Source organism: Mustelus asterias, chromosome 20, assembly GCF_964213995.1.
Source record: "Mustelus asterias chromosome 20, sMusAst1.hap1.1, whole genome shotgun sequence".
NCBI lineage: Eukaryota > Metazoa > Chordata > Chondrichthyes > Carcharhiniformes > Triakidae > Mustelus > Mustelus asterias.
Genome location: NC_135820.1, coordinates 44,384,740 through 44,456,828, shown reverse-complemented (window position 1 = coordinate 44,456,828; position 72,089 = coordinate 44,384,740). Strand labels below are relative to the sequence as shown.

Genomic DNA, 72,089 nt, shown 5'->3' with positions numbered 1-72,089 from the left:
CTTCTGGGGCTTCCTCTTCCTCCTCAGAGGTTAGTGTGGGACCCTGTGCAACATTGGCACCAGCATTCGATGGTTCACCTGTGCAGGAGACAAAAACAAGGTCAGTTACGGCCATCTTCAATCTTTGAGGAGAGTACACATAGATATAATAACCATTGGCAACACCTTGGGTAGTGTGAGATGTCACTCCATGTTCCCTACAGCTCGCAACTTGCATATAGTCATTCATCACTGGTATAGGAGTGTTCGTGAGCAGACATCACCAATCCTCTTTCAGTACAACAGACAAGACATGATGCGCCTTCCCTTAGATCTGTACACACATACCTCTCTCCCCATTGCACATAATGCCCCAGGCAATCTCACCATCCCAAGGCCTTTATCTCACCTCCCCTGAATGGACCAGCTTAACTTGTTGCACGAGAGCTCCAAAGTCTCCTCCAATCTGGGTATAAGAATTGCCAGATCTGGCCTACTGCCTCCCAGCCTTGGTCTGCCATGAGCATTATGTGGTCTCTTCTCTTTCAATGGAAATGCAAAACTGCAATGGTTTGGTGGATAATGCATAATAATTCATTTACTCTCTGAGAACTCCGCATGCTGAGGAACCTGGAAGTGCCAAATGGACAGTACACCTACCATACTTCCTCCCCAACCCCATCACCAAAAGACCCTTTAATGGGCCAGGGGCTGTGTACAGTGACATCAGTGCATCAGCCCACCTTGCATTTCTGATCAGTGCACAGCATAATACCCACATCCCTCCGTGCTCATGCACCTCCAAAGTGGAGCCCCACTCGCAGATCATATCAGGTCATTGAGGAGCTTCCTGCACTGCGTCTAAGTCCTTTTGATTACCCCAAGGCTGTGTGAATGAGTCAAAATAAATCGTTCTTTGCGCATGAGTGCTCTCAATCACAGTCCCATGCTAGGGGCCCCTTTAAATGAATGGCCATGATTTCCTTCCGGGTCATGCCCTACCAGGATAGGGCCCCAATGTCCCGCCCTCCTTTACTCTTCAGGCGAGCAGCCCATCCTCAGGAAGCTTCATAGGCCGTTCATTGGCCGATTATGGTATTATTCCACGTCTATCCGAAGCAGGAGGCAGGAGTCAGCAAACCATGCACATCCGGGTCAGACACCTGGCCACCCCAACAGGACAGAAAATTCAGGCCGAAGGCTTGGATTTTGTTCCTTTATATGCTAAGTGCCACACCAATGATGTACTTACCTGCTGAGCCATCAGGCCAATGTGATTTACAAAATCAGAAATGCCAACTGTATCGAAAGGGGAACATGGGGGTGAAATTAGGTTTAAACCCATAATTAAAAACCACTAAGGGCAAATGCATTCAGCTCTTTTACACTGAATAATAGGAACATCTCTCAACCGGTCTTTTACAGCTGAAGCATTGCAATAATTCTTCAATGTTCATGGATTTGCTACAATTTGTTTAAAAGTAAAACACTTTGATACACTGAGAGTGTACAAACTAAGAATGGAGATTTGGATGGATACTTGGGTTTGAAATTGGTAACATTGACAGTATGAAGGAGCAATGCTTTTATCATTCACTGTCAGAATTATAATGCAACCTTAATACTGAACTGTGACTAAATCAAATAATATAGGCGTAATCTGTCTATCTATATAATTCTTAATTTATTATAATAAATATTGCATCTTCACTTAGCAAACCATTAAGACAGCTTTGTTTTTCCCTTTGCATCATTTTTATTTTGCTCTCCGTCTTCCAATTAACTTGTGATTCTACATATAACAAAAACGAAATTCAGTAACTTAATCACATTTGAGCCATTACCAATTTGTCTGACCATTAACGCAACCATTTATTGGATCAAAATTTAATCTGCTTTTCTTTGGAATTAAGGTCGGTGTGCATGCATTTTAAACAATGAAACTACAGAACCAAATAAAAGACAAAGTCAAACATTAATACCTCCCAAACCTTCAGTCACCATTATCAGGATGTTGCAAAATTGACCACGGATTGAGGAAAAAAAATACAATGATTATGAAAGACAGAGTGAATGAGTAAACTATATTCCAGCTGAGTTGAATGGACAAGCAGCATGGTAGTGACCTAAGGCATTAAAGCATGCTTGACTAAAGACTAAGAATTCTTCATTGTCACTTTGTAGTCACTGGGGTGTCCTTTACAAACTGTGATTTTATTGCAATTGCTGAGCCAGAATGGCTTCAGACCAAAAGTCAAAGCACAGGCATGGAGCCACTTACAAACATAGTGTGAAAATCAATTCTTCCACCTGCACAGTCTGCAGAAAGTGCCTCGGAATAGAGATGGGAGCACAGTGCATTATCTAGCTGTGGACCATCGCCACACATACATCCAAAGCTAGTTGCAATGTGTTGGTGAATTATAAAAAGCTGTCATGTTATTTTAAACGTAACATTAACTCCCTATTATTTTCTGCAGCATTTAAAATAAACAAACGCATTCAAAAATTATGAGGAAGAATTTGTTATCTTATTTGTTCCGGTTTATCGTCCCTCACTTCATGGCATGGTGGCTCAGTGGTTAGCACTGCTGCCACACAGCACCAGGGGCCTGGGTTCAATTCCTGGCTTGGGTCACTGTCTCTGCAGAGTCTGTACGTCCCCCCTATGTCTGCTTGGGTTTACTACAGGTGGCCCAGTTTCCTCCCATGGTCTGAAAGACGTGCTGGTTGGGTGCATTGGCCATGCTAAATTCTCCCTCAATGTACCCGAACAGTGTGGCGGCGAGGGAATTTTCACAGTCACTTTGTTGCAGTGTTAATGTAAGCCTATTTGTGGCACTAATGAATAAACTTGAACTTTAAACATTCCTGCAGGCAACTTGAAGAAGAAACAGATAACCTACATGTTTAATGAAACAAAAAAACCAAACAGATGCTTAATAATTTGTGAGGAAATGCACTTTTATAAATCTGTTACTCTATTCAGGCATTTTAAAATACGTTTCGTAATTGGAGTGGACATAAACAGAAGTAAACTTTCTTTTGATGGTTCAATCATTGAGTTGTTAAGCTATTTAGATCAAGCAAGTTCAAAGCTAAGCTGAGTTAGGCTTGAGTTAGGGCAGCAGCAGGAATGCTACAATTCACTTCAGCACCTTTGAGCCAGGAAGGAGAAACCTTACGATTCCCTTCTAAGCTGCAACCCATTGCTAGAGGTGAGGCATGGGGCACAAGGTCAGGTCAGGATCAGACTTGGCTGTGATACCCTCAATCAACCAACCTTGGTACATTAGTGAACAATAAATACGGGGATATAATGGGCAGCACAGTGGCTAGCACTACTACCTCACAGCACCAGGGACCCGGGTTCGATTCCTGGCTTGGGTCACTGTCTGTGTGGAGTTTGCATGTTCTCCATGTGTCTGCGTGGGTTTCCTCCGGGTGCTCCAGTTTCCTCCCACAGTCTGAAAGACGTGTTGGCTAGGTGCATTGAGCTGAACAGGCGCTGGAGTGTGGTGACTAGGGGAATTTCACAGTAACTTCATTGCAGTGTTAATGTAAGCCTTACTTGCGACTAATAAATTAACTTTAGTATTCTCATCCTTTTTTTCAAATCGCTCCTCACCCCATCTCTGTATCTCCTCCAGCCCCACAACCCTTCTGAGATATCTGCACTCTTCTAATTCTGCCTCTTCAGCATCCCCAAATTTTAATTGCTCCTTCATTGGTGGCTGTGTCTTTAGTTGCCATAAGCTTTGGAATACCCATCCTGTTTGGGTCCACTGAGGGAGACACAGAGCTCTCCATCTCTCTGTCCCAATTTCCTCCGTAAAACCTACCTCTTTGACCAAGCTTTTGCTCTTCAGATTTAATATCTCCTCAAGTGGCTCGGTGTCATACAATGTTTTATAACAGCATCCTATCAATCCTATTGGGATGATTTACTTCTTTAAAGGTGCAATGTGAATATACGTTGTCCTTGGTCCAGGACCAGACAGCAATTCGCAACCATGGAACTATACAGCAACAGCAAAAAAATGATAATTTCAGGAGAAAAAGAGGGAGAAAAATTGGAAACAGAAAACAAAGAGCAAGGACATTCCATGGGTTAACGGAGAATAATTTTAAAAGAATTGGGCAACTAAGGATATTTCTGGAGACCAATCAAATAAGGCTTGGACTGGCCTATAAAAATAAAACATTAGACTGAGCCTGTGTTACCCGCACAACTTATTTTCTTTCTATGGTAAATGTTTTTTCAATTTAACTTCTTGTGTCTCACAGTGAGCTGGTAATGGTTTAAAATGTGGGCCCATCGTATAAAGTTACTGAAGCAATATTAGGTGAAAGCTGTAATTTTCTCCCCTTAGATTTATGTATATTGGCTTCCACTCTAAAATACTCCACAAGCTTTTTACCTGGTAATAATTCTTTCCACAAAGCAATGTGGTGGAATCCACATCAACTTAATTTCCACATAATCAGAACTAAACAGGAAGTGTAAACTCTATTTAAAAATGTCAGAAGTCTATTGAAATGACTGAATTAAATTGGTATCCCCTTAAAGACTATATAAACATTACAGTCTCTCATGGCAACAGACAATAATAATCTCCTCACACAAAATGTGAGCACAATTTGGAAAGAAACGGAGAGGAGGGAGCCATAAAAGTAGCTTTTGTTGAAGAGCATTACGAGGTACAGGCAGCTTTGGCACATGTGTCTGCTGGGCTCAATTATCTGCTAACACAAATAATCACATTGCAGGGACCACACTGCTCTGGCGCCAGAGAAATGAGTGGGAGGACCAGTCATACACTGCAATAGCAGGTGGCAACCCAACACTGGCCCACGCAGGATATGGAAGTGTGCTACAGAAAACATCAATGATCTCCTGTCTTACAAAGAAAAATAACGGAGTTGCCAACGATTGTCGTGCATTTTGAACGGATTGCCGAAGCTTAAAATTGAAAAATGAATGCTGACGATGCTGTACGTACGCTCACTTTTTTTTGGAAAAAATCTTTAAATAAACCTTGCTTGGTGTTGATCAAACAACCTGAAAAAAAAAAGCATCCAGGGAACATCTGGCAAACAACCTGAAAAAACATAATAAATTTCACTTAATCTGGTGCTTGGGAGTTTTTTCCTCAAACAGCCATCATTGTTAGTTAAGTTCTTCATTATGCCTTTTTAAGGGCTATAAAACCTGAAGAGGATTACATGGATTACTGTGCCTGTCTATCTATCAAACCAATAGCTCAGTGACTATCTGTATCTATTGCCATAAAACTGTCTTTACTGGGGGGGGAAAAAAAAAATAATGTTAAAATATATAATTGCGAAAACTTACACCCTATTAAAACAATAGAATTCCTACTTTTACAGCCAGTCAAAGATCACTCTAAAATGTAAAGTTTGTCAGTAGCAGGCCCTTAGCCATCATGTAAACGATTGCTATGTCCAATTAGCCACAGAGTTTCAACTTTCAGAAAGAGTCCTGAGGCAGCAAGGAGCAGGTTTATGCACTTCGATCAGAAGTACTCAGGAGAGAACCTTTCACTTATTTTAAAGTACACTACATTATGAAAAATGTCAGGTAGCCCTCTTGGAGATGCAGCCTCAGGACTGTGACAGTGGTTAGAACTGCTGCCTCACAGCGCCAGGGACCTTTGGGTCACTGTCTGTGCAGAGTCTGCGTGGATTTCTTCCGGGTGCTCCGGTTTCCTCCCACAGACCGAAAGACATGCAGGTTAGGTGCATTTAGCCATGCTAAATTCTCCCTCAGTGTACCCGAACAGGCGCTGGAGTGTGGCGACTAGGGGATTTTCACAGTAACTCCATTGCACTGTTAATGCAGGCTTACTTGTGACACTGATAAATAAACTTGAAAAACATAAGTCTAGTTTGCCCTTTGCGATGTGATAAGACTTCTTTTTAAAATTAAATTGCTATAACCCTTTGCATAGATATTCTAGACTTAAGCAATATTTACCAATGTTTAGCCATTCATCTTATAAGAAAGTTCAGAATTAACAACGGCATAGCACTGAGTGATGGAACAGAAGAAATGCTGGTCAGGAAGTGCCTATTACTGTATGTGGTACACATTTCCACTAATTGCCAGGCATAAATAAGGGTGACTTGCTTCAACATAAGCCTAAATTACCCAGTGACTTATTTCAACGTCAAACATGTTAGTTGGGTTCCGGTTTGCTCAGAACACATATTTATATAATCTGTGAACCTGAGAATTTTATATGTGCTAGTAATTTCTCTGTGGTATTGCCCATAGTCAGTTGATGAGTAAAAGGTTTTCTTACATACAAGATGACAATTGATTTGGGAGCAAAATTTCAGAAACTCACATTACAGAACCACCTACTGGCCAAAGACCGCACAACATTGCTATAAGCATTGACTTACAGCACTTCCATTCACAATGTTTGCATCGGTAGTTTCATAGAGTATCATAGATTCCCTACAGTGCAGAAGGAGGCCATTGGGCCCATCAAGTCTGTACCGACAACGATCCCACCCAGGCCCTATCCCCGTAACCCCATGTATTTACCCTGACGCTAAGGGACAATTTAGCATGGCCAATCAACCCCACTCTGTAACCACAAATTGTGACAACAGGAAAATTTTTAATAATACTTACGGAAAAGACACAAGTGGGTGGATAAAAGCAGGGAACAAAGGAGCAGGAATACATTAAATATTTAAATTTCATTTCATTGTTGAAATTGCAAGCACAAAAATGTCATTAGTTTTATTAGCTAAATTTTTAATTTAGCAATAGATTGTGCATTGCTATTACAGCAAAATGCTGAAAAAATCCAAGTTTTCTTTATTGTTCCTCCTACACACATAGTGCTTCTAGGTTAAGAACTAATTGAAAGTATTGGAAATTATCGTGAATATATGAACAAGGAGCGGGAGTGGACCATTTTGCCCCTCGAGCCTGCTCCACCATTTAACAAGATCATGGCTGATCTGATGGTAACCTCAAACCTGCACTCTGCCTTGCCCCAATATTCTATCATCCCTTTGCTTACCAAGAATCTATCCACCTCTGCCTTAAAAATATTCAAAGGTTCTGGGGGGAATTTTCCCGTCCCGCCCGCCATGATTTGTCACGGGTGGAGGAGAGCAGACAATGCAGAGGTCCATTGACTTCGGGCGGGATTTTCCAGTTTTGGGGCGAGCACGGCCAGAAAATCCCACCCTTTGCCTCCACCAACTTTTCAGGAAGAGAGTTCCAAAGACTCATGACCCTCTGAGATAAAGAATTTTGCCTCATCTCCATTTTAAATGGGTGACCCCTTATTTTTACTCAACTATACCACTGGCAGTCAGTGACATTGAAGTACAGAGAAGCACCCAGTGACGTTTTCCTTTCATGTTCAACACCATGGATCTAGTCCAATTTAATCATCATTAATTAAGTGCAGGGATGCAAGAATTAGGAGCAGGAGAAAGCCATTTTGCCCCTCGAGCTTGCTGTTCAATATGATCCAGGCTGATCAGATTTTGGCCTCAACTCCATTTTTCTGTCTGCTCCTCCATAACCTTTGACTTGTCCCTTGTTGATCAATAATCTATCTAACACAGCCTTGAATATATACAATGACTAAGCCTCCACTGCTTTCCTGGGAAAAGATTTGATCTAATTTGATTTATTATTGTCACATGTATTAGTATACAGTGAAAAGTTTTGTTTCTTGCATACTATACAGACAAAGCCGTTCATAGAGAAGGAAAGGAGAGGGTGCAGAATGTAGTGTTACAGTCATAGCTAGGGTGTAGAGAAAGATCAACTGAGTGTGAGGTAGGTCCATTCAAAAGTCTGATGGCAGCAGGAAGAAGCTGTTCTTGAGTCGGTTGGTATGTGACCGCAGACTAATTCCACAGACTAATGATCCTCAGAGAAAAAAACTCCCCTCGTATCAGTCTCTTAACATTTAAATCAGTGTCCCCTAATTTTATACTGTGCCACATGGAGAAGCATCCTCCCAGCATTCATCCTGTCAAGGCCCCTTACATGCTTCAATAAGATCAACCCCTCATTCTTCTAAACTCCATTGGGAATGGGAACAATCTGCTCAACCTTTCCTCATAACCCCTTTTTCCCAAAAATCAGTCAAGTGGAATCTTCCCTGAATTACCTCCAATGTAATTTAAGTAAGGAGGCCAAAATGGTACACAGTGCTCCAGATGCGGCTTCACTAAGGCACAGTACAGCTATAACAACTTTTCCCTACCTTTATACTTGGTTCCCCTTGCATTAAATAGCAACATTCCATTTGCCTTCCTAATCACATGTGATCCATGTACTGGGACACCCAGATCCCTCTGTACTGTAGAATTCTGCGGTCTCTCTCTCTCTCTCTCTCTCCATTCCAATAACATGCTGCTTCTCTATTCTTCCTAGCAAAGTGGACAGGTTCACATTTCTCCATGTTATACTCCATCTGCTAAATTTCTGCCCATTCACTTGACTCATCTATATCCCTTTATAGGCTCTTTCTTCTTGACAACTTACTTCCCTACTATCTTTGAGTCATCAGCAAATGTAGCTACCATACTTTCATCTCTTCATCCAAGTTATTGATCGAGATTATAAATATTTGAGGCCGCAGTACTGATTCCTGTGGCACCCTACTAGTAACAGCTTACCAACCCAAAAATGATCAATGTATCCCAACTCTCTGCTTGATTTGATTTATTATTGTCACATGTATTAACATACAGTGAAAAAGTATCGTTTCTTGTGCGCTACACAGACAAAACATACCGTTCATAGAGAAGGAAACGAGCGAGTGTAGAATGTAGTGTTATATTCATAGCTAGGATGTAGAGAAAGATCAACTTAATGCAAGGTAACTCCACTCAAATGTCTGACAGCAGCAGGGAAGAAACTGTTCTTGAGTCGGTTGGCACGTGACCTCAGTTTTGTATCTTTTTCCCGAAGGAAGAAGGTGGAAGAGAGAATGTCCGGGGTGCCTGGGGTCCTTAATTATGCTGGCTGCTTTGCCGAGACAGCAGGAAGTGTAGACAGAGTCAATGGATGGGAGGCTGGTTTGCATGATGGATTGGGCTACATTCACGACCTTTTGTAGTTTTTTGCGGTCTTGGGCAGAGCAGGAGACATACCAAGCTGTGATACAACCAGAAAGAATGCTTTCTATGGTGCATCTGTAAAAGTTGGTGAGAGTCGTAGCTGACATGCCAGATTTCCTTAGCCTTCTGAGAAAGTAGAGGCGTTGGTGGGCTTTCTTAACTATAATGTCAGCATGGGGGGACCAGGACAGGTTGTTGGTGACCTGGCCACCTAAAAACTTGAAGCTCTCGATCCTTTCTACTTCATCCCCATTGATGTAGACAGGGGCATGTTCTCCTTTACGCTTCCTGAAGTCAATGACAAATCTCCTTCATTTTGTTGACATTGAGGGAGAGATTATTGTTGCTGCACCAGTTCACCAGATTCTCTACCTCATTCCTGTACTCTGTCTCGTCATTGTTTGAGATCCGACCCACTACAGTGGTGTCGAAAGCAAACTTGAAAATCGAATTAGAGGGGAATTTGGCCGCACAGTTATTGGTATATACGGTGTATAGTAGGGGGCTGAGAACACAACCTTGTGGGGCACCGTTGTTCAAGATGATCATGGAGGAGGTCTTGTTGCCTATCCTTATTGATTGTGGTCTGTGAGTTAGGAAGTTCTGGATCCAGTCGCAGAGGGAAGTGCCGAGGCCCAGGCCACGGAGTTTGGAGATGAGTTTCCTGGGAATAATAGCGTTGAAGGCTGAGCTGTAGTCAATAAAGCTAACCAATCCTCTATCCATGCTAATATTTTACACCCTCAACTATGAGCTCTTACATTGTATAGAACTCTTTGATGTGGCACCTTAATAAATGTATTTTGGAGATCAAACTACACATCACTTTTATCTACCTTGTTCATTACTTCCTCAATAAATTAGTCAAACGTGATTTCCCTTTTACAAAACCATGGTGACTCAGCCTGATTGTATTATGATTTTCTAAATACTTCTTTAATAATGGATTCTCGCATTGTCCCTGTGAACATGATAAGCTAACTGGCCTAGTTTCCTGTTTTTCTTGCTCCCTCCTTTCTTGAGTAAAGGTGAATTTAAAATCAGCTGGCACCTTTCCAGAATCTACAGAATTTTGGAAGATCGTAACCAATGCATTTATTGGCCGGAATTTTCCAGCTGTTCCCACGGTGATATCTTCTGGTCTCGCCAATGATGAAACTCCACATTGGGTAACCCAGTGGCTGGAGAGTGCAAAAAACTGGAAACCTCGTTGACGGCGGCAGAACCAGAAGATCCCATCATCAACAGCCAATGGCAAGACCCCTCCACCACCACAGAACACACCGCAATGTGCGCAGACAATCCCGCCCACTATCTCTGCAGTCACTTATTTTAAGACCCTAATATGCAAGGGGATTGCATAGGTGCGAATAAATTTCCAGCTTCTTTTGCCGAGTGACTGTGATTGTTTTAAGTTACTCCCTCCCTTTTACCTCTTGACTTTCATGTATTCTTCAGATGTTTTTGCGTTCTCTGTAGTGAAGTAACACAAAATACTTGTTCAACACTTCTGCCCTTTCCTTGCTTCTCATTAATCATTACCCAGTCTCACCCGCTAAGTGACCAACACTAACTTTACTTACTCTTTTCCTTTTTAATTAGGGTCATAGAGGTTTGCAGCATGGAAATAGACCCTTTGGCCCAACTTGTCCATGCCGTCCAGTTTTTACCACTAAGCTAGTCCCAATTACCCGCATTTGGCCCATATCCCTCTATACCCATCTTACCCATGTAACTGTCTAAACACTTTTTAAAAGACAAAACTGTACTCTCCTCTGCTACTGCTTCTGGCTGCTTATTGCAGTAACTCACCATTCTCTGTGTGAAAACATTGCCCCTCTGGACTCTTTTGTATCCTCCCCTCTCACCTTAAACCTATGCCCTGTAGTTTTAGACTCCCCTACCTTTGGGAAAAGATGTTGACTATCTAATACTTGTAGAAACTCTCATCATCTGTGTTTATATTTCTAACTAGCTTTCTCTCATTCTCTAATTTATCCCTTTTTCGTGTCAGTCATTCTTTGCTAGTTTCCAAAACCTGTTCTGACCTATCACTAATTTTCACAGTACTGTACACTTCTTCTTTCAATTTGATACCACCTCAGGTAACATCCTCAGTTAGCCACGGATGGTGGATCCTTCTCCTAGAGTCTTTCATTCTCAATGGAATATTCAATACAATATCACAAATCATTTTAAAGATTTTTTTCAAATCCTTCTAAAAGTTGCATTATTTTTAAATCTTAAAACATAAGTCATATACTTTGTCTTTCTCTTGCAGTCTTTAAGATATTCACTATTTTCGAGGTGTACTTTCTAATGCAATGGGTGTCTGAAAACGTGTTCTTTGTATTTTAATTGTTACCATAAGCTTCACAAGTTTGCAATACTTTATAAAAGTATTTTATTTCTGAAATTGTTAATAATGGTCTGCATTCCATCTCTTCTGTCAATTAGTCCTGACTGCTGCCACCTTTTATTTTATTTATATTATATTTATACACTGACTGCCCTGCAAGCAACAGCAACTACAACATAGCCCCATCTCCAGTTATCAGAAGGGTTTTATGTTCCTGACTAATTTATGGTCCAAGTTCATTCTGGAGATAGTACAAAGGCAGCAGTGCCCCCTTCTGTCTGTATCTAATACTTAATAAGAAGTCTCACAACACCAAGTTAAAGTCCAACAGGTTTATTTGGTAGCACAATCTTTCAGAGTGTTACTCCTTCTTCAGGTGAGTGAAGAGTTCTGTTCACAAACAGGGCATTCATAGACACAAACTCAATTTACAAGATAATGGTTGGAATGCAAGTCTTTACAGGTAATCAAGTCTTTACAGGTACAGACAATGTGAGTGGAGAGAGGGTTAAGCACAGGTTAAAGAGGTATGAATTGTCTCCAGCCAGGACAGTTAGTGAGATTTTGCAAGCCCAGGCAAGTCGTGGGGGTTACAGATAGTGTGACATGAGCCCAAGATCCCGGTTGAGGCTCATGTGTGCAGAACTTCGCTATCAGTTTTTGCTTGGCGATTCTGCGTTGTCGTGTGTCATGAAGGCCGCCTTGGAGAATGCTTACCCGAAGATTAGAGGCTGAATGCCCGTGATTGCTGAAGTGTTCCCCGACAGGAAGGGAAGGCTCCTGCCTGGTGATTGTCGAGCAGTGTTCATTCATCCGTTGCCGTAGCGTCTGCATGGTCTCACCAATGTACCATGCCTCGGGACATCCTTTCCTGCAGCGTATCAGGTAGACAACATTGGCCAAGTCGCAAGAGTATGTACCATGTACCTGGTGGATGGTGTTCTCATGTGAGATGATGGCATCCGTGTCAATGATCCGGCACGTGTTGCAGAGGTTGCTGTGGCAGGGTCGTGTGGTGTCGTGGTCACTGTTCTCCTGAAGGATTTTTAAACTGCAATCTAGAATAAAGGACTATAAAATATCACATGGAATTCTCTAAAAGGCTTACAGATTAATCAAAGTTAAAAGTATTGAAGATATCAAGTGGCAACATAAAATGGAATTCCACTTGATATTTGTCTCTTTCTGCTTTTTCTTGTTGGTTGAGTGTTTCTTGATGTCGGTTGGAGTTTTTTGCTCTTTTTAAGTTTGGGTTCACCTTCCTAGACCTTTTACCTTTCTCAAGAAACCCAATAAGTCAAGAGGACAAAGTGGACTTTGGAAATTATTATTGGGCATCAAATCATACGTTGACTTTAGGACACCTTGTGTGCCACACAATTGTATTTTTTTTAATTAATTGTTTCGGGAGGTGGACATTGCTGGCCAGGACAGCATTTATTGCCCATTCCTAGTTGCTCTTGAGAAAGTGGTGGTGAGCTACCTTCTTGAATCACCACAGTCCCTGAGGTGTAGGTACACCCACAGTGCTGTTAAAGGGGGAATTCGAGGATTTTGACCTGGTGACAGTGAAGGAACGGTGATATATTTCCAAGTCAGGATGGTGAGTGTCTTGGAAGAGAAACTCAAGGTGGTGGTGTTCCTACATACCTGCTGCCTTTGTCCTTCAAGATGGTAGTGGTCATGGGTTTGGAAGGTGTACTATAAGGAACCATGGTGAGTTCCTACAATGCACCTTGTAGATGGTACACACGGCTGCGACAGTTCATCAGTGGTGGAGGGATAGAATGTTTTTGGACGGGGTAGCAATCAAGTGGGCTGCTTCTTGAGTGTTTTTGGAGCTGCCCTCATCCAGGCAAATGCAGTGTATCCCATCACACTTCTGACTTGCACCTTGTATATGGCTTTAGGGAGTCAAGAGGTGAGTTATTCACCACAGGATTCCTAGTCATTGACCTGCTCCTGTAGTCACAGAATTTATTTGGCAAGTTCAGTTCAATTTCTGGTCAATGGTAACTCCAGGATATTGATAGCAGGGGAAGCAATTTAAAGTCAAGGGCAATGGTTAGATCCTCTCTTGTTGGAGATGGTCATTGCCTGGCACTTGTGTGGCGTAAATGTTACTTATCACTTGTCAGCCCAAGCCTGGATATTGTCCAGGTCTTTCTGCATTTGGACATGAACTGCTAAATGTATTACATATAAATACATCCACAAAAGCTTCTCAAAGGTGCATACTATATTGTTGCAATTACGAGGTTTATAAGATTATGCTTTGGCACTGCATCTTTAAATTTAGGGTAAAATGAGGGGATCGTGTGACCTGTGAAATCTGTCTCACTGTAAGCCTGGGTGGTTTGCTTGTTAGAGATCAAAGGAAGATTTAGGTTATTTTACTGAGAAAAGTGCAAGGTATTTACAGTGGATACAATGGCAGAAGCCTGGAGATTGAGTCTCCAAAATTCCCAAAGAAATGTTGAGGATATTGGGTTGTAAACAGTTGCACTTTAAATTGTCCCTTTAGTTCCAAGATGAAAGAGATTTAAACTAGCTCTCAAGGTTAGCTAAATAATGTTTCTAGCTAGATACAAGCCATGTGATTGATGTTGCCCTGGGGAAGGATGCAGAGGGAACCATCGTAAAGATCAGGTTACAGGAAGCCCTAGAATATCATTTAATATTACAGACTGAGTTTTTAATCTTCCTGGATCTGAGGGAGAAGCTGTTGTATAAGGTTCTGGCAGATAAAGGGTTAACGTGGGATTGAGTACAGTACTCTCCACAAAGTGACATATGACTGGAGGTCAGTATGGTGTTGGACAGAGCCATATGTAGAGCAAGTATGGAGACAACTCCTATCTTGGACCTTTACTGCGCCTATGTATATAGTTTCTAGTAGTTAATAAATACTTACTGTTGAAGTACGTAAGACTATGAATACTTTAATAAGACCTACAAAAAGTGCCCAACACCTTACAACATGGCGGCAGTGAATGGAACAACTTAAAAGCTCGCAGGGACTGCAGAGAAAAATTAAAATCCCTGGAAAACTGAAGAACAAATCAAAGGAGCATTCTGACCCATGAAAAGTTTATGAAGCAGAAGGAAATCACAGAAGTAAAGCTCCAGTGAAACGCTTGGAAGCTGAAGGCAGAAATTAAATTCCTCACTGCAGAAGGCTGCATTGAATCCCATGGGAGTCCAGCTCCAATGGCCAGAATGTGCAGTGTCAGCAAACCTAAAAGGGGTGACCTAAAAATGTATAATTCCTGTATAACACAAGTCATGTAAATTGAGTCTGTGTCTTTATAAGTTCTGTTTGTGAACAGAATTCCCACTCACCTGAAGAAGGGGCTTAGAGCCTCGAAAGCTTGTGTGGCTTTTGCTACCAAATAAACCTGTTGGACTTTAACCTGGTGTTGTTAAACTTCTTACTGTGTTTACCCCAGTCCAACGCCGGCATCTCCACATCTTGGTTAACAGCCATCTCTCTCACATACCTTTAACTTGGACATGGGAGCCAGTGCTACAGTCCTGTTGGACAAAGAACCGAGGCTGAGACACCTCTGGGCATGAACAACGGTCATATCACTTTAGGGGCTTGAGGGAATCTAACCCACAGTCACAGGCTTGATTCTGGACCCATTAAGGTTTGGCAGCAAACAAATCTCCGAGCTGATGTATGTCATCCGCAACTAGTTTTTTTTCAATGCCAAAGAATGGGAAAAGAAGATGACAAGACATCCAGATACCCGAATAACCTCCAATTCAACAAAGTTTACCAGAAGTGACAGAGCCTATCACTCCTCCGACAGTAGTGAGGACAAAGGATGGAACATTCTTCAGGAAGAAAAATGCCTCCAGACTGCCTGAACCTCCAAACTCAGAGACTTGAGGGGAGAGTTGGGGTAACAGTAATGATCTAAGTACATGGGGTAAACTGGGATTACTTGTGAACACTTTGGATAAAGACATGGGGAAGGTGTAATATGAGGATTAATAAACATAGACAGTTAATATGAAGCTGAGTACAGTACCACCCATACAGTGATGTAAGAGTAGACATGATCTGCACCTAGGGGTCAGTGTAGTGTTGGAGAGAGCTATGTGTAGAAGCAAGCATGGAGACAGCTCCTAGCTTGGACCTTTACTGTACCTATGTATATAGTTTGTAGTACTTAATACTTACTGTTAAACTATCTAAGACTATGAACACCTTAATCAGACCTATTGAAATCTGCTCAACACTTTACAACAGAAGCTAGAAACCAAAACATCTCTGTGTCTCACCACGCAGGGTTGCGGGTGAGAGCTCAGACATGGGTGGAAAAGATCAAAGTCATAGGGAGTTAAAATGAGCTGGAGGTTATCAGTTTCTATGGAGATCGTAACCCATTGTGAGGCACACTTTTTACTTTGTGGATACTCATTGGAAAATTATACTGAAGTTAGACTCATTTTATTTCAAGTCATTTAAATTATATTTGAAGTGAGATGGATTATATGGATCGTTAAACAAGCATACTATTGCATACAATTCTAAATAAAATAACAAACAATTATAATTCCAGGTCAGTAACATGTTAACAGAAGCAACACCAGCAGTGAAGCAAATATATTTTAAAATGTCGCTGACATATTCTTAGTGCCGTGTGAACAGATGGTCCAAATGTGTGTGCATTTCATTGTAAATCAATTGTTTGTATTCAGTCATAAAATACATTTTGTGGGATTTTTAAAAAAACAAGCTACTCCTTGTACTGTTGCCTTGTTGTGAATAAACACCAAATTAGAACACTAAAATATGCTAGTTTGAAAGTTGAATTTGCAATAAATTCACCCAACTATTTGCCATCCTGCATTGGCTCCTGGCAATATCTCAACTTTAAAATGCTAGTTCTGTTTTTTTCAAATACTTCTCTAATCTCAACTCTCTCTCAACTTCCTCCAGCCTCACAAGCCCTTGAGATCCCTGAACTCCTCCAGTTCTGGCACCTCACCTAGCCCAGTTTTAATTGCTTCACTATTGACAGCTATGCTTTAGGCTGCCGTAGATGTATGCTTTAGATTCCTCTTCTAAGTCTTTCCACTTCTCTTTTATGAGTTTTTAAAAACCAACACCTTCGACCAAGCTTTCTTTCATCTGTCCTTATATTGCTTTCCGTGGTTTGATGTCAAGTCTTTTTCTTGGGAGGTGCCTTTGTGTATTTTATCATACAAAAGGTGCTATATAAATGAAGGTTGTTGATGGTTCATGCAAATTGATGCAAATGTTAATTTAATCTGTGACCCACAAGTCCTCATATACACTGAAAATATGGACATTCTTGGTTTATGGTATACAGCGAAAATCAAATAATAACTTCTGCTATTTGCATACTAACTAGCTCCTCCTCTGCTATTGGTGAAAATCCTTATGTAGAAAAGTATTGCCATTCTTCAACAACAGCTGAAAGCTAAGCTCATGTAATCAATGCCTGTGCATTGCAGGCATCTCTTGGGAAAACACATGGTTAGAGTAAGTGATTGCTTAAATCAGCTAACCCCAAATTTATGTTATACAAAATTACTGTTACAAAATAGCAAGACACTTCAGACAATGAACAGCATTTTCCAAATGGGAATATTGACTAATTGAACATAACTTGTTCGCTGATTCATGTCTCATCCAGTTACTTATTAATACTCATGAAGGTTGCTTTTGGCAAAACAATTGCTAGCTTGGAAGAAGAATACTCAAATCGATGGAGATGAGGCGGCATGGTACTCAAATCGATGGAGGCGGCACGGTAGCACAGTGGTTAGCACTGCTGCTTCACAGCTCCAGGGACCTGGGTTCGATTCCCGGCTTGGGTCACTGTCTGTGTGGAGATTGCACATTCTCCTCGTGTCTGCGTGGGTTTCCTTCGGGTGCTCCGGTTTCCTCCCACAGTCCAAAGATGTGTGGGTTAGGTTGATTGGCCAGGTTAAAAATTGCCCCTTAGAGTCCTGAGATGTGTAGGTTAGAGGGATTAGTGGGTAAATATGTGGGGGTAGGGCCTGGGCGGGATTGTGGTCGGTGCAGACTCGATGGGCCGAATGGCCTCCTTCTGTACTGTAGGGATTCTATGAGATGATTGGTCTTAATTTTGGTCTGTATTAATAACAGAGCATCTCTCAGCATCACCATGATTAGAGGATAAAACCTGCACCGTGCTTGCAGTTGAACATAGAAATCCAGACATTGTTACCAGTGATACCCTGCTCCTGCACAGGTGACTCTGTTACAGTCTTCAATGAAGGAATCGGCGTAGAAGTCACTGTCATGGCATGCTGAACTTTCTTTTTGGCCCAATCAAATAAACTAAATCAAACAAACTCAGGGGCAAAGCTAGAAGGACAGCCCCCAAAACAAGAGACAAAGGTAAAGGAAACTTAAAACATCAAACCAAAATGTGATTAAAAGGGTCAATAATACACCCTGGCCCCTGTGGTGCCCAACGAGCATGGAAGGCCTAGATGGCATGCTGAATTGAAGACATGATTATCCACTAGTTTCACTTTAGGATTTCTTCAATTGGAGTAACTGAGGTGATTAATGATGTCGTGATAAATACTACTGAACAACTGCTCTTATCTGACCAATTACCTTTACAAGTGCGATGTCTCATTTCCTCAGAAGAAAATTAATGTTGCAAAATTTTTCATTTTCCTCTTTCATGTCCTTTCCATAATCCCATTTGTGTGACCTAGTCCTAATTTCACTTTCTATACAATGATCTGAATGTAATTCCTACTTCCTGATAATTTAAATTTTTTTTGACAAACCGTGTGCCTCAGGATCTGATTGATTAAAAAGGTTTCCACATTGCTGGGCAAAGGATCCCCTGTAGAGGACACTAAATTCAAATAGCTGTTGGTTTTAAACCCAATATCCTTTAGGGAAGGAAACCTACCGTCCTTACCTGGTCTGGCCTACATGTGACTCCAGACTTACAGCAATGTGGTTGATTCCTAAATGCCCTCTGAAATGGCCTAGCCACTCAGTTTTTTCCATTGCTACAAAGAAAGCACAAAGGAATGAAACCAAATGGACCACACAGCATCGACCTAGGCACCAAAAATTACAACGTCAAATCCAGCCCAATCGACCCTACAAGTTCCTCCCTACTAACATCGAGGGGCTTTTGCCAAAATTGAGAGAGAGCTGCCTCGCAGACTAGTCAAGCAACAGCTTGACATAGTCACACTTACAGAATCATAACTTATAGATAATGTCCCAGACACCACCATCACGATTCCTGGGTATGCCCTGTCTCACCTCAATATCGACTCTGGATTCCATGAAGTTTCATGGTACCAGGTCAAAACACAGGGAAAAAAACTTCCTGCTTATTTCCACTACTCCTCCATGTTGAGCACCACTTGGAGTGTCGTGTTGTGTGGCACTACCATTGGACTAAATGGGATAGGCTTTGAACAGATCCAGAACCCAAGACTGGCATCCAAGAAGCACTTTGGGCCATCAGCAGCAGCAGAATTGTACTCAAACACAACCTGTAACTAATGGCCCGCCTTATCGCCCACTCTACCATTACCCCCCCAAGCTAGAAGATCAACCCTGGTTCAATGTAGAGTGCAGAAGTGCATGCTAGGAGCAACACCAGCCATATCTAAAAATGATGTGTTAACCTGGTGAAGCTACAATACAGGACTATTTATGTGCCAAACAACATAAGCAGCAAATAATAGATGGAGCTGGTCAAAACTCTGCTATGCTACCACTTCTAGCTGTGAATGGCAGTGGACAATTAAACAACTCACTGGAGGAGGCTCCACAAATATCCCCATACTCAATGATGGAGGAGCCCAGCATATCAGTGCAAAAGCTAAGGCTGAAGCATTTGCAGTCATCTTCAGCAAGAAGTGCTGAGGGGATGATCTATCTCAGTCTGCTCTGGATGTTCCCAGCATCACAGATATCAGTCTTCAGTCAATTCGATTCACTCCATTTGATATCAAGAAATGGCTGAAGGCACTAGATGCTGCAAAGGCAATGGGCCCTGACAATGTTCCAGCAACAGTCCTGAAGACTTGTGCTCCAGAACTTGCCACACCCCTAGCCAAGCTCTCCCAGTACAGCGACAACACTGGCATTTAGCCAGCAATGTGAAAAATTGTCCAGGTATGTTATGTACACAAGAAACAGGGCAAATTCAACCTGACCAATTATTGCCCCATCAGTCTACTCTCGATCATCAGTAAAGTGATGGAAGGAGTCAACAACCGTGCTATCAAGTGGCACCAAGTCAGCAATAACCTGTTCATGGATGCTCAGTTTGGATTCTGTTCGGGGCACTCAGCTCCTGATCTCATTACAGCCTTGGTTCAAACATGGACAAAAGAGCTGATGTCAGAGGTGAGAGTGGCTGCCCTTGACATCAAGGAGCAGTAGCAAGACTGGAGTCAATGGGAATCAGGAGGAAAATTCTCCACTGGTTAGAATCATACTTGGCACAAAGGGAGATGGTTGGTGTGTTTGGCAGTCTGTCATATCCAGGAGATCCTAAAGGTAGTGTCCTAGGCCAAAGCATATTCAGCTGCTTCATCAATGACCTTCCTTCCATCATGAGATCAGAAATGGCGATGTTCGCTGATGATTGCTCGATGTTCAGCACCATTCGCGACTCCTCAGACAATGAAGCAGTCCACGTCCAAATGCAGCAAGGTCTGGACAATATCCAGGCTTGTTCTGACAAATGGCAAGTAACATTTGTACATCACAAGTGCCAGGTGATGACCATCTCCAAAAAAAAGAGGATCTAACCATCGCCCCTCGACATTTAATTGCATTACCATCACTGACACCCCCACTATCAACATCCTGGGGGGGGTTACTATTACCAGAAACTGAACTGGACTAGCCAAATAAATACTGTGGCTACAGAGCAGATCGAAGGCAAGTAATTCACCTCTTGACCCCCCCCCAAGCAATTCCAGCATCTACAAGGTGCAAGATTGTGATAGAATACATTGCGCTTGCCTGGATGGGTGCAACTCTAACAACACTCAAGAAACTCGACACCATTCAGGACAAAGCAGTCCACTTGACTGCAACCCCTTCCACAAACATTCACTCCCTCTACCAACAACGGAACAGCAGCTATGTGCATCATCTACAAGATATGCCCAGGAACTCACCAAGTTTCCTTAGGCAAGACCTTCCAAACCCATTACCGTGGCGGCATGGTGGCACAGAGTATAGCACTGCTGTCTCACAGCACCAGGGACCCAGGTTTGATTCTGGGCTAGGATCACTGTCTGTGTGGAGTTTGCACATTTTCCCAGTGTTTGTGTGGGTTTCTTTCGGGTGCTCCGGTTTCCTCCCACAGTCCAAAGATGAGCACGTTAGGTGGATTGGCCATGCTAAATTCTCCTTCAGTGTACCCAAACAGATAGAGTGTGGTGACTTGGGGATTTTCATAGTAACTTCATTGTACTGTTAATGTAAGCCTACTTGTAACTAATAAATAAACTTTAACTTTCACTACTGTCTAGATCAAGGAGGATGAGAGCAGCAGATACCTGGAAATACCACCATTTAGAAGATCCTCTCCAAGCCCCTCACCACCCTGACTTAGTCATAGAGGTTTACAGCATGGAAACAGGCCCTTCGGTCCAACTTGTCCATGCCGCCCTTTTTTTTTAAAAACCCCGAAGCTAGTCCCAATTGCTTGCATTTGGCCCATATCCCACTATACCCATCTTACCCATGTAACTGTCTAAATGCTTTTTAAAAGACAAAATTGTACCCGCCTCTACCAGTATCTCTGGCAGCTTGTTCCAGACACACACCACCCTCTGTGTGAAAAAATTCCCCCTCTGTATCTTTTTGTATCTCTCCCCTCTCATCTTAAATGCCCTCTACTTTTAGACTCCCCTACCTTTGGGAAAAGATATTGACTATCCAGCTGATCTGTGCCCCTCATTATTTTATAGACCTCTATAAGATCACTTCTCAGCCTTCTACGCTCCAGGGAAAAAAGTCCCAGTCTATCCAGCCTCTCCTTATAACTCAAACAATCAAATCCCAGTAGTATCCTAGTAAATCTTTTCTGCACTCTTTCTAGTTTAATAATATCTTTTCTATAATAGGGTGACCAGAACTGTACACAGTATTCCAAGTGTGGCCTTACCAATGTCTTGTACAACTTCAACAAGGCGTCCCAACTCCTGTATTCAATGTTCTGACCGATGAAACCAAGCATGCCGAATGCCTTCTTCACCACTCTGTCCACATGTGACTCCACTTTCAAGGAGCTATGAACATGATTTGATAAGGCAGCTTACCACCACCTTCTGAAGGGCAACTAGGGATGGGCAATAAATGCTGGCCACCCAGCAACACCCTTTCCCCATAAAATGAATTTAAAGAAAGGATGGGCGAAAATCTCCAAAAACAAAACCTGCTAAACTGTATGCAGGGTGAAGAAAACCCATTTGTTCACCATTCAGCAAGTTCCTAGCTATAATTTTCTGCCCAGTTCCAAAATAGTTGCTTTACATTTCCAGAATTTAAAATGCTACCAATCATGTCTCCAGTTGATTAAATGATTAATAACTCAATTCGCTATTTCAATGAATCGTACCTTTTTTGTGTTTTTAAAATCTATTTCACGAAAATATCCAAAATTTATAGGCAAAACCATTGCATTCTACACAAGGAAATCTGATAATGGAAAATCTGTGATCATATACAGATTTCACTTCTTGATTTTGAAATAATACTCAACAAGTTTAGTGTTACGATTACTCTAAAACAGTCTTCACTGAAGGTATGCCACCCACTTTTTTTCAAGATTTCTTCCATTTGTGGTTTAAAAAGTTAACTGTTTTGCAGTCAAAAGTACAATGGTCTGACCTCACCCTTCTGCCTTTTACTCAGGTGTGCAAAATAACCTAGATGAATTTGCCCTCTTTCTTGAGTGGGTCTATGTAGTCGCTTTTTTCTTTGAATGGTACAATAATAAAATATGCAGTAAACAACTAATTGGACAACATCTTGTTAAAATTATAGGGCATTATTCCAACCCCCCCCACCCACCCCACCCCCAATTCCACTCAAAGATCAAAATAACTTTAAGACTGCCAAATACGATCCATCAGAATTTGGGTGGAGGTAGGAAGTCTATTGCATCTGCTAATCATCTTGCGGAGTTGGCGTTTCACATTGGAATGCAATAGGTATCATTTGTTACAGTGCAGCCAGTCATACGGTCTCCATACTTCAAGTAATGTTGGTGGAATGGCCTGACACAAATTACACTAATTGTGGTTGCTGCCAGGATGCAAAGGGGTATGATATAGTTGGGATTATGGAGACATGGCTCCAAGGTGACCAAGGACGGGAGCTAAACATTGAAGACTATTCAACGTTTAGGAAGGACAGACAGAAAGGGAAAGTTGGTAGAGTTGCATTACTAAAGACATTGATACAATATTGAGGAAAGATATTAACACAGATGATATGGAATCTGTATGGATCAAGTTAAGAAACACCAAGGGGCAAAAAACATTTATGATAGTGGTATATAGACCAAACTGTAGTGGTAATGTTGGGAATAGCATTAGATAGGAAATCAGATGTGTGTGATCTGCGATTATGGGTGACTTTAATTTGCACATAGATTGGATGAGTCAAATTAGTCACAGTACAATAAAGGAGGAACTTCTGCAGTGTATACTGGATAGTTTTCAGGACCAATATATTAAGGAACCAACAAGGGATCAGGCCATCTTGGACTGGCTGTTGTACAATGAGAAAAGTTTAGTTGGCAATCTAGTTGTGAGGACACCCTTGGGGATGAGCGAACATAATATAATTCTTTATCAAGGTGGATAGTGAGATAGTTGATTTTGAGACCAGAGTCCTGAATCTCTCTATAACTCTGATGGTATGGTGCATGAGTTGGCTATCATGAACTGGGAAACATGACTGAATGGAACATAAGAAATAGGAGCAGAAGTAGGCCATCTGGCCCCTCGAGCCTGCTCCGCCATTCAATAAGATCATGGCTGATCTTTTTGTGGACTCAGCTCCACTTACCAACCCACTCACTATAACCCTTAATTCCTTTACTGTTCAAAAATGTATCTATCCTTGCCTTAAAAACATTCAATGAGGTAGTCTCAACTGCTTCTCTGGGCAGGGAATTCCACAGATTCACAACCTTTTGTGTGAAGAAGTTCCTCCTCAACTCAGTCCTAAATCTGCTCCCCCTTATTTTGAGGCCATGGCTCCTAGTTCCAGTTTCACCCGCCAGTGGAAACAACTTCCCTGCTTCTATCTTATCTATTCCCTTCATAATCTTGTATGTTTCTATAAGATCTCCCCTCATTCTTCTGAATTCCAATGAGTATAGCCCCAGTCTACTCAGTCTCTCCTCATAAACCAACCCTCTCAACTCTGGAATCAATCTCGTGAATCTCCTCTGCACCCCCTCCAGTGCCAGTATATCCTTTCTCAAGTAAGGAGACCAAAACTGTACACAGTACTCCAGGTGTGGCCTCACCAGCACCTTATACAGCTGCAACATAACCTCGCTGTTTTTAAACGCCATCCCTCGAGTAATGAAGGACAAAATGCCATTTGCCTTCTTAATTACCTGCTGCACTTGCAAACCAACTCCTTGAGATTCCTGCACAAGGACACCCAGGTCCCTCTGCACAGCAGCTTGCTGCAATTTTTTACCATTTAAATAATAGTCCATTTTGCTGTTATTCCTGCCAAAATGGATGACCTCACATTTACCAACATTGTACTCCATCTGCCAGACCCTCGCCCACTCACTTAGACTATCTATATCCCTTTGCAGACTTTCAACATCCTCTGCACACTTTGCTCTGCCACTCATCTTAGTGTCATCTGTGAATTTTGACACACTACACTTGATCCCCAACTCCAAATCATCTATGTAAATCGTAAACAATTGCGGTCCCAACACCGATCCCTGAGGCACACCACTAGTCACTGATTGCCAACCAGAAAAACATCCATTTACCCCGACTCTTTGCTTTCTGTTAGTTAACCAATCCTCTATTCATGCTAATACATTACCCGTAACACCGTGCACCTTTATCTTATGTAGCAGTCTTTGGTGCGGCACCTTGTCAAATGCCTTCTGGAAATCCAGATACACCACATCCACAGGTTTTCCATTGTCCACTGCACATGTAATGTTCTCAAAGAATTCCACCAAATTAGTCAAACATGACCTTCCCTTCATGAACCTATGCTGTGTCTTACCAATGGGACAATTTATATCCAGATGTCTCGCTATTTCTTCCTTGATGATAGATTCAAGCATTTTCCCTATTACAGAAGTTAAGCTATCTGGCCTATAGTTACCTGCCTTTTGTCTACGTCCTTTTTTAAACAGTGGTGTCACATTTGCTATTTTCCAATCTGCGGGAACCACTCCAGAGCCCAGCAAATGTTGGTGAATTACCACTAGTGCATTTGCTATTTCTCCCGCCATCTCGTTTAGTACCCTGGGATGCATTCCATCAGGACCAGGAGAGTGGTCTACCTTTAGCCCCATTAACTTGCCCAACACTAGCTCTTTCGTGATAATGATAGTTTCTAGGTTCTCACCTGCCATAGCTTTCCTGTCATCAATTTTTGGCATGTTATTTGTGTCTTCCACTGTGAAGACCAACACAAAATACCTGTTCAATGCCTCAGCCATTTTCTCATTTCCAGTTATTACATCCTCCTTCTCATCCTCTAAAGGATCAATGTTTACTTTAGCCACTCTTTTTCATTTTATATAGTTGTAGAAACTTTTGCTATCTGTTTTTATATTCTGAGCTAGTTTACACTCATAATCCATCTTACTTTTCTTTAAAGGTCAGCAGAAAGCCACGAAAAAAGCTATAAAGATTTCCCAATCCTCTAGGTTCCCACTAATCTTTGCCACTTCGTATTCATTTTCTTTCAATTTGATACCCTTCTTTATTTCCTTAGATATCCATGGCTGATTATTTATTTTTCAACAGTCATTCCTTACACTTTTGCTGAGCACTATGAAAGATCACTTTGAAAGTCCTCCACTGTTCCTCAATTGTCCCGCCATAAAGTTTTTGCTCCCAGTCTACCTTAGCCATCCCTTTGTAGTCTCCTTTGTTTAAGCAAATACACTGGTATTGGATTTTACCTTTACACATTCCATCTGTATTTTAAATTCAACCATACTGTGATTGCTTCTTCCAAGAGGATCCCTAACTGCAAGATCATTAATTATTCCCATCTCATTATACAGGACCAGATCGAGGATAGCTTGCTCCCTTGTCGGTTCCATTACATACTGTTCAAGGAAGCTATCGCGGATACATTCTATGAACTCCTCCTCAAGGCTGTCTTGACTGACCTGGTTTGACCAATTGATATGTAGGTTAAAATCCCCCATAATTGCTGTACCATTTTTACATGCATCAGTTATTTCTTTGTTTATTTCTCGCCCCACCAGGATGTCATTATTTGGTGGCCTATAGACTATGCCTATCAGTGACTTTTTCTCATTATTTCTAATTTCCACCCAAATGGATTCAACCTTTTTTTCCCTAGAACGTATATCATCTCTCACTACCGCTCTGATGTCATCCTTAAATATCAGAGCTACACCACCTCCCTTACCTTCCTGCCGGTCTCTCCGAACAGTCTGATACCCCTGGATATTCAACTCCCAGTTGTGACCATCCTGCAACCGTGTCTCTGTAATGGCTATCAAATCATACTCATTTGCAATGATTTGCGCTGTCAACTCATTTACCTTGTTTCAAATGCTGCGAGCATTCAGATAAAGTGCCCTTATGCTAGTTTTTGTACCTTCTTTTTGAATTCTAACACTTCCATTAATAACATCTCCTGAGTTCTCCTCCCTTTTAACTTTTTTGCTGATTTTTGATGTAATTGGAACCTTCTCCCCACATTTTGTCCTTGCTCCCTCCTTCTCGGACTCCTTACATAGGTTCCCACCTCCCTGGCATATTAGTTTAAACCCTCCCCAACCGCTCTAGCAAACAATCCCCCAGGACATCAGCCCCTGTCCTGCCCAGGTGTAACCCATCCAATTTGTACAGGTCCCACCTCCCCCAGAACTGGTTCCAATGCCCCAGGAATCTGAAACCCTCCCCCGACACCATTTCTTCAGCCATGTATTTATCCGATACATCCTCTCATTTCTACTTTGACTTCTTTATGGAATGGCAGTGGACACCAATGGCAGGCATTCAAGGAACAAATAGGTGGATTCCAAAAGTTTTTTATTCCTATTTGGCACAAGAGTGGACAGGGAGCTGTGGCCAAACCACAGCTAACAACAGAAATTAGAGATAGCATTAGATTAAAAAAGAAACATACAAATTGGCAAGAAAAAACAATAGACCCAAGGATTGGGAGCAGTTTAAAATTCAGCAAAGATGGAGCAAGGGATTAAGGGGAAAATAGAGTAAGAAAGTAAACTAGTGGAGAACATAAAAACTGACTGTAAAAGTTTCTATAGGTATGTAGAGAAAAAGATTGACAAAAACAAATGTCGGCACCTTACAGTCAGAAACAGAATTCATAACAGGGTAAAAAATGTTGAGGAATGAAATTCATACTTTGCTTCTGTCTTCACAAAGGAAGACATGAATAATGTACTGGAAGTTCTGAGAAACACAGGTTTAATTGAGGAGCTGAGAAATGGTTTTGGGGAAATTAATGGGTTAAAGGCAGATAAATCTCCAGGGCACTTAAGGCAGTGGCCCTATAAATAGTAAATCCATTGGTGGTCATTTTCCAAAATTCTCTGGACTCTGAAATAGTTCCTACAGATTGGAGGATAGCTAATGTAAGCCCGCTGTTCAAAAAGGGAGGTAGAGAGAAAACATGGAAAAACAGGACAAGTGAGCCTAACGTCAGTAGTAGGGAAGTTGCTCGAATCCATGATCAAGGATTTCATAGCACAGCATTTGGAAAGAAGTGGTATAATCAGACAAAGTCAGCATGGATTTACAAAAGGGAAAACATGCTTGACAAATCTATTGGAATTCTTTGAGGATGTAACTAATAGAGTTGACCAGGAAGAACCAGTGGGTGTGGTTTACTTAGACTTTCAGAAGGCTTTTAACAAGGTCTCACATAGCAGATTACCACGTAAAGTTAAAGTGCGTGGGATTATGGGTAGTATCTTGAGATGGATAGGAAGATGATTAGCAGACAGGAAGCAAAGAGTTGGCATAAATGGGCCTTTTTCTGATAGGCAAGCAGTTACTAGGGGATACTAGGGATCTGTGCTAGGGCCCCAACTGTTCACATTACATACCAATGATTTGGACAAGGGAGCTAAATTTATTTTTGCCAAATTTGCAGATGATACAAAGTTGTGTGGGAAGGTGAGCTGTGAGGAGGATGCAGAGATGCTTCAGCATGATTTATCAAGCTGAGAGAGTGGGCATATACAGCATAATGTGGATAAATGTGAAGTCATCGACTTTGGTAGCAAAAATAGGAACACAGATTATTTGAATGGGTGTAAATTGTGTGGAGGATACTCAGCAACACTTTAGCTCTCTGTGCATCAGTGCACAGGTACAGCAGGTAGTAAAGGCGGCAAATGGTATGTTTGCCTTCATACCATGAGATTTGAGTATAGAAATAGGTATATTTTACTGTATAGGGTGTTGGTGAGGCCACACCTGGAGTATTGTGTGCAGTTTTGGTGTCCTTAGAGGAAGGATGCCCTTGCTCTAGAGGGAGTGCAGCAAAGGTTTACCAGGCTGATTCATTGGATGGCAGGTCACATGAGGACAGACTAAGTCAGGTAGGATTGTATTCATTGGAGTTCAGAAGAGTTAGAGAGCATTTCATAGAAACTTATAAAATTCTAACAGGGCTAGACAGGGTAGATCCAGAATGTTCCCACTGGTTGGGGGGAGGCAGTTGGGACATCCAGAACTATGGGTCATAGTTTGAGAAGGGATAAACTTATTAGGACTGAGGTGAGCAGACATTTCTTTGCCCAAAGAGTGCTGAATGTGTGGCATTCACTACCACAGAAAGTAGTCAAAACCGTGTGCAATTTCAAGGAGGAATTCGATGCACCTCTGGGGGCTAAAGGGATCAAGGAATATGATGGGATGGTGGGACTGGGGTATTGAATTTGATGATCAGTCCTGATCATAATGACGAAGGGCTGGATGGCCTACTCCTGCATCTATTTTCCATGTTTCTAAAAGTGAATCCCCACTAAATGTTACTTGCAGTGGCCTGTAAGATTATGGTAGAAAAGTTAACATTATGATAACCTTGTCAGATGTAAATAGAATTATGCCTTTGCCGGATCTTATCTGGAAGTCAAGTTTATGGAAATGAAGTATCATGGTAGATTCCAGTTTAGTGTAGAAAGTAGACAGGTCTCTCCTGACATTCGCACGTAGCTGTACATAGGTTTTGAAGATTCAGCTTGAGAAATGTGGGTATTATGTACCAGAGTTGCAATTACACCCCCACCCCCCTACCTCCAAATCCATCATTGCAGCTGGAATGTCCAAAGGAATTCCCATGCTGAACCTGCAAGTGTATCTGCGAAAGGACGTTTAACAGCACCCAGCAGCAAGTAATGCACAAAGATAATGCAGATATTTTGTGTAAAGCAAAATAAAAACTTTAAATTATGAAATAAAATTCCAATCACACTTCTTGCTGGTAATTAACTTCATACTTAGTCATTTGTTGAGCTCGAGCTAATCAGAAAAATGATATCCATTACTCGTGTTGACAAGTGTGCTTACTAAATAAAATAGATATGCGATATGCAAAGGGACATTGCTGGAAATTATAGAGAAACTTATATTTAGTTATTAGTTACCTGACATGAGTCTGTACTGAGGAAAAGAAACAATTGCTACCTATGTTGCTTGATAATTTTTAAGACAATGTATGAACCATTTTAAAAATTTATCTCGTTTTTTAAAGCAGCCATGTGGTAATGTTGAGATAGTGGTAGAAATAAAAGGAGTTGTAGGTATAAAAACAGAATCTTTTTGCTTGCTACTCTTACTTTATGCTTTCCAGTGCTGCCAAATGACAGGGCACCTTTACTCTCAATGTTTCTTGCCCGAGTGCTGTTACAGAAAAATTGAATCACAAAACACAATCTCAAAAAAGTCAAAACTCCAAAATATGTAATAATAATGACTTCTTCTGTCACCAAAACAACAGTTCCAATAAAAGTACAACCTGAGTTACATAGTAAAACACCCTTGTTGTAAAGTAGCGTAGGCTCCAACTTACCACAAGATACCTGCAAGTTGATGTATTAAAATAGTGCATAAATCGCACACTTCCTGTTCAACACACCTGATGCATTAAACTCTGCTGTTAAACTTTGGCATTATGCCTGTATTATGAAAATTCCAGCATCACACTTTGGCTGATTAGGTGAAATTATGTATTCATAAAACAGCAAGAAATCAGAACTATGCGACTAAAAAGAAAATTATTCCAGAGCCCTAGACAATTGTAGCAATCCTACTGTTATGCTAACTAAAATCTGCCAAATATATGGACTAGGATTAAACCAGAGTTATGGGTGTCTATGTTGGCTTTTAAATGATATTTAATCAACTCCCATTTCTCTCCCTGCCTTCACACATTCCATCCTAATTTTAAGGACAGAGAAGCTTCATTCACTAGCAATACTGGAATTCATTTAAAAAAATTCTTTGGTGCTTTTGTGCTTTTAAAAAATCTTCCACTTCCTTGAATTAAAGATTGAAATCATTTTGACTTTAGTTTTTTGTATTTCATGTTTTATGACAAGATTAAGATAAATAGAATTTATTTACAGATTTTCAAATTAAAATGAACCAAAAATGCAGTTAATTAAAGGAGAATACATCGCCCACGGTACTGCATAAGTAGACTGGGTCAGATCTCTCAGCATTCAGGCAGGGTAAGAAACAGGGAGAGCAGAACAGATTGTGAAAATTTAGAGTATGGAATCAAGAAACAACAACACCAATAAATAATCTCAAAACTATGATATACTTTCATTTGTTTGAATCAGTTATAATACTGATCTAAAACATGACTGATCAAATAAAGATTAACAGAAGAACTAAGCCTGGCACATTTCCCTACCCCCACCACGCCTCCAAAAAATTGTTGCAGTTATGTCAATTAAAAATTTCAAAACAGCGTTTGACAGAGAATATTGAGGGTACAGGCCAGCCACTATCTAACTGAATGGTAGGACAAGTTTGAGGAAATGAATAGCGGACTCTTATTCCTAAGTGGCATTTTAAATTAGTTCTGGCTGGAGAAATATTCCCGTTTCAGAAAACATTTTAAGTAACTTTTGTCTGTTCTCTATTAGAATATGTTTCCACTATTTACCATCCAATGCTAGCAGCAAATACAGCCTGTTTGAACTGCAAGGACATAATACCCAGGGTCAAAAAGGCTACACAAGTTGGCTGGTACACATTGCTGTAGCCCACACACAGCTGTATATAATGTTAATTGATTAATCAACCAAGGGGCAATTACATATTTGTCACCTTCAAATGCTTGATTGCCATTCAACAATGATGAATTGGTTTTTGATCTTTGTAAGCATGAAATATATAATCATTTATTATCTTGTTTTTCACATACTTCAAACAGTATATTTTGTTTCTATGGGAAGCCCGTTTCATCTGGAAGACAGTCTACATCTTGTTTCAGTCAGCTGATAAGCAGTAACAGGCAAAAATATTCTGCAGGCAATCAGGTCTACATTTTGATATCTGCATCCATGATTAGAAAAAGAGTTGCATCTATTACTGGGATAGGTAAATTCGCATTTAACTGTCACTTTTTATTGTTCATTCATCTGCCTCATGCAAAATAAAATTAGTAGCTCGCCCAAAGACAGTCTCCACCTGATAGGAGCAAACACCAGTTCTATTTGTAAAGTTTTGGTAGCACAATACATTTCAGTATTACCCAGTAAGGATTCAGTTACAATCTTTGGGTTTAATCATCATTTACTGAGACGTTGGGCAACAGAAAATTCAATTGGTATCATAGGAAATGCAACCATGCTGAATCCAAGAAAACTAAAAAAAACGCTCCAACCCAATTTTAGGAGTAAACTTTCTGAAGAGCTATTGCAACATTTGCAATCTCTCCCATGAACTTTTTTAAAAAAAAAGTGAGATTACCAATTAGTATCTAATCAAAAGCAGCTCAGGCTGTGGATTCATGCCCATTGAGAAACAGATTGTGATTTTACATAATTATTTTACATTGAACCATTGTAGCAGAGGTTTAGCCTATCAGTTGGATTGCTGAAGCCCCAGAGACACAAAACATCGTTCTAACTCACTGTATTGTCTTGATGCACAGGAATATCCTAATTTAAACAATTCCATGGCTAACGTAGATAAACTTTCAACAGATACAAAACAGCCCGGACAATATCCAAAAAATATTTTAAATGCCTTATTTCTACTACAATTGTCTCAAGTGCAGTACAAGTTATTAGCATTCAGTTCTCTAAAGTAAAAGTACATGCAAAGGTTTGTGACAAATTTATCAAGTGAATGTTTTTTCTGGCTTGCATTTTATATGTTCTTGTACTTTAGATCAGGTCAAAGTTATTGTACTTACAATTTAGCCTAAATATAATCCATGTATTACCCATAATGCACAATTTTAACATTTCATAATCAGGCTGACACAATAAAAGGCTATTAATAGAATACCATTAAGTTATGTTAAATTCTTTAATTTCCGAGACTGTTATATCCATACATCTAATATCTTAAACATTTTTCAACAAAATAGGCTTTTAATGGAAACAATGGTTGATTTAAGAGTTGTGGTGATACCCGCTGCTTTAAAATGTGGCTTTGTACAAACATGAATGTCAAAAAGGTCCTGGACACACCAAATAGTTATACACATAGCTTGCATCCACATTACAGCAAACTAAGGTTAGTGGTCCAAAATACATCAGCCGTGTTCAGCATTTACTAGAGACAGCACAAAGGAAAGACTGGCTCTGAAAGCAAGATAAATCCCATTGGCAGATGAAGACCAGAAAACAATACTGCACTGATCGTTCCAACCTTTGTGTTTAGACTCTAATAAATAGCCCTGAGCTTTAATACTATTGCGAAGGGACAATAATTTAAAGGCCAAACCTGCAGCAAGTGTCTGTGTGATGTGCATATTCACAGCTTTAGCTAAATGTGCCACACTGGTCTCAACAGTACTAATTTCAATAGATAATTCCTGACAACAAAGATTCTACTGTGTAGACAGTGGTTACGCGCAAGATTATTTGTGTTATCATACAACTTTTGTCCAACAAAAACAATTAGTATTGGCTTACATTTACAGTATTAAGATTAATTGCTTTTTAATGGGAATTATTTTTTTTCCAGTACTTTGAGATCTACAAGATGCGCCTAGAAAAAAAATACTACAGTGGAAAATGAAGTAAGCTTGAATAGAGGGAGGTACAATTCCAGATTAATTGCTGTAACTTTGTCCTTCTGGGGGTTGAGCGAGTTTTCCGTTTTCTTTACACATCATTTGACGCCGAAGTTCCGTCAGAACGGCTTTGATACTATATGAATTCTGCCATTTAGCTAGGACTGATATGCTTTTTGGATCCACCTGGAGAAGACGCAAATACAAATTACACAAATATCTGCTGGAGTATTTTTGCTCACTTTTGATTTAAACGCAAATAGTTTTAGAAGTGGATCAGGCCAAGGCTTTCCCACATCAAACAATTACATTTCCATGTACTTATTCTGCGTATACTATAAATATAGATTATACATATACACTCGATCCTTATTATGAGCAAGGCTCAGAGAACCAATATTTGACACTGACGTTCATGGTATGCAATAGGAAATAACTATTGTAAAAAGTATTACATAAAAATAGATATGAGCTTGAAGTATTTCCATTTATTCAGGTACAATAAATGTATAATGTCACATTATTGGTGGAAGTTATGTAAAGCTAACAAAATAAAAAAACAAAAAGCCAAATAAAATGCTTGGAGCACAATGATGAATTAAAACTTTTTGTATGCAATAAGGCATGTCTGTAGTCTGAAAGAGGAGGGCATCTGCATCTTTTCAGTTATAGTGTTCCACTATTTAGAATTGCTCCACCTTGTGGTATAGTCCAAACTGGACTGGTAAATGAATTTCAAAAATAGTCAGCTCCAGAGCCAAATCTATAACCATTCCAAAGCAGAACTCCATGCAGTTGCCATTTGACTTCTTATCTTGTACCCAGTCAACCAGGCTTGTAGTATAACAGCATTAAACAGATAATAAATAAATGGCCAATCACCAAAATGTAAAACAAGGTAAAACATAGCTTTTACTGACAATATGTTTAAAAACTAAATACACTTTTCACATACTCTTCAAAAAAATTTGCTACCCAATGTTTCTCAATTCTTCTCAAAGGACCGATTCCATTTTGGCAAACAATTGTATTGATATCCGGGCACTTTCAGTCTCTATTCAAGTGTAAAATCATTCAAGAGCAGTAGCAATCTGGAATTCTCTCCTCTAAAAAGGGTGCAGTTCCAGGATCCATAAGTTTTTGTTAGGTAAGGGCATCAAGCAATATGGATGAAAAATTAGTAAACAGAGTTAAGGGTGCAGATCAGCCGGGACTCCATTGACTGTCGGAACAGGCTGAAGGGGTTGAATGGCCTACTGCTATTCCTGTGTGCGCGTCAGCAGGCTGACATGATAATCGACTCGATAAGCCAAATGGTCTTGTGGATCGTAATACTGCTACGTAGCCAAGCTTCATCTAGGGGTGAAGGACTGCTTACTAGCAAACCGAATTCAAAACCTAGGTTAATTTTCCTCTTCCTAACCCATTCTGTTGACCTCTGCTGTACTATCCTAGTATGCTGGCCCCGGTGGAGAAAAGCTCAAGGGTGGAGATCAAGAATAAAACATACAAGCTCATGGCCTCTGGTTCTGCAACTTGCTGAGCCAGCGAGCGAATACAGTACTCACTTTTATGATGGTTTGCTTCATACTGAAAAATTTAATGATAACGTCTTAATGAAAATTAAGCCACATGACGAGTCAAATCCTCCAACCATTCCAAAGAAACCTACCAACCAGCATTCACTCCACTACTATGGTAGCAATGAATTCAGTTTTGCATACCAAATCAAAAACAATAGTTAAGGTAATGTAGTCATTGAAAAACAAACACAGCTGTCTATGATGGCAAATATAAACTTACCGTTCCATTGGAACTATTTACTCCATTCATATTTATTTTTGATACAAATCTAACATGTGGAGCTACCTCTGGATATCTAGGACCACAGTCTATTTTAAGGCTGTATATTCGGTTTTCATAAATTGTCTGCAAAATAAAAAGTTGCATGGCTTAGCATTATTGTTTAATAAACCAAATGCATTCAAATATTTAAAAGCTAAATACGACAGATGAAGGAAATCTGAAATAAAACCAGAAATCACTGGAATACTTTGCACATCTGACAGTATCTGTAGAGAGAAACAGAGGTTAAAGTTTTGAGTCAAATATGGCATCCTTTAGAACAAAAGTAGGGTAGAAGTGTAGCAAAGACAGAAACTGCTGGAAAATCTCAGGTCTGACAGCATCCAGATCATCCAGACTCTAAACATTAACCCTGTTCTCTCCTCACAGAAGCTGTCAGACCTGTTGAGATTTTCCAGCATTTTCTGTTTTTGTTTCAGAGTCCAGCATCCACAGTAATTCGTTTTTATCCTAGGGTAGAAATGTTTATGTGGATCAGCATAATGTCATTGAAAAGTCAGGTGGGAGAGGAAGAACTAAAGGGAAGGTTGGAGATTGGGTAGAGGGCGGGAGCGATTAAATAACAAAGATGTCCTGGGACAAAAAGCCAAGGAAGTGGAAATGGTTATAATGAAGAGATAAAGTATTGTCCAGATTGAGTGTAAATGCCAGAATAATGAAAAGCTCTGCCTAAAGGCAAAAAATATATAAACAAGATTCAAAGTGGCACATGGCAAACAAAAAAGAATCAAAATGGGGAATGAGTTCATGGTCTGAAATTGTTGAACTCAGTTTAGAGTCAAAATGGTGCAAAGTGCCTAACTGGAAGATGAGATGCTGTTCCTCAAGCTTGTGCTGAACTTCACTGGGACACTGCAGCAGGCTGAGGCTAGAATTGTGAGCGAGAGAGCAAGATAGTGAATTAAAATTACAGGCAACCGGAAACTTGGGATCATGCTTGCAGATTGAGCAGAATTCTGGTAAATTTCTCAGTGGAAAATGCTGAGAATACTCAGATCACGACGCAGCATCTGTAGAAAGAGAAACAGGGTTAAAGTTTTACGTCAATGATCTCTCATCCTGTTGTTCTGATGAAAAGTCATCAACTTAAAATATTAACTGTTTCTCTCTTCATAGATGCTCCCTGATCTGCTGAATATTGCCAGCATTTATTCTTTATATTTCGAGCAGCATGTGAATAATGTATCCATGTACAAAAACCACAGAAATTTTATGTACAGATATACAGGTTAATCAAAAAGATGAATATAATTGTTATCCTTTGTCTCAAAGGGATTGTAATTCAAAAGCGAGGTAACAATGCCTCTGTTGTGTACAGCCTTGTTCTGGAGCACTGAATTCAGTTTTGGACACCAAATCTCAGGAAATTATAAAGGGGCATGTAGGTTCACCAAATATCAGGGTTTATGCTGCAAATTAAGGCGACATAAATTTGACTAGTATTCACTTGAGTTTAGACATTTGAAGGGTGATCTAATCGAGGGCTTTAAAATGATCAAGACGTATGACAGTTGCTCTGTATTCAACCTATTTAGTGGGGACACAATCTTAAAATTAGAGCTAAGCCACTTAAAACCAGTGAACAGTGTTTTACAAAAAGCAAAGTAAAAAGTCGGAACTTGCTCCCCAAAGGTTGCACATGCTGCGTCAACTGAAAACTCCACGACTGCGACTGATAAAAATGTGTGTTAGGTAAAAGCATCAAGGGATATGGAACAAAAACAAGTCATTATGTGCGAGAAAAACATAACCTAAGAACATAACACAAGAACGAGGAGCAGGAGCAAGCTATTTAGCCCCTCGAGCCTGCTCCGCCATTCAATATATCATGTCTGATCTTTTCGTGGATTCAGCTCCACTTACCCACTCCCTCATCATAACCCTCAAATCCTTTACTGTTCAAAAATCTATCTTTGCCCCAAAACATGGTACAAGATAGCCTCAACTGCTTCACTGGGCAGGGAATTTCACAGATTCACAACCCTTTGGGTGAAGAAGTTTCTCCTTAACTCAATCCTAAATCTGCTCCCCCTTATTTTAAGGCTATGCCCCCTAGTTCTGGTTTCATCCTCCAGTGGAAACAATCTCCCTGCTTCTATCTTATCTATTCCATCCATGTCCTTGTCCTCCACAATCATAGAAACATAAAAGATAGGAGCAGTTGGAGGCCGTTTGGCCCCTCGAGGCTGCTCCGCCATTCGTTAAGATCATGGCTGCTCATCCAACTCAATAGCTTAATCCTGCTTTCTCCCCATAACCTTTGATCCCATTCACCCCAAGTGCTATATCTAGCCACCTCTTGGATACACGCAATGTTTTGGCATCAACTATCTCCTTGGTAACGAATTTCACAGGCTCACCACTCTGGGTGAAGAAATGTCTCCTCACCTCCATCCTAAATGGTCTACACCGAATCCTCAGACTGCGACCCCTGGTTCTGGACTCCCCCACCATCGGGAACATCCTCCCTGCATCTATCCTGTCTAGGCCTGTTAGAATTTTATAAGTCTCTATGAAATCCCTCCATATTCATCTGAACTCTAGCGAAAACAATCCTAACTTAGTCAATCTTTCCTCGTACATCAGTCCCGCCATCCCCGGAATCAGCCTGGTAAACCTTCGCTGCACTCCCTCGAGAGCAAGAACATCGTTCTTCAGAAAAGGAGACCAAAACTGCACACAATATTCTAGATTTGGTCTCACCAAGGCCCTGTATAATTGCAACACATCCCTGCTCCTGCACTCGAATCCTCCCGCAATGAAGGCCAACATGCCATTTGCCCCCTTTACTGTCTGTGCATCTGCATGCTTACCTTCAGCGACTGATGCACAAGGACACCCAGACCCCGCTGCACACTACCCTCCCCCAATTTACAGCCATTCAGGGAGTATCTGCCTTCTTGTTTTTGCTTCCAAAATGAATAACCTCACGTTTTAAAAATCGCATTTTATGAACAAATCAGGCCACGTACTCAAATTCTTGCCTTATACCCTCAAGTATTGATTCTAAGCAGGCTTTTACCTTAGCTTATTTGCCTGTAACTGCATGAAACTGTACTACTGAACTAGTCAAAACCAGTACAATGCTGATAAGGTATCTAGATCTATACATATTCTCTTAGTTAGGAATTTTGTAGATTAAGATCAATTGCGTGCCCTAGTAATTGGTCAATTGGCTCACATAGTTTGTAAAGGAGAGGTCTAATTAAACTGTTTAGGATCTAAGAAAGGAGTCTGAAACCATGTTTGTTGAAGCAGAGAGAAGAAAGATCCGAAGGGATTTGAGAACTACAGAAAGCCTCAGATTACAGAGGTCCAAAGAGATTTTAGCAGTTTGAAAACCTCAAGACAAATTCAGTCTGATTTTCTGCATGCTCCCTTGCCCATAGTCAAAATGGGAGGCATAATCTGCTAGGCTGTGTTAATTACGGCCTAATTTTATTAGGTCATATTTTATGGCCAAAATAGATCTTTCCACTTTGCTATAATTTTTCTGTCGACTTATTATCATGATTTACCGACAGAAATAAGGTTGCTGTAGTACATTTGCTGTGTCACTAGATTGGTAATTCCGAGATCTGAATAAATAAAATATGGGGAGACCAGGTCAAATCCCACCATAGCAGAGTTAAATTTAGTTAAATGAATTTGGAATTAAAAGCTATCATCTGGAAAACTATTGGAATTTTGTAAAAACCCATCCTTTCTTTAGAGAAGATCATCTATTACAGATCATCTATCTACAGAAGCAGGCATCAACATAATTCCCCCCCCCACCTCCCCAAACCAAGTCTTCCAATAATGATGCCATTCCCTTTCGAAAACCACAACTGAATCTACCTTCATCACAATGCGTATTCAAAATCCTAACTACTCACTGCATAAAATGTTTTCCTTATGTCTATTGCCAAACGGCTTAAATCTGTGCCTTTTGGTTCTCATCCTCTCCACCAATGGGAACTGTTTTGGTCTATCTGCTCTGTCCAGACACCCCTTCATTTTGGACACCTTTAATCTTGAGATCAGCCCCCTGCTTCTTCAACCTGTCCAAATAAATGAAGTTCCTCATGCCAAGAACTTGAATTGTTTCTGCATCCTCTCCTAATGCCTACAGTCTAATCTGCAGTAGACAATTACTCACTCCTACCTACAGTACCTCCATAAAGGAATGCAAAATAAAAGCATAATCAGATGTCTCATTCAACTCAACAATTCTTACTTGATAAAGCTTACCGTTTTTGGTTGTCATGAATAAGTAGTAACAAGTGAACAAATAGATCGTGTTTTCTGACAATCGTTTGGTTCAGTTCTACAATGTCTGAGAGCTAGAACAATGTATAGAACAACAAAGGCAACTTCTGGAATTTGTTTCTGTTGGGTTCATTACTCAGAGCTTGAAGTTGTTGTGCTTTTTGGATAAAGCCATTTGTTTTTGCAAAAACGAATTTCAACTGAACTCCCTAAAAACCGGTCAACTGTAAAGGCTGCACAACAAAAGCAGATCATCAGAGACCCAGTGCTGTCACCAGTCTGGGACAATTTATCTATCTCAGCCACTGCAGTTGGATACATTTATAGATGTAGAGTGGAGTCAACCAAAGCCCCCAGCTGGGATTGCTATGGAAACAGAACAAGGCTAATCTTGAGCACTCCGGAATCACAGGTTCCATCATTTTCATTTGGTTCAAGCATTCTCACCCTGCCCCCCCCCCAACTCCCCCCAACTTCTCAAAGGCTGACCGACTACTGAGGTATTTTCCCTGAGTCTCTTCCCCAGTCCCACAACCCTTGAGGGTTGGAGCATTCTCACCTTCTGAAGTTTAGTCTATTGTGGAGTTTGGAGACCTTGTCTGGTCATTTCCAGCTTTCGCATTTAAGCACACATCTGCTCCTCTCTGCTTTCATCTTGCTGCTTCTCCAATCAAAGCTACACTTCTTCCACACTCTTGCTTATCCTCCAATTAGATTCTCTCTTTCCACACTCTAAACTCCTCCAATCACAGCTGCATTTTTCCTGCTTTCTCTCCAACTGTTTGAGCTTTTGCATTTGGGTTTAATGCTTAGCACCCCTCTCCTCACCCGAGCTTCCTGTTGTGTGCGTCCCATTTGTTATAATGTGCGGGACATTCCAAATAGCTGCGCAGCCATGCACGTGCGCTCCCGAGAGAGAACATAGGAGAGGACCTGTAACTTGGAAGAGCTGGAGCAGGAACATGCACGAGACAGAATTTGAGATTGGAGGATCAGCTCCTAATAGATTCTGTCTAATGCGCTCACTGCTCCTCCAATCAAAATACACGGGCATGACATTTCTTGATTTTTTTTTTCACCCTTCTTTCATTTTTGGGAACTATTGGTGAGGTTTGCAGGACAAATTTGCCCACTGCCTCCATGTATTTTGAACCCTGATCAGAAGGCATGGTCATGTCAACCCTGGGTTCCATAAAGTCAAAAGGCAGCAGGACAAGCATTGATTGGGAAACATCCTGCTGATTATCACCAATCCTCCTCCTGCAAGCAATGAATCGGTATTCTTCCACGTTGAGGGTGGCAAGGGCACAGAATATACTCTGGATGGAGGGCTTCAATGTCCAACAACAGGATTGGCTTGGTAGTACCACGAGCATGTTCCTGCTCCAGCTCGTCCAATCATAGGTCCTCTCCCATGTTCTCTCTTGGGAACGCACATGCATGGCTGCGCAGCTATTTGGAATGTCCTGCACACAGTAACAAATGGGACGCACACAACAGAAAGCTCAGATGAGGAGAGGGATGCTAAGCATTAAACCCAAATGCAAAAGCTCAAACAGTAGAATCTTGAATGACGTAGCTATCAGGTGGGGAAACAACAAATACAACCAAATGTCTACTTGACCCCTTCTTCACTATCTGTCTCAGAAGCATTGATGTATTAACACTAAGGATACTCTCCATTGAGTTGTGTGACACTGTCACTGAAAATAGAATAGATTCCAAACAGATTTAACCATTTAAAACTTTCATGAGGCACCGAGGCCATCAGCAATAGAACTGTATATCACCACAACCTATAACCTCATGGTCCACATAAAACAGTGCAAAACATTTTTCAGAAACAATTTAAAATGTTCAAGAATACATTCCATCATAAAACAAAAATTCAGCATGAATGATTCAGCCATGGCTTACTGTAGATGTCGGTGTAGAAGGGAGGCACAGTGGGTTGCACTGCTGCCTCTCAGCGCCAGGGACCCAGGTATGATCCCCGGCTTGGATCACTGTCTGAGTCTGCATGTTCTCCCACAGTTAAAGATATGCTGGTTCGGTGCATTGGGCACACTAAATTCTCCCTCAGTGTACCCGAGCAGACGCCGTTGTGTGGCGACTAGGGGATTGTCACAGCAACTTCATTGCAGTGCTAATATACGCCTACTTGTGACACTAATACATTACCGTAAAGCTTAAAGTTGACCTTGGAAGCATCAAGAAATCCCCCCAAAAACAGGGGTTGAGCATAAAAGTGAACCATCGGCAGCGGGCTATACATGGTAACCATCTTTGTCGTTCATCATGTGGGGTCTGCTCTGTGTCAGCAGCTCAAACTGCCCCACATCTTTGCAACACATTTCTAACGCTTGCTTGGTCCCGTGCACCAGTTAAAAGGTACTGGTAAGTAAAACACCCATTTGTGGGGTGAAAAATAAGGCGACCTACAAATGCAAGTATAGCACACCATGGCTGAAAAGGCAGGCTAACTTATGACAAATATAACAAAAGCACTACTGTTGGGGCCAAATCCAATGCCACCTAAGGTACGAGGCAAATTAAAGATAGCATTAGATTAAAAGAAGAGGCTTATAATATTGCAAATCAGCAAAGTACAACCAAAAAGTTGCTAAAAGGGAAAAAATAGACAAACTGGTCAGAAACGTCCAAACAAATAAGAACTTTTACAAGAATATTTAAAGGAAAGCAGCGAAAGTAAACACTGGACCCTTAGGAGGCACAGACAGAAGAAATTATAGAGAAAAAAAACACCTCAGAAATAGCAGGTAACCAAGGGCTAATAAGATTGAGGAACTTATGGCAATTAATATCAGCAGAGAAAAAGTATTTGAGTAATTTGAGAGACTAAAAGCTGACAAAATCCTCAGGACCTAATAGGGTTTGAAAAAAGATAGCTGCAGAGGTAGCAGATGCACTGGTTATGATTTTCCAAAATTTCTTGGATTCTAGAATTGTTCAAAGAAGACTGGAAGTTGCAAATGTACCTGTGTTTTTCAAAAAAGGGAGGGAGAAGGCAAACAAGGAACTTCCAGACCAGTTAGCCTGGCATCAATTGTCAGGAAAATGCCAGAATCTATCATTACGGAAGCTTTAAAGGCTTAGAAAATTATAGTATAATCAGACATTGTCAAGATGATTTCAAAGGGAAACTGTGTTTGATAAATGTTTTTTTTGAAGATGTAACTAGTAAGATAAAGGGGAACAAAAGCATGTGGTATACATGGATTTATAAAAGACAATCATTCCATAAGGTGACATACAAAAGATTAATATGCAAGATAAGGGCTCATGGAGTTGGAAGTAATGTATTAAGAGGGATGGAGGATTGGTTAACAGATAGAAAGCAGAGATAAACAGTGCACTTTCAAGTTAGCAGGCTGTAACTAGTGGAGAGCCTCAAGGGTCAGTGCTGAGGTCTCAGCTATTTACAGTATGATTTAGAAGAAGAGACTAAGAGCAATGTATCTAAGTTTGCTGATGATATGGTTAGGTGGTAATGTGATCTATGAGGATGCAAAAAAAACTTCAAGTAATATAAGCGAGGTTAAGTGAGGGGATAACAAGGTGTGGGAAAGTCTGAAGTTATTCATTTTGGTAGTAATAAAAGAACTGGAATATTTAAAAGGTGTCAAACTTTGAAATGTTGATATGTACTTATACAAGGAACACATATGTACTTATACAAGGGAGCAATTAGGAAGACAAATTGCATGTTGGTCTTTGTTGCAAGAGGATTGGAATCTTTCTACAATTGTATATGGCTTTAATGAGACTTCATTTGGAGTTGTGTATGTAGTTTTGCTCTCTATAACAAAGGAAGTATATAATTAATTGGTAAACCAGGTCCACTAGATTGATTATTGCAATGAGAGGGTTACCCTATGATGAGAAGCTGAGTAAATTGGGCCAATATTCATACATTTTATAAGAATGAGAGGCTTGGCAGGATAGACACAGATTCTCTCGCCTGGCTGGGGAATCAAGAACATGGGAGCACAGTCTCAGGACTGAGATCATTTAAGACTGAAATAAAGAGAAATTTCTTCACTCAGAGTTGTGAATCTTTTGAATCGTCCACCCCAAGGGGTTGCAGATGTTCCATTGATGGATATATTCGAGACTCAGATTGACAATTTTTGTTCTGTCAGCGAATCAAGGGATATGGGGAGAATGCAGGAAAGTAGAATTGAGATAGAAGATTAACCATGATTATACTGAATGGCAAAAGTAGGCTCCAGGGACTAAATTGCCTATTCTGTTCCTATTCATGTTACCATATCCCTTAGTCTACCATTATCATCAGCCCAGGGAATCAATCCTGGTTAAATTAATTGTAGAACATGCCAGAAGCAGCATCAGCCATACCTAAAAATGAGATGCCTGCCAGGTGAAGCAACAACAGGAACGGCATGCATGCTAAACAATGGAAGCAGCAAACTTCTAAGAGGGCTAAGCGATCCAACAACCAATTAATCAGATTAAAGTTCTGTAATCCTGTGAGATCCAGTTGTGAATGTTGGTGGACAAACTAATAGGAGGGGGCTTGATGAACATTTCCATTCTCGATAGCAAAGTACACAAAACAAGGCTTAAACATTTGTAATCTTTCTACAGTCAGAAGTGCCAATTTGATGATCCATTTTTACCCTTTACTAAGCACCCCACCATCATCAAAACCAATCTTCAGCCAACTGGATGTACTCCAAGTGATTTTCAAGAAATAACTGAGTGCACTGAATACTGCAAAGCTTATGAGCCTAACAATATCCTGGCTGTGAAGACTTGGGCTCCAAAACTAACCATGCTTCTAGTCAAGCTCTTCTAGCACATTACCATCTTTCTGACAATGTGGACAATTGCTCGAGTGTGTTCTGTCCACACAAAAAGCAGGTCAAATACAATCTGGTCAATTATGCTCCGTCAGCTTATTCTCAATCAGCTAAGTAATAGAAGGTATCATTAACAGTGTCATCAAGTATCACATACTCACCAATAGCCTACTACCAATGCTCATCTCGAGTTCCACAAGGACCCCACAGCAGCAGACCTCATTACAAGAGTGATTACCCATGACATCAAGGCAGCATTTGAAAGAATATGGTATCAAGGAGCCAAATTTGAAATCAATGGGAATTGTTGGGAGTGGGGATTTCCACTGCTTGGAGCAATGCTCCCATGTAGACTGCGCAACAAAGGATAAGCGACAAATACTGGTCTCATCATTGATGCCCACATCCCATGAATGGAAAAGCATGGAGTTGAAATACAGATCAGCCATGATCTAATTGAATGGCAAAGCAGGCTTGAGGGGCTGAAAAGGCCGACTCGTTCCAATTGGATCTGGCAATAATCAAAACTATGCTTTTTCTCAACACACATTCTGCATTTCCACAGCATTCATCTAAAATTTTGAAAATATCACATCCAAAACCACTTAAATCCAGGGTAAGTAAACACTAGATTAGTATCACTGTAACCATGATTTAACTTTTTTTTAAAAAACTTACTCTTGCAGGTCCAATAATCATCCCTGTCCACCTTGTAAGTGTCATATCTTCATCATCTTCAAGTCCCCAACTTACTGTTCCATCACTTGCTCCTTTTTGGCCATCTTCTAGTTCTTCCAAAAGACGGAAATTGCGTGGAACTGTTACAGCTGCAACAAATAAGGTAAACTTAAACTACAACACTTTTACATTTCTTCATTTGTTGAACTTAAACTACTTCAACTGCAGATATACCAAATTAATTCCTACTGAATTAGAATACTTTAAAAAGAGTGAGTCAGTTGGATCTCCATACAAGAGAAATTTATAGCAGGCTGTTACTATCCATGTGGAAGTGTTACATACAATGATGTGCTCCAGCAATCTGAGACAACTCTGGCTGAGAGAAGGAATTAAAGTCAGCAAGACAAACCCTGCATTTATTAAAAATTGCTCAAGTTTTTCTCTTGCAGTTTAGAAGGCTGTCACCATAGAATGGCCTGTAAATGCTTTCTACTTATTAATGCATACTGAAGTATTGGTGAATTACAGGAGCTGATAACTTCATAACAAAATCAAAAGGACGAGAGGAAAAGTCTGACATTTTGATATCTGCTCTATCAGCCACATGTTGCCATCTTCGCCCTGTCTAAATCTCAATTACTGGCTCGGAATTTGTTAAAATATTAAAAGCTGAATGGAATAGGGCACTCTACAGCTTTCCTTCTTTAAATGCACTGCTTGTATTTAAAAAGACCTACATTTATATAGCACCTTTCACAACACCAGATGTCTCAAAACGCTTGACTAATTAAGTACTTTTTAAAGTGTAGTCACTGTTGTAATGTAGGAAATGTAGCGGCAAACTTCCACAAACAGTAATGTGATATTGGCCAGATAATCTGTTTATCATGATGTTGAGCTATAAATATTGGCTATTTACACCATAATGGTTATTTTGTCAAATTTACTGTCACTGAAGGATAAAAAGGACAGTGTTAATACATGCTCCAATCTGTTCAAGTCTTTGTCTAAATCTCATTTGAATGTGAAAAAAATTTCACAAGTATAATTAACAAGAGTGTTAATTTAGTATTGAACACTAAACAATACCATATTCACGAAATTGACTTTGGTTAAACTGTAATCAGACGGACCAGAAACTGCACAAATATACACTGGAACATACAATTCCAGTACTTAACTCATTCTAAAACAAGAGCAGCAAGAATCTGAAGATGCAGAACTTTTATTGATGTGTGATTTCCATGCTGAAGCACTATGCAACTCATCAATGGAAAATCAGATCAAACAATTCAAAACCAGATGAAAATGCAGTACAGGTCGGCATATTCTAAAAATAGAAGTTCATTTCCTGTATTTATCTTACCACACTCAATCGACAGGAAGTAACTTACTTTTGGCAAAGTATAATATTTTCACTGAAATTAATGCAATGGCATAAATAGTTAAGAGTCTATTTTTCAGTTTAAAATTACAACAGAATTGTGAAGCACAAATACACACTTTTCTTCTGCCGTAAAACTTGTACGTGTGCATTCTATTAACACTACACCAATGGTACAACTGTTTAATCCACCTTACACATTTGAGTTTTAAAAAAGTGATTGATTCTATTTTAAAAAGGACAAAATATTAATGAGTTTCTGATTAATGTACCTTGCCAGAGTCACAGAGAATATAATTTGTGATCATGGCTGTTGTGGGAGAGGAAACCTGACAGGACCAATTGCAGAAAAGCAGCACTGGTTTCAGAAATGATAACACATTCCAGGACTTTGGAAAGGAAAGAAAGGTTGGAAGGAGTGGCAATTTGCATGGACACATGGGACCAAGGGTGGATGTTTTGAAGTAGACAGTGGTTAAACACTGCTTCACAGTGCCAGGGAGATAGGTTCAATTCCAGCCTCAGGTCACTGTCTGTATGGAGTTTGCAAGTTCTCCCCGTGTCTGCGTGGGTTTCCTCCGGGTGCTCCAGTTTCCTCCCACAGTCCAAAGACATGCAGGTTAGGTTGATTGGCTACGCTAAAGTGCCCCTTAGTATCAGGGGGATTAGCAAGGTAAATACATGGCGTTACGGGGATAGGGCCTGGGTGGGGCTGTTGTCAGCAAGGCTGAATGGGCCGAATGGCCTCCTCCTGCATTGTAGGGAGTCTATGATTCCAGTTTTTAATAATAAAGAGCAGTACCTGAATATAGGAATTAACAGCTATTTTTAGATTAATAGAAAATGAATATTAGTATGGCTGGCAAATCTGCACAGTGGAAACCAAAAAGTTGTAGAAATATTCAAATCATTAAGTATTAAAGCCTGTAATTTAAAACCTTTTTTTTACTTTAATGAGTGCAGTGTAAAATTTGATCCAACTTATCAAATGTAGTTGTTCTCTCTTTCAGTTAGTCATCATTTAATCCACTAAATCAGGGCGGCATGGTGGCACTGCTGCCCCACAGCGCCAGGGATCCAGATTCAATTCTAGCTTTGGGTGACTGTGTGGAGTTTGCATGTTTTCCCCATGCTCTAGTTTCCTCCCTAATCTGTCCAAAGGTGTGCAGATTAGGTGGATTGGCCATGTTAAATTGCCCCTTAGTGTCCAAGGATGTGTCAGTTAGGAGAATTAGCCATGGTAAGTGCAGAGTTATGGGGATAGGATGGAGGGGAGGGCCTGGATTGGATGCTCTTCCAACAGCAGTAGCAGCATAGTGATTAAGAATGGGAACTTGACCAATTCACTGCTCTCTAACTTAATAATGTTCAAAGGAACTTCACTCAGCTGCTATGTTGGTTGAGATTGATGTGGAGTTGCCAGCGTTGGACTGGGGTAGGCACAGTAAGTAGTCTCACAACACCAGATTAAAGTTCATCAGGTTTACTTGGCTGCAAGAGCTTTCGGAGCACCACTCCTTCATCTTGGTTGAGATTAGCTACATTAGCACAGAACAAGGATCAAAACTGGAACCTGTTTGTAAGTTATTCACTGGATGAATTCAATGGGTCTTTAGAGGAGCTAGAGAAGCGACCTATGTTGAAATTATTATTTGCTGGGATGTTCAATTTATAAAATATAGCTTAGTTGTAGAAATGTTGACATCTTTATTATAAACACATACATTCAAACAATGCACTGCAAGGGAAAGGAAAGGAGATGGAACACGATGTAGAAAAAATACAGCAATGCTAAAGCTCATGTGACAAGAGACACATCGGATCGATATATCTAGAAACAGCTATTTAACAGCAAGATTTGTTGATTTTTAGACTTGAAGTACATTTCTCATGTTTAATCAGTCTTTTTATTTAAAAAATTGAGTTATTCTCCAGTTTGCCGCCCACGTGATATTGATACATCAATATCATGTGAGTGGCACAGTGGTTAGCACTGCTGCCTCACAGCATCAGGAACCTGGGTTCGATTTCTGGCTTGGGTCGCTCATGTGTGGATTCTGCACATTCTCCCAGTGTCTGTGTGGGTTTCCTCCGGGTGCTCCCACAATAGTTTCCTCCCACAATCCGAACGATGTGCTGGCTCGATGCATTGGCCATGCTAAGTTCTCCCACAGTGTATCCGAACAGGTGCCGGAGTGTGGCGACCAAGGGATTTTCACAGTAGCTTCATTGCAGTTAATGTAAGCCTACTTGTGACAAATAAAATTTAAACTTAAATAGCAAAAGAATTACTGGGTTTGGAATTTGCTACCTGAATGAGGACTCCAAAACCTAAAGTAAACTTAGACCAATTTACTTTGAGGCTTGTGGGGAATTACTATATTAATTAATTAGCACTGACATCCTACACCACAAATTCCCCCTAAACATAAAATCTGAAACTATATTCCATCAAATCCGTTGAAATCTTGATTTATGGGGTACAACTTGCAAAGAAGAAAACAGTTATAGTAGCACTTAAACTGATCTGCACTTCTAATAGCCAGAGATCAAGTTAATCAAATACATTGTCACAACGTTCTAAATTTAACTTTTCATTAGTCTAATTTATTTGTCTAAATCAATGATCAAACCTTCATATGCTATTGCATACTTTACCATATGCAATAGCATCTCAGCAATGGAAATACTTGCTGATTAACTCAATAGGGAATGTTAAAATTTAGTGACTTTAGAATAAAAACATTTGCAAAAAAGTGTCAAATTACCAGTTTGCATTTACATAAGGCTAGTTTTCTATAAATTGTTTCTGCACTTTTAATACCTGCTCACTTGCTATAGTGCTCCAAAGCTGTCCTTTAAGAGAAACGGCGAATTTTTTAAAATATGAGAAAAATTTGCAAGTGCAAGAATCATGTAGGGGAGGCGATGGCCTAGTGGCATCATTTGCTAGACTATTAATCCAGAAAACTCACCTAATGTTCTGGGGACCCAGGTTCAAATCCCGCCATGGCAGATGGTGGAATTTGAATTCAATAAAAAAAAATCTGGAATTAAGAATCTACTCATGACCATGAAACCATTGTTGATTGTCAGAAAAACCCATCTGGTTCACTAGTGTCCTTTAGGGGAAGGAAATCTGCCCTCCTTACTTGGTCTGGCCTGTGACTCCAGAGCCACAGTAATGTGGTTGGCTTTCAACTGCCCTCAGGCAACTAGGGATGGGCAATAAATGCTGGCCAGCCAGCGACAAATTTAAAAAAAGTAAAAGAATGCAGGTAGGTATCAAAGATATATTTTTCATACAAACATGGTTGCATCTGGGCAATAACAGCAAGGTGTGCATTGCAATGCTGCTTAAAAAGATGGATTTTTGCAACCAGTGGAGAACAAACAATACTCCCCATTCAATATGCCTACTGTTGCTCACAGACTTTAAGTCTGCTTTGCAAGGCAATTTCTAACAATTAGGGAGCCATTTCAGCATAGTACTATCGAAGAGGGATCCAAGACCTGAGTATACAGGGCAAGCAAGTGTGAATCTTTAACCAGATTTAAGAATTCTTACTTAGACATGCAGAGCCTAATCCAGGAAATGCAAGTTGGAATATTTAATTCAATGCCAAACTATTTACAGAATGAAAAATAGAGGGGGAAAGAAAGGTGGATAAATCAAGAGATAGAAAGAAAATGTAATTTTTTTTCACTATTCCCTCCAGTAATTAAAATGAAAACGGTAATTAGAAGAATTGAGAATCCACACCGGTTTCAATGCGAGAGAGATTGGTAATAATCAAGACCTGATCTGCTGTCAAAATTCACTTACACCAGAATGGACAAGCCTAACGTTTTCTGACCCGTTGAATCACACATCCCCAATTTCATGCCTTTCATGTATTTTAATATCCAGCCTCGAGGAGGTACCAGTACAGCGCAACTTGGAGGAGGATCAGGTCAAATTGGATTACAACTTCCAAATTTCTACGTGTAGCTGTGCACATGCAGATGCTAAAAGTTGCTGTTCTATTTACTCCATAACACCAGTGAGTCCTGAGACCTCACATACTTTTACTGCAAAATACAGGCTATTATTAAAAAAGAGATCTCACAACTGCAATATCTTTTACTGCCTGAAAATTAAAACGTGTTTTTCTTTATATTGCACTAAACTTAAAAAAACACTTTCTGCAAATTATACGATGGTAGGCAGCACTGCTCTGTTTTAGCTTGTCAACTTTTGTCTAAAAAGAAAGCAAAATCAAATTTGGGAATCAAATGTGATGCTTCACTCAGATTCTGCAATTTAAAACTATTTTATCTGAACCGTAACACTACTTGCAGCAATATGAAAGCAATGATCAAATGTTTGCAGAACAGAGAATTATTAATGGTTGTAAGCGCACTGCAGAGTGGAGGAATCTTTGAATCGCGACTCTGCTTTCTTTAATTCTGCTCCTCCAAAACTTTTAAAGGAGTAATTCTTCGGCTGACAAGATTTGAAGGTAGAGAATGGAAGAGCGTGCAAACTGTGGCAGCAACTGAGAAAAGTCACTAGGGCAAATAAGATAGTGCCAAGAGAAAGCAAAGAAAGTAAATTAAATACAAAGATAAGTTGGATTAACTGAAAATAAGAGACACAGCACTAAGAAAGATACAATGTGAAATGGAAAAAGCATCAGGAGAGAAAGAAAACATTGAAAAAGGGGATAGGTCAATAGGCCTTTACAGTCCTCCAAGCCAGATAAGTTTAAAAGAACCAAAAAGTTGAAGTTACTCAGCATTTAAACTTCACAGCAGTCACACTGATGGAGAAATAACACAGGAGGCCACAGGTGACAAAAACAGCAAACCTGGAGGAAAACTCAGCAGAGGCAGAAAGCAGTATAACTACCAGGACAGCAGATTGTGGAGGTAGGCCATTTGTCAAAATACAACTGTTGGTAGAGCATCAGATCAGACCTTGTGGTGAAGAACAAAAAGGTAATAGTCGAATTTTGCAGAGGTTTGCATTTTTGTGCATGATGGTGTAAAACTTTCAAACACAGAATGTCAAAGGGGAACTAGGAAACAGATTGTCAACACTTTCAAACCTTAAAACTGAACTTGCATGAAAAACAAGCGTAAAGGTTCGAGTCATATCATCTTTTGCAGTGAGAGCAGTGAATAAAAATGGCAAATCACTGGAATGACATTCCCAACATGCAAAAAAAGGTATTATAAGACATACACCAGGCTAGTTTTGATTATAAAGCCTCTCTCAGATGGTGCTATTGTAAAGTTTTGAGTATAAGCCATAGCATGATTATCTGTTCATGGGAGAGATGTGCCTGTCAACAACAGATTATCGTACAACACAAGCATGAAAGCTGAAAATAATATTAAAAGACAGTAGTGCAACTGGTTGATAAGGTCCATCATTTCATGTTGTAGAGCCTCACTAAGGGCAGAATGGTAATGTGAATATTGTACAACTGTTCATCTTAGGAGTCAATAGCTTCTTCAATTCTAAAGACAAGTTGCTTTGGATAATACTGAGAAAAACAAACGGGTAACAATGAACAAATTCTCCCTATTTATAATTTCCATGTTCAAAAACAGACCATTATATTTTTCATTAATCTGGTTTCTCTCTCTCTCCAGAGATGCTGCCAGAGTATTTCCAGTCTATCTTTATCTCAGAATTCCAGCCTCTGCAGTATTTTGCTTTTACATTTTTACTTGACTTCCTTCAACAGAACCTGCATTTGGAAAAGACAAATGCATATCTCAAGTTGTCATGCGCATGTCTATTGGACTAACCATTGACGTGCTGCACTCATGCTTTGACAGAAACTGTGTGAGAGAATCGCAGGAGGTCACCTGGCTCAACAAAGGAGCCATCCAGTCTAATTCCATTCGCCCGCCCTCGTAGTGTACATAACCTTGTAGGTTACAGCACTTCAGGTGCATATTCTTTAACACAAATGGGAAATAGAAACTTGATGCAGGAGTAGGCCATTCGGCCCTTTGAGCCTGCTCTGCTATTCATTTTGATCATGGCTGATCATTGAATTCAATATCGTGATTCCCCCCTTTCCCCCATATCCCTTTAGCCCCAAGAGCTATATCTAATTTCTTCTTGAAATCAGACAATGTTTTGGGCCTCAAGTACTTTTTGTGGGAGTGAATTCCACACATTCTCTACACTCTGGGTGAAGAAATTCCTTCTCACCTCAGTTCTAAAAGGTTTACCCCTTATCCTCAAACTATGACCCCTAGTTCTAGACTCCCCCACCATTGGAAACATTCTTTTTGAATCTACCCTGTCTAACCCTGTTAGAATTTTATAAGTTTCTATGCGATCGCCTCTCATTCTTCTAAACTCCAGTGAATACAATTCTAAACGACTTAGTCTGTCATATGGCAGATCTGCCATCCCAGGAATCAGCCTGGTAAACCTTTGCTGTACTCCCTCTACAGCAAGGACATCCTTCCTCAGATAAGGACATCAAAACTGCACACAATACTTGAGGTGTGTCCTCACCAACACATTATACAACTGCAGTAAAACATCCCTATCCCTATAATCAAATCCTCTCCCTATGAAGGTCAACATACAATTTGTCTTCTTTACTGCTTGCTATACCTGCGTGCTTACTTTCAGGGATTGATGCATAAGGACAGCAAAGTCTCACTGAGTATTCACCTTTTTCAATTTACACCCATTCAAGAAACAATTTGTTTTCCTATTATTGCTACCAAAGTGGATAACCTCACATTTATCCACATAATACTGCATCTGCTATGCATATGCCCACAAACTCAGCCTGTCCAAATCATGCTGAAACATTTCTGCATTCTCCTCACAGCTCACCTTCCCACCCAACTTTGTATCATCCGCAAATTTGGAGATAATACATTTAGTTCCTTCTTCCAGATCATTAATATATAATGTGAACAGTTGGGGTCCTAGCACAGATCCTTGTGGAACCCCACCAGTCACTGACTGCCAATTAGAAAAAGACCCATTTATGCCAACTCTTTGCTTCCTAACTGCTAACCAGCTTTCTATCTATCTCAAGTTATTAACTGCAATCCCATGTGCTTTAACTTTACACAGTAGTCTGTTATGAGACCTTATCGAAAGCCTTCTGAAAGTCTAAATAAACCACATTCACTGGTTCTCCTCGGTCAATTCTACTAGTTACATCCTCAAAGAATTCCAATAGATTTGTCAAGCATGATTTCCTCTCTGTAAATCTATGCTGACTTTGTCTGATTACACAACTGCCTTCCAAATGCTGAGTTATAAAATCCTTGATGATGGACTAACAACTTCCCCAGTACCAATGTTAGCCTCACTGGTCTACTGTTCCTTGTTTTCTCTCTGCCCCCCTTTTCGAAAAGCGAGCTTACATTAGCTACCCTCCAACCTGTATGGTTTGCATCAATGCTGACAACACAACTGAGCGCACCCATTCAAATGTGGATGGACATATTTACCATATTTATCCATTACCATGGATCATGGTAATGGAATTATAACCTGTGTAGTGTTTTTTGGTCAGGAATGCAATTATGTAACTAACACCCAGTGTTGCTATAGCATCAGGAGGACAATTTCAAATGAAGATTATGAGGGTTTCTGCCTCTACCATTCTTCCAAGTAGTGAGTTCCAGACACCCACCACCCGCTAGTTGAAAACCTTTTCCCTTAAATCCCTTCTAAACCTCACCTTGAAGTTAGCGCAATGTTCTTTGCAAGGCCTGACTAGGCCCCCTCTCATTGCGAGAGCTTCTGGGATCAGATTAACTTGCATGACTTTGGCAAGTCCCTGATATAAAGCTTACTTTGGAGCAGAGGAATGCTTCAGGGTTTGGGGATCTGAAACAGCTGACAAATACCAGTTTTCAGACACAAAAAAAACTGAAATACAAGTTTGCAGTTCCAATTGTCCAGTGGCCAACCAGCTCACTGCAAAAGCAACTCAGCTAGTCTCAAACCCTTGCCCTTCCCCTGTAACACTATAATTGTGTCTCTACAAGGGCTGATCCAATTTCCTTTTGAAAATCACAATTGAATCAGACTTCATCACACTCCCAGGCAGCGCATTTCAGATTCGAACCACACACTGCATAATAAAAGTGTTTTCTTATGTCGTCTTTGGTTCTTTGTTAATCACCTTAAATCTATCCCCTCTGGTTTTTGATCCCTCTGCCAAAGGGGACAGCTTCTCTGTCCAGACACTATAGCTTTCATAGAATCTCTACAGTGCAGAGACCATTCGAGCCATCAAAGTCTTCACCGACTCTCTAACAAGAGTATTTTACCCAGGCCCTCTCCCCAAACCTATCCCATTTACCATGGCTAAGCTATATCAACTACACAGTTCGGGCCACTAAGGGGCAATTTAGCATGGCCAATGCACCTAACCTGCACATCTTTGGACTGTGGGAGGAAACGAAGCACCTGAAGGAAACCTGCGCAGATATGGGGAGAATGTGCAAACTCCACACAGTCACCCAAGGGTGGAATTGAACCTGGGTCCCTGGAGTTGTGAGACAGCAGTGCTAACTGCTGTACCACTGTGCTGATCACTTCTATTAAGTCTCCTCTTAACCTTTTCTCCAAGGAGAAGAATCAGCTTCTATCAGCATAATTGAAGTCCCTCATCCCTGGAACCATTCTTGCAAATCTTTCCTGAATCGTCTCTAAAGCCTTTACCTCTTTCCTAAAATGTGGTGTCAGAATTGGACACTACATCAGTAGAGGCCAACCCCATATTTTGTAAATGTTCATTAAATCCCAGGTACTTGCGTGTCTTTCTAACCACTTTCTCAACCTGCCATGCCACTTTCCATGATTTGTCTCTGTTCCTGCACTTCCTGTGAATTGTGTCTTTTAGTTTACATTGCCTCTCCTTGTTCACCCTAACAGAATTAATCACTTTACACTTCCCTACATTAACTTTAATCTGAGAGTTTGCCCATTCCACCAATTTATCTATGCCCTCAAAGGCAAGCACTATGCTCACAGTTTTTGAGGACAATTAGGGATGGGTAACAAATGCTGGCCTTGCCAACAATGCTAACATCCCATGAAAGGACAAGAAAAACAACACTTCCAAGTCTCGTCATCTCCAACTTTTGAAATTGTGTCCTGTGCACCCAAGACTAAGTTATTAATATAGATCTTCCTACTGGCCCCTGGGGAACATCATTGTGCACCACCCTCTAGTTCAAAAACAACTATTTACCACTAAGCTTTGTTTCCCGTCACTCAACTGACTTCAGGCTCCCACTGTCCTTTTTATTCCATTCGTGATTTACCTTAATTAATCCATACTTGTCCAAGTAACTTTTAATTCGGTCCCAGACATCTAAAGTTCTGATGTTTCAAAAGCCAGGTGCTTCAAGGTAAGTTGTCACACTTTCCACATATTATGTTACAGAAAAGGAGCTCTAGCCATAGCTACTACACTTCCAAGGAGGCTGGGATGCATGGTCTGTTTCCAAGACTGCTGTAAAAGATTGCTGGAGTGGCTTGAAAACTCTTGTTGTCAACCTAGAGTGTCCCAGTGATTTAAATGAACCTGACACCAAAGCTAAAGAGCAGATTTGATATGATTTGTGTTTGAGTATTCAATAAGTAGATATGCCTAGTGTGCGCTGTTAATATTTGGCTCTGAGAGACTATTTTAGCAAATGAAACTGCCAATCATAGAATCCCTACAGTGCAGGAGGCCATTCAGCCCATTGACCCTGCACCAATGTGCTTGATTTGCTCAAGACTCACTGAACCTACATCTGCATCACATTCTTCATTCATTCACAACAAAACTGGCAAGAATGAAAGATTGAGAGAATTGAAAGTGAGCTCAATCTCACTTTGAAGAACAGAGATAATCTTGTAACAAAAGGTTGGTTAATAGATGTAAATACAATATCCAGATTGTCCCATTAAATTAGATAATTAAAAGCATGAACAATCGTTTGTCCAGGTTTATATTAAAGTAATTGTTTTAATCACTATTCTGCCAAAACGCACCCCTTCCCCAGTAATTTAAGCTAGTCTACAATTGTGCTACACAAATCCAGACTCCTGTTCATAAGCATTGATTTAGGCTGACACAAATGTATTTAGATAATGCTAACTTTTGGATGAGATATTAAACAAATCACCTAACTGACTGTATTCAATGGATTTTGATGGTATTCAAATAGAGAGTTCTCTTGGTATTTTTGTCAACATTTTTACCCAACTGAGGGCATCAAAAATAGGTTAACTGGTCATTCATCTCATTGTTCTTTGTATTATGCTGCTGCACACAAGATGGCCATCACAACTTCACAAACAATTTCATGTGATTTATCACATCGCTTTGTGTTCTTCTGACCCAGAAGGTGAAACCAATTAAAGTTTGTTCTTTTCTTCAATCCCGCATTAACTCCACTGGAATTCATGATCTCTGCGTGTAATTTGGGATTCTTCACAATCAAGACAGTATAAGAACACTAATTTTCCACTTGTGTGCAGTTCTATACCAAAATATCAGAACCTCCTTTATTATGTCAGAGGAATTATGCAATTGGATTATATTTGGCGCTGCATTCTTTAATGTTTGAACATTTGCATTAATTTAAAATTATCTAAATACACATTTGCCAAAGGCATCAATTGTACCTTTTCGCAGCAAGTTAACAGCTACTGCTACTATTATGGCCGTACAGCAATTTTAATGAGATTTGCTTTTGACCATATCCCTCGTATAACAGCCAAAGGCAAAATAAAAATCACATTACAAATAACTTATTTTTTTGAAAACATATTTTTGCCTTTTTGAAAACTTTATTAAAATATCTGAAGAGCTGAACCAAAAAAAATCCTCTATACTTAAAATTCATTATTCTCTCTCTCAACCTGCCCATACAGCCCTCAGCTCTAGTCCCTTGTCTGAAAAAAACATGCTTGATGGATGTGGTAGATATGATTTAGCCATTCACTGCCAAGTCTGGCTGGACCACGTAAAGCACTATTGGGTCCTGCTCATTTGCTAAAAGTGCTTATTATTGCAGGATCATGCTGGAATGCAAAGATAACTTCCCATTTACTTTCTCAACTACAAAGCACCTCCTTAAAATCCACTCTCCCCTATCTCCTCTGGCTGCAATTCCAACAAGCAGTGCAAGCAACTCATGAACTTTAGTCACTTATAGTAAGACTATCCAATCAGCTGCCTTCCCAAATTAACTCCTTTCCCCCAGCGCACTGCACAAAACTTCCTTTAGGTTCCCCTGCCCTGAAATTACTTTGTTCTTTAGTTTATGCTCTATGCCCTACTTGTGTCCTCATTGAGCACCTATTATCTATGATTCCTACCTCCTGGTCCCTTGACCCTATTCCCTCAAAACGACTGACTAACAACTTCCCCTCCTGGTTCCCAGGGGAGTGAACTGATATTGTTCGTGGTTCTCTTTCAAATACGCTCTCCTTAAAAGAAAACGCATGACCCTCCATCCTTGCAAATTAACATGCATCGCCAATCTCTCTTTCCACTCCTAAGTCCTTAACTATGTTTGCACCTGGTAAATCCATGCCCATCTTCCCTCAACTCAACTTTTTAATCTCACCAATAAGGTTTCCGTCCTGTAACACAACAGTTCTTATTGAAGTCACAAATGACATTCTACGTGACAATTCCAAAGGACAATGATCCCCTCCAAAGCCGCACCACCATCATTCAACTGATCGGGACTTCATTAATCTGATACTATTCTTACCTATCGAATCGTAAACAGATAATTGCCTACAATGGCTTCTCTTCCAACACTTCCTACTGGTGCCCCCCAAGCATCTGATCCTTGGCCCCTCCCATTTCTTGAGATGTCCTTCGGCAACATCATCCGAAAACACAACATTGGTTGATGACATCCAACTCTACCTTACCAGCACCTCTCTCAGCCCCTTCACTACCTCCAAATTGTCTCACTACTCATCTGACATCCATAACTGCATGTGCAGAAAGTCCTTCTAATTAAATGAGAAACCGAGGCCATTGTCTTCACTCTCACAACAAACACCATCCCTGAGCCACTGACTACTTCTCTCCTGTTACAACGGTGTAACATTTGACCCCAAGATGAACTACCAACCACATAACTGGACCATCACTAGGACATCTGCCTCAATCTCCATAACACTGCCTGACTCCACCCGCTTCTCAAATATCCGTGCCCTTGCTACCTCTAGGCATGACTACCGCAACACACTCCTACCTTCCAAAAACTTGGAAGACATCCAAATTTCTACTGCTAACTCATACCATTAGAATATCAGAAGTGAGTAGCCTGACCTTTCAATACAATCTTTGACCACAATTGTATTTTCTTGCCAGCTCTCCACTCCCGGTTCTGGGAGGGCAACTCAGTCTTGAATATACTTTACACCTGAACATCCACAGAGATAAGAATTTTAAAGAATCACAATTTTGAGTAAAGAAATTCCTCGAGAATCTTAAATGACAGCCTCTTATTTTGAGGCTATGCTCCCTACTTCTAGACTTTTCACTCAGGGAAAACAATCTCAGCATCTACACTGTCAAACTCCTGCAGAATCATACAAGTTTCAATGAGATCACCTTTCATTTCAAATTAACAAACAGGCGGTATTAAAAAGTCTGGCTGTACTAAAGTTGATCAGATGCATCCAAGGTTGATGAGGAAAGGAAGGGTGGTAATTGCAGAGATAATGGCCATAATCCTCCAAACAATAGAGGGGGTGCCAGAGGACTAGGAAATTGCAAAAACTTAAAACCTGGTTCAATCACAAAAGGGTGTGAGGATAAAACCAGCAACTGCAGGCCAGTCATGTCAACCTCAGTGGTGTGAAAGCTTTTAGAAATTATAATATGGTACAAAATTAGCAGTTACTTGGACAAGTGTGAAATAGTTTAGAAGGCAAATTGTGTTTAACTAATTTAAGTTTTTAGTAACAGAGGTTTGATGAGAGTAATGCAGTTGATGTGATAAGATTGGATTCCAAAAAGGCATTCGATGAAGTACCACATAATAGTTTTGTCAACAAAATTAAAGCCCATAAATTAAAAGGGAAAATTACAGCATGGATACAAAGTTGGCTGAGCAACAGGAAACAGAGTATTGGATGAACAGCTGTTTTTGAAATGGAGGAAGTTTTCCAGTGGGGTTTCCCAGGGGTCAGTATTAGGTCTACTGCTTTTCCTTGATCTATATTAATGCCCTGTACTTGGGTGTGCAAGGCAATTACATACTTTGCAGGTGCCACAAAGCTTGGAAGTATTATGAACTGTTTGGAAGATAGTGTTAGACTTCAAGAAGTCTTAGACAGGCTGGTGGAATAGACAGGCACGTGGCAGATGAGATTTAATGCAGAGAAATGTGAAGCACTATGGGAAGAAACCAGAGCACCTGGAGGATACTCACGCAAACATGGAGAGGATGTGCAAACTCCACAAAGGCAGTTACTCAAGGTGGAATTGAACCTGGTGCTGTGAGGCAACAGTGCGAACAACTGTACAACCATATGTAGAATGAATAGGTTTGATAAAACATTGTTCAACGTTGCTTACTTCTCCCTTCAGAGAGCCAGCATGGCCATGACAGGCCAAATAGCTTTCTTCTCTTCTGCAACTATTTAAGATTTTCATCCATGTTTTTAAATCTTTCCCTGGCTCCCCCACCTCCACATCTCTAATCTCCTCCAGCCCCTCAACTCTCCTAAATATCGGCGCTCCCCATGGCCTTTAAAATATATCCGATTTTAATCACTCCACCAATTGGTGGATATGATTTCAGCTGCCAGGATCCTACCTCCTCTGGAATCCCCATAAGCCTACATTTTTAGCCAAGCTATTGATCACCTGCCTTGATATCTCCTGGTGTGGTCTGTTGCCAAACTTTGTTTGATAATTCTCCTGTGAAAGTTCTTGGCATATTCTGTGAAAAGCGTTGTATAAATTCAGGTCAGTGTTACAACATTATTTTGAGAGCAATGATTACTCCCTCTCATGGCAGCACTAGCTCCCGTATGGTGGGCATCCATTTTTTTCCTTGCTGGGTTAATTACAAGATTTGGTGCTTCTCAGCACAAGTGAAACACACAGAGAAAGCTCAGGAATCTTATTAAAAAGGTTATTTTGCTCACATAACAAATTTATGAGTTACACCGATTACATGGTTCAGGGCAAGAATGATGCAAAGTTATAAAACAGCACTAGCAGTTTAGAAACCGATCAACCAACTCGGTAATGACCTGGCAGGTAAAACGTAACTGAAGCATTAATAGTGGGATAGCTGACTTTAGCCAAGGTGTTACTATATTTCATGTGCACTCTAGTCTTGTACCTGTATGTTCAGGGTGGGTTGGCTGATGTAGAAAATCCAGCAGCTTCCATTCCTGACAACTGTCCATTGGTTAGTGCTAAGGTGGGCATGTGTGGACATGTCAAATGAGAGCAGGATTAGGCTCCATTATAGTGGTATTCACCATTCACCTAAAAAGAAATGGTCACAGGTGATGGGATGGGGCTGGGGGATTCAGCTACTCTTCTGTTGAGACCATGATGCTCCTTGAATCCAGAGATTATTTTTGAGCAGCACGGTTTCCATCTGAACGGAAACAAAAGGTTATGTGAACTAACCCTTAGATTTACATTTTAGTCTCAGCCACCACTTTCAAAAATCCAACTTTAGCTTGTTTCAACATTTAATAAATCAGTCAATGATTCATTTTGTAGTTATTAAACGTTTGTGCATTTATTATGGTTACATGATTGTTAACATATCAAGAATGTTAACCACACTACCTAGCTAGTTAACAATAAATATTTTTAAATGATACAATTTAATGCAGATCAACTAAGTGAGCTTTCCTTTCGTGTATCTTAGACACTTGGGCAAATAAAATTGAATTTCAAGTCTTGGGCTGATTAACGCTTAAAACAGCAAGGTTGAAAATTATAAAGTTGATTACAGTAGCTGGCAAACGGTATGTAGACAGACCAAGGATATATTTTGCATTACCTAATGATGTAAAAAAAATTGCACCACAATATAAAACCATGCATCACGTTATTATTTTAAGATAGACTGCCTGTTCTTTTCAAGCTTATTTTAGGTCTCACTATCAACCGTCATTTCACAACTGATAAAAGAATTCAGTGACAGTTGTGCATCAATGAAATGCAAGAGTTTTGTCATACAGGAAATCAATCCCAGTTAGGTCTTTATCATTCAGTTGTACACTTTCCTGCTGTCGTTAAAACAATTAATCCAAATTAAAATGCTACAAAAACATTTTTCTTTTGTTATACATTGGTATTTAATGACAAAAGAATTCTACAAAAAAATGTTTCACACATTTTCTGCAGACATCTGGACAGACCTCAAAATGGCCTTTTCAGTTTTTAAACTTTCATGTTGAGTTTGCCTTTGCTCTGGAGTGTCTATTCACACTATTATTTGCCAGTGGGCTGGAGGGGAGGCAGGACTTGCTTCAGGTCTCATCATCACTCAACCGCTGAGAAATCTAACTATCTTTGTAGAATCATTTTAAAACAATTTGAATGGCCCAAAGTACGTACTACCTAATGAAGTGTTGCCACTGTTGTAATGTGGTAATCATGTAGAGAAATGTGGTAAACAACATTTGCACAGCAATGGTCCACAAACAGCAATGAGGCAAATGACCAGAGGATGTGCCTTTTTTGATGTTGTTTGAGGAATGAACATTAGCTGTGACCTTTTATTTCCCATTCAGAGGCGCAGGCAGAGCCCCAGTCAAAAAAAACCATACCCCCAATAGTGCAGCACTCTCTCACTCCTGCACTGAAGTTTCTTGATTGTCTGTAGAGGGGAGTTTGAAACCAAGGCTTTTAACTCAAAGGCTGATGCGTCACCAATGAGCCATGTCTCTCACTATAAATAATCACTATTTTAAATGCAAGCAGTGAAATTGCATATTGTACCATAAAATCTACCCACTTACAGTGTAGGAACATGGAGTATTTTATCTATGTTGGGATCTAAAACATGAATATGTAACAACTTGATTGAGTTTTCAAATTAAAAGCTGGACCCATCTGTCAGCTGGCCATATAAATTTAGCTATTCTGCAGTTTGGAACTGGGATACATACTGTAATGCATATCCAGCATGCTCTTTGCAAACATTTCCAATGCTTTCTTTACTGTTGCCAAAACTCCTAGTTCAGGACCTCGAGGAGCTAATTTTAACTCACCAGGCAGAACAACTAACAGGGAGCCTATTACAAAACTAAAACAGAAGAATCAAGCCGTTCAGCTGATATCATCCGTCTCACAGCACTACACAAACCATTTCTCCCTTTACCAAAATTCAGGAACATCAGTAGGCCATTCAACCTCAAGTTTGCTTCACCCTTCATCAGATCATGGCTGATCTGCATCTTCGAGTTCTGTAACCTACAAATTTTGACAAAAATCTAACAATTTAAGTATTTTTCTTAAAGTATATAAACTCTTTGCCATTTCATTTTATTTCTTCTTTTCTAGCCTGCCAGTTTAATCAGAACATTGTAGATATTATACCAAACACAAAACAAAGAGGAAAATATTTACAATACACTTTAAAACAGAAGTAGCCAGAGCAGCAGCAGAGGGGAAAACAAACTGGAAAATCTGTAAAAGTTCAGCCGATGAAGTTTAATTTTTCATTTTTTTAAAAAACAAAATAGTCTCCTAAATTTGGTTAAGGCCACCAATAAACATACAAAGCAGGCTAGAAATGGCAAGACAACCTCAACTTGAGAGTCAGGACAGCGGGACAGTCCCACACCTGTCAGAAATGTGTCTGCCTAAGGTCACTCTAGTTCATCATCCTTGAGAGATTATGGCTTTATACATATGGTGACGTCAGGCAGCCAGGTATTATCGACTTGGGAGAGGTTGAAAAAGAAGCCCCACAGATATTGGTCTAACCCAACAAGTGCCTGTCATTTCTGTGGACTTGCAGAAAGGCTACAGAGAGGACAGCCACAATGCAGACCAAGGCACAGTGGCTCAGAAAACTTCCCGGTATAGGGGAGGTGGGGAAGAAGCAAAATAGAATTGTGGTAACGATAGGGGATTCTATAATTAGGGGGTTAGATGCATAAGTGCCAAAGGGTATGTTGCCACCACCAGTAAGGGATATCTCAAGGTCGCTGGAGAAAAATTTGAAATGGGAGGGGAAAAATCCAGTTGTCGAAGGTGTTCATTCCAACATGGACTACACAAGTAGCAAACAGGGAACCCTCTCGAGCATGAGTTAGAAACTAAATTAAGCAGGTAACAATTTCTGAATTGTATGAACCACATGCAAAACAACATAGAAACAGGAAGGTCAGGAGAATTAATATAGTTAAAGGGCTGGTGTGGGAAAGAGGGTTTCCTTTTCACAGGGCACTAACACTGGGACAGAAAAAGAGCTGTACAGTTGGGATGGGCTCCAGCTGAACTAGAAAGATTTGCATTTATCCAAAATCTGGATGCTTCAAAGTGCTTTACAGTGAATGAAATGATTGAGGTGTAGTCACCAAGTACTGTTAGAAATGCAACAGCCAATTTGCACTCAGCAATATCCCACAAATAGCAATATGACAATTACAAGAGCTGTTTTTGTTTTGTGATGTTAATTGAGGGATAAATATTGGCCGGAACATCTTAACTCCCCTGCTCTTCTTTGAAATAATGCCACAGAATCTCTTGTGTCCACCTTGGGACAAAGAGGATCTCAATGTCATATCTGAAAGTCTGGCGGTACTGCATTGGAGCGTCAGACTTGATTTTTGAGAATTAAATCAGTGTCCTAAAAGAAAAGGTAAACAGGGAAGTAGCCTAGGTTTTAACCTAAAAAGAGGGAGGTTGGGTCTACAAGAAATAAAACAAGCCTAAATATAAACGGAATACAGGACAGCACAGGACCAACAAAAGGAGAACTAAGTGATCAGGGAATAGAGTTATAGAACAGAGGTGTAAACAGATGTAAAAATAGAGGGAGAGAAACTATCAAAAATTGGTTAAATTGTCTGTACATCAATGCATACAGTGCCTGCACAGTAAGAAGTCTCACAACACCAGGTTAAAGTCCAACAGGTTTATTTGGCACTAGCTTTCGGAGTCTCAGGCTCCTTCATCAGGTGAGTGAGGACTTGTGTTCACAAACAAGTCATATACAGACTCAAACTCAATTTACAAGATAATGGTTGGAATGCGAGTCTTTACAGGTAATAAAGTCTTAAAGGTACCGACAATGTGAGTGGAGAGAGGGCCAAGCACAGGTTAAAGAGGTGTGTATTGTCTCCAGCCAGGACAGTTAGTGAGATTTTGCAACTGTCTCACTAACTGTCCTGGTTGGAGACAATATACACCTCTTTAACCTGTGCTTGGCCCTCTCTCCACTCACATTGTCTGTACCTTTAAGACTTGATTACCTGTAAAGACTTGCATTCCAACCATTATCTTGTAAATTGAGTTTGTATCTGTAGATGACCTGTTTGTGAACACAATTCCTCACTCATCTGATGAAGGAGCCTGAGACTCCGAAAGCTAGTGCCAAATAAACCTGTTGGACTTTAACCTGGTGTTGAGAGACTTCTTACTGTGCTTACCCCAGTCCAATGCCAGCATCTCCACATTACAGTGCATGCAGCAGAGGAACCGAAGGCAACATTGCAAGCAACCGGACATAGTAAATATAACTGAGACACGGCTACAGAATGGTAATTAAACATTGCAGAGTATAACATATTTAGAAAAGATGGAGAAAACAGGGAAGTGAACTGGCTGGATTTATTTAATATTTCTCTATTTTAAATGCAATTATATTATTTAAATCTCATCTTCTGATAGCATTCCCACCTAATCTGTGTTCCTGTTTAAAACTGAAGCAAAGTAATTAATATTTCTGCCATCTTGCTTTTGCGAACTGTGATTTCTGTTCTATCCATCTCTTAATGGCCCTACTCTCATCAAGACTTTCCTTTTTAAATTTATGTACCAGTAAAATATTTTACTGTTTTGTTTTATGTACCTTTATATTTTTTGGTTCCTTTTTGACTTCCTGACTTTTTTTTACCCTTTTTTGGTTGAAAAAAGTGGCACAACTATCAGGAGGACAGAAATAGAATCCATGTAGATACAGATTTTAAAAAGGATTAATCACACTAATAAGGACAAGTCTACAGATGGAGGAAGAAATATGCAAATAACTTAAGGAAATGAGTGATAAAGTGATAAAATATAGAATAACGATGGGAGATTTCAACTAACTCAAAACTATTTAGCCTGAAGAGATAGATAAAAAGGATAATGGAATTTAATTCCTACAATGTATACAGGACTCCTTTCTAACTTATTATTAAAAAGCCTGACAAAGGGAAGATTCACTACTCGAATGAAGCACTGTTGGATAAGAGAAATAAAAGGGGAACACTGTTGCAACAATGACCATAACATAATGCAGATTAAGATAATTATTGAAAAGGACACATTATAGCTAGGACTAGTGTAACAGACTGGAAAAACCCAATTTGAAGCATTGCTGGGGGGAGAACAATCAAACTTTGGGAAATATAATTGGCAACAATCTGAGCAATAATGACATAGAGCAGCAATGGGAATTTTTTTTGAAGTGTTCAACAAAATCTAAGAAAAAATATATTCCACTAAATAAAGAACAAAAAACTAAACTCTTGAGACACGAACGATTAAAAACTGAAGGGAAAACGGAGGTGTGCACTAAGTACATGCAGTGGAGAGCATGGCAGGGGTTATTAGGAGGACAAAAAAGTTCGGAAGTCAAAAAGGAACCAAAAAATATAAAGGTACATAAAACAGTAAAATATTTTACTGGTACATAAATTTAAAAAGGAAAGTCTTGATGAGAATAGGGCCACTAAGAGCTGGATAGAACAGAAATCACAGTTAGCAAAAGCAAGATGGCAGAAACATTAATTACTTTGCTTCAGTTTTAAACAGGAACACATTAGGTGGGCATGCTATCAGAAGATGAGATTTTAAAAATATAATTGCATTTAAAATAGAGAAATACGAAATAAAATTAAACAGTATAAAACCCTGCTTTGGATGGATCACATCCATGCATTTTAAAAGAATCTAAAGAGACAGAGGCACTTATACACACATATTCAATAATTCATTAGAGAAAGGTGCAGATAGCTAATATCTACATTCAAGAAAGGACTTAGAACATGTCCAGAGAATTACAGACCCATTGGCTGAATAATGGTGTTAGGAAAAATAATGGAATTCCTAAGCAGGAAGAAAGTAAAACATCTAGAAATCAAAAATTAAGGACTAGTCTTTGAGGTGGTAATGGAGTGAAGAGTAATGCAAGAGATGTAATTTATCTAGATTTTCATGAGGCTTTCTTATAAGGTGCCAAATAATAGATGAAGTCAGCCAGCATGTGGAATCAGGCAACATGTAGCAGAATTGATAGTTAGCTATCGAGAAAGAATGCAGAATTTAGGTGAAGGATAGCTATTCAGAGTGGCAAGAAGTGGAGTCCTACAAGGAAGGATTTATGCTGGGACAATGGTCATTCACAATTTATATTAATGATTTTGACTTTGAAATCAGAAATAAGTTCCAAATGTGAGGGTGGGGCGTGGCAGTAATAGTCAGTACTGAGAAGGGTAACAGATTACCAAGTGACAATAAACTTGCAGAATTGGCACATAATTGACAAATGGATTAAATGAATTTTAACGCAAGTATAAAACATTCTGGCAATAAAAATAAGGGAACCACATATTACTTGGAAAATTAGAATCTGAGCAGAGTATAGTGACAAGGGATTTCAGAGTGCAAATCCACAAATCACTAAAAGCAATGACACAAGTTAATAAGGCCATTAAAAAGATAAACTATGTATTAGTGTTTATTTCTAGACTAGAAACAAAAAGTTAAGTTATGCTCAACTTGCTTTGAACTCTGGTGAGATCACAATTTACAATTCTGGCATATGATACTTCGGCACTGGAGAAGATGCAAACCAGTTATACACATCAGAAGTTAAGCAAGCAGAGTCCCTCCTCTTAAGAGATGTTGGAGAGGTGACCTACCAGAAGTCTGTATAATTATGAAATGTTTTGATAAAGTTTTCACTTGTGGAGAAGTGCAAAAGCAGAGGTCATCAAAATTAGATACTTGCCAAGAAATCAAAAGAATTCAGAAGTTTCTTTATGTGGTGAGAACATAAAGCTCACTACAACATGGAGCGATCGAGATAAATATTTCAACATTGAAGGGAAGGCTACTTAATTAAGAGAAAGGAATAGAAGACACCAGTGAAGAGTTAGATGAAGAAAGATGTTCAAGTGGAACCTGAATGTCAGCATGGATTAGGTGGGGCTGAACATTATTTTATTTGAATTTGAGGCCTGTTCAACAAAGTGGGGCTTGCGAAACATAAAACAGCCCAGGGCTTTTTCTTTTAATTACTGAAGGAGACAGGTCCACTCACTTTTTCTCCCCACCTGACTTGGGATGATATACTGTCTTTAAGTTTACATTAACTTGGTTTGAAAACAAACTAATCAAATTAGCAGACATGAAAATTGGGAGAGCATGCAAGTGAATCCAAACAGACAGCCAGGATCTTACAAATGAATTACGTAAAACAGACAAATAGGGTAGTGGCAAAACAAAAATTATGGCTGCAAAGTATTGTATATATAATATAATCAACACAGAATTGTTTGAATGGGAGTAATGCCTCAAAACGTGAAGCTGAAAGAGATCTGGAGTTTTTTTTGGCTGACTCAGCAACTAACAACCGACAAAATAAATAGTATACTGAATTATTCAATCCAACTGTGAAGTTTAAGCAGGAAATTCTAATCTGGTTAGGCCACACCACACCTTCAATTTAACATAATAAAAACAGAAGTTGCTAGAATGTATGGCAGACCCATTAGCAGTCACAAAGAAAACTAGATAGAGATTCCACAGTGGAAACATCAGCCCACTTCTCATAACAGATAACGGCAGACCTGCTTTGCAGCACATTTCGTTTTTCAGTATTTGCATTGTTTTCTTTTCATATCTCCTGAATTCCACAGCATGAGAATTACTGCAGCCCAGAATAGATACAAAACAGATCTTGCTTTAGAGGACTTGAGGTGTAAGACTTGAAAAATGTGGGATGTCTCATTAGAAAGGAAGAAACTGAGGGAGAACCACAAAGATATAGAAGTATATGTTATAAAATTTTATAGCACAGGAAGTGGCCATGCAGTTCACTGCACCCACACCAGCTAAAAACAATCTATTTATCTAATCATTTCTCCCTTCTCCTAGTTCTTTTACATTTTTGCCCCCCCCAAATACTTAACCACTCCTCTTCAAAGTGGTTACAGATTTTGCTCCCATCTCTGGTTTCAGTAAGACATTCTTTGTCCCAAGTAATAGGCAGAAAGATGTTTTTTCTAATCTTTTCCTCTGTATGATTGGTAACAAGATGTACATTGACACAGTAGAACAGGTAGTTCAATCTACCTGTTGAAAGTCCCTGCTAATTCTGAGCACAACTAACAGATCTTCTATACGTTACCATCATTAAATCAGGCTTTGCTAAGTGACTCATCTCTGATATTCATCTTAGTATGCCTCTTTACCCTCTCCATGGTCTTGGCATCCTTCCTGAAGTAGAGCATTCTAAATTGGATGCGATATTTTAACTGCTGCCTAAGTAATCTTTACCACAGGTTTATCTTGACCTTTTTACTTTGGTACTCTATAGCGATATCTAAAATTGCAAATGTTTTTTACCCCATTTTTAACTTTTTCTCCCAGTTTAAAAATCTGAATGTTGAAATCAAATGTCTGCTCGCTCTTTCAAAAGTTTTAAGTTAATGCTCAATTACTACTCCTGTTCTTTGATCCAACATTGACTTTCTACTGGCATCTCTTTGCCCAACCTCCTTTCTTCCAAAGCTATTTAAGTCCTCTCTGGATAACCAGCTTCCTTACTTGTGCCAATGTTAATATTGTAACTCCTTATGGTCTTAATATTGACCACAAAAAGATACCACTATTTACAACCTAATCATCCAAACATTTTGTTCATCAATATTTTATCCTGATTAGCTTACTATCCATGCTTCCCTTTAATATGATTCACCTCCAATTTTTAAGGACATACATATAAAACATACCAAGTCGGGGGAGAAGTTGGCTATTTGATTCTTCAAACCTGCTCCGCCATTCAATAAGATCATGGCTGATCTGTTTGTGGTTCGAGTTCCACATTCCCATATCGCCCAATAACTTTCATTCCCTTGCATAACAAGGGAAGGCCTCTGCGTGAAAAATATTGAATGACCCCACTTCCACTAACTTTTGACACAGAGTTCCAAAGTCACACAACCTCAAGAGAAAATCTCATCTCGGTCCTAAAAGGGGAATCCTAATTTTAAAACAGTGGACTTCTCCAGAAGAGGAAACAGCCTTTCCAAGTCCACCTTTTCTTGACCCTAGACCATTCTATACTACAATCAAGTCGCTGCTCACTCTTCTAAATTCAAGCCCAACCTATCCTCATAAGACAACCCACTCACTCCAGGTTATCAAACTAGTAAACCTTTGACTGCCACTTACATCCTTCCTTCCTTAAATAAGGAGACCGAAACAGTTCTTTAAAATGAGCAATTCATTGTATTATATCTCAGCTTCTGACATCTAGAAATTCACTCACCCCTGATGTTAAAGTTAGTAGCTAGTTACACTCTTTCATCTTTCCTCACTTCTTGTGCAGAAGTGTTATGTTAGTGACACTGCACAAAATGTATGAAACATTGAGGTTGAAGTTTCTATTTCCCCAAATTCCTGGGTGCATGTCATTAGGACCCAACATCTCTTTCCACTCTGAATTGCACCATCAATTCCTTATCTAATTGTTTCATTTTCTTCTCTCATACCTTCTCATTTCCACTATCACAATCCCATTACCACATCTTCTGTGAAAACGAAGATAAATACTTGCATCTCATCCACTGCTTCATTCTGCTGGGGAAAATGTTCTCCCATTATTAACCAACTTCACTTATTATAAAATGTTAAAACCCTTTAAGTTTTTGTGTTCTGCTCTCATACCCTCTCCTCCAGAACTGATAAACGCAGAAGACAATTACAAATTCAACATTAAAATTCGGATAAAATTCTGGATGGAAATTGCAAATTGGACAAGTGCACTAGAAAACTTTCCAGTGGTGCGTGTGTGTGTGTATATATATATATATATATATATATGAATGAATGAAACTTTACAAATGTATGATTGAGCTTTAAAACCAAGACCTTCTAGCAGCCCCAAATCAAGCTGATATTTAAGATAAATTTCAAATGGTGGATTTAAATTCGAAACATGAAATAGAAATTTGACACTCAAGATTCTCCAAAACAGTTCTAACAAATGTTGAGGAACAGGCGACCACCGAGTCCTTTCACAGTAGCTGAAAGTAAAAGAAAATCGGGTTGTGTCTGGATTAGATAAAATGACGATTGCCACCACACGTCAGAGTTAAATTTGAAATACCTAAACAGATGTTTTAAAGTCATAAAAAGCAGGTTTCAGGAGGGGGACCCCCCCCCTCCCCACCCCACCCACGCACCCAAACACACAAGGAGGAGGCTGGCCTGCGTAATGTGCAGACAAAACCCCACAGAAACGAGAGCGAAAGCGGCGCAGCCTCACCCAGTTGAGGCACAGGGCAGGCAAACCAGAGCTGCAGGAACACTACCAACATGCTCAGCGGAGCGGATCAACCAGGATGGCACTGGGTATCTAATAAAAACAAAAGGTTTTATTTCCGATTAAAAGGCGCTTCCTCTTTCTCTCCATCTCCCGCTGACGAATCTGCTAGTCCGCCGAGCGGGGGGGGGGGGGCGGCTCCTCAATGAAAACGAAAGCTGACTCTTCCTCCCCCCCCTAAAAAAGCAGCGAGGATTACCCCGCCCGCAGCTTCCCAACTCGCCCGCACCACAAACCAGCCGCAGCAGCAGCACCCCCTCCCCTAGGCCCGGCCCTTCCCCCTCCTCCTCCCAACCAACTCCCAGCAAAGGCACCGCGTTAGGGAGCCAGGCGGGTCACCCCTCTCCACCCCAGCAGAGACTCCCTAAAGCGAGGGGGAATAGGAGAGAGCCACCCTCCCCTCGCTCCCTCTCTCACTCACTCTTACTCCCGGTGGTCGCCATCTTGTGTCGCTACCGGTCGCGGCTGACCTCCTCCGACCGTGACGTCACTAAACGCGGGAACTGCCGGCGGGGAGCGCGCACGGCGGCCGGGGGAGCGCGCACGGCGGCCGGGGGGGGGGGGAGCGCGCACGGCGGGGCCGGAGGGCAGCGACGTCCTTGCGCGCGCCCTCTCCTCCGCGGGCGCAGCGCTGCCGCACGGCGGCCGGGGGTGGGGGAGGCAGTGACGTTCGTGTGCGTGCGCGTGCGCGTGCGCGCCCTCCCTGGGCGGGTGCGGCGCTGCGCTCTTCCCCCGCGGGGTTTCCGGCTCTGCTGATCCCAGTCTCACTGAGTCTTCAGTCCCAAATCACACTCAGCTACTGCCATTGAAATAGATTGCAACCACTCCAATATCCATCTGCCAGATTAATCGGTATCCATCTACCCAAAGCTGCTTCCCCTCGCTTAAAGCTTAATTTTTGTCTCACTTTGCAAGGACAGTTTTTATAGTAATTGTGGAAAATGCTGGCAATTATGGTTGTATCACAGCTTGGTACGGCTTTTGCTCTGACCAAGACCACAAGAAGCTACAAATGATTGTGAATGAAGTCCAGTCCATCACACAAACCAGCCTCCCATCCATTGGCTCTGTCTACACTTCCCCCTGCCTTGGAAAAACAGCCAGCATAATCAAGGATCCCAAGCACCCCGGACATTCTCTCTTCCACCTTCTTCCATCGGGAAAAAAATACAAAAATCTGAGATCGCGCACCAGTCAACTGAAAAACAGTTTCTTCCCCGCTACCATCAGACTTTTGAATGGAACTTCCTTATATTAAGTTGATCTTTCTCTACACCCTAGCTA

General features: G+C 40.3%; 1 protein-coding gene across 2 annotated transcripts; it reads right to left on the bottom strand.

The window, feature by feature from the left end:
• Positions 1-29,645: 29,645 nt before the first annotated feature.
• On the bottom strand, positions 29,646-71,315 carry LOC144508495 (ubiquitin-conjugating enzyme E2 variant 1-like). Of its 2 annotated transcripts, XM_078236462.1 has the most exons (5): positions 71,233-71,288; positions 70,749-70,838; positions 44,609-44,757; positions 34,773-34,898; positions 29,646-33,155 (listed from the first exon to the last, which is right to left on the bottom strand). In XM_078236462.1, exons 2-5 carry the CDS (start codon positions 70,798-70,800, stop codon positions 33,009-33,011), a joined length of 474 nt encoding a protein of 157 aa, XP_078092588.1. In that variant the 5' UTR covers positions 70,801-70,838; positions 71,233-71,288; the 3' UTR covers positions 29,646-33,008. The 2 variants fall into 2 exon arrangements, with proteins under 2 accessions (XP_078092588.1, XP_078092589.1); XM_078236463.1 differs by lacking the exon at positions 70,749-70,838 and having other exon boundaries at positions 71,227-71,315.
• Between the last annotated feature and the right edge of the window lie 774 nt (positions 71,316-72,089).

Coding starts and splice junctions, on each gene's coding strand:
- LOC144508495 (XM_078236462.1), bottom strand. CDS start 70,800: ATGTTGGTAGTGTTCCTGCAGCTCTGGTTTGCCTGCCCTGTGCCTCAA. Junction 44,758..70,748: donor CTGCCCTGTGCCTCAACTGG/GTGAGGCTGCGC, acceptor TATTTGTTGCAG/CTGTAACAGTTCCACGCAAT. Junction 33,156..34,772: donor TAAATAGTTCCAATGGAACG/GTAAGTTTATAT, acceptor CGTCTTCTCCAG/GTGGATCCAAAAAGCATATC.